The 68,974-nt window shown below is 54.6% G+C and overlaps 3 protein-coding genes and 1 pseudogene across 4 annotated transcripts in view; 1 reads left to right on the top strand and 3 right to left on the bottom strand.

The window, feature by feature from the left end:
* The window catches only part of KPTN (kaptin, actin binding protein), a 7,105-nt gene extending 5,807 nt beyond the window's left edge, over positions 1 to 1,298 (bottom strand). Inside the window, exons 1-4 of the mRNA XM_039852188.1 lie at positions 986 to 1,298; positions 547 to 629; positions 343 to 427; positions 191 to 245 (exon numbers count right to left, since the gene is read on the bottom strand). Of these exons, the coding sequence (XP_039708122.1) occupies positions 191 to 245; positions 343 to 427; positions 547 to 629; positions 986 to 1,208 (446 nt within the window). The 5' untranslated portion in view covers positions 1,209 to 1,298. The remainder of the gene's footprint in view (positions 1 to 190; positions 246 to 342; positions 428 to 546; positions 630 to 985) is intronic.
* A 1,962-nt stretch (positions 1,299 to 3,260) lies between these two features.
* On the bottom strand, positions 3,261 to 26,844 carry NAPA (NSF attachment protein alpha). 2 transcript variants are annotated; one of them, XM_039852187.1, is made up of 11 exons: positions 26,609 to 26,844; positions 16,235 to 16,314; positions 14,027 to 14,143; positions 9,237 to 9,286; positions 7,806 to 7,883; positions 7,531 to 7,586; positions 7,359 to 7,443; positions 6,462 to 6,566; positions 5,292 to 5,360; positions 4,765 to 4,815; positions 3,261 to 3,818 (listed from the first exon to the last, which is right to left on the bottom strand). In XM_039852187.1, exons 1-11 carry the CDS (start codon positions 26,704 to 26,706, stop codon positions 3,717 to 3,719), a joined length of 891 nt encoding a protein of 296 aa, XP_039708121.1. In that variant the 5' UTR covers positions 26,707 to 26,844; the 3' UTR covers positions 3,261 to 3,716. The 2 variants fall into 2 exon arrangements, with proteins under 2 accessions (XP_039708121.1, XP_039708120.1); XM_039852186.1 differs by lacking the exons at positions 9,237 to 9,286; positions 14,027 to 14,143; positions 16,235 to 16,314; positions 26,609 to 26,844 and having other exon boundaries at positions 7,806 to 8,297.
* Positions 26,845 to 31,446: 4,602 nt separating this feature from the next.
* ZNF541 (zinc finger protein 541) lies at positions 31,447 to 56,539 on the bottom strand. Its single transcript, XM_039852185.1, has 15 exons — positions 56,233 to 56,539; positions 52,801 to 53,044; positions 49,245 to 51,090; positions 47,489 to 47,547; positions 47,065 to 47,224; positions 46,707 to 46,880; positions 45,437 to 45,761; positions 41,536 to 41,599; positions 40,785 to 40,927; positions 40,307 to 40,410; positions 39,053 to 39,128; positions 38,416 to 38,504; positions 32,532 to 32,672; positions 32,202 to 32,383; positions 31,447 to 32,120 (listed from the first exon to the last, which is right to left on the bottom strand). The coding sequence occupies exons 1-15, from the start codon at positions 56,537 to 56,539 to the stop codon at positions 31,955 to 31,957; spliced, it is 4,080 nt and encodes a 1,359-aa protein (XP_039708119.1). The 3' UTR covers positions 31,447 to 31,954.
* Positions 52,153 to 52,266, top strand: LOC120594181 (uncharacterized; annotated as a pseudogene).
* Positions 56,540 to 68,974: the final 12,435 nt, after the last annotated feature.

Here is a 68,974-nt window from a genome sequence, read left to right as displayed (position 1 = left end):
ATCCCGCTTGGGGATGACGAAATGGTAGCTCATCAGCCAGGTCTGGTCCGTGGCTACCTTAAACGCACGATGCTCTGAAGAAACGAAATGGGAATCTGATTGTCCACGGGCAGGTCTGCGGTCTCGTTTGCTAGGCACCCCCCGCCCCGCACCCTGTAGGTGCACGATGCCCTTCCTGTGTCTTGCTTACTCTGCATGGCACAGCTGGAAAGGTGTGAACTGCAGTTCCAGGTTCAGGCAGCTCTCTGTAAAGGTGAGCACAGGCAGATGGGCGCCGGGGACCCCACAGGCTCCCCCCTCTCCCCCTCCCCCTCCCCCTCCTGCCCTTCAGGCCACACTCACGGGCAATGGAGTCAAGGTTGTATTCAGAGCCAGGCTCGTAGTCACAGTAAATGTTAAGGAAGGGGCTGCCTTTGTCCCCTGAATCCTGCGGGAGGAAGCTGGCCTCAGGGGAGGGCAGGAGCGGGAGGGGGGATTTGGGTCAGACTCAGGGATCCACCGTGTGTGAGGAGGGGGAAACGGGTCGGCGAAAGCAGCTTTGGGTACCTTGATAAACGTGATCCCCACAACCAGGCCCCGCTTTGGAGGCGACTTGTTGAAGGTGTCGATGGAGACAATCTCAGCATCCACTGGGAGGGAATAGTTCCAAGTTCGAGTGTCAGGCAGACTTGAGACCACTATACCCCCAATCAGGGTGACTCCTGACCTCTAGGACTCGGGAATCTCCAACCACCGCAGTGATCATGACCGCTGGATTCCAACGAGTCACGATCACCACCACCACCACCACCATCACCACCACGACAGAAGAGATCCTGAACGCTAACCACCACTTCTAGGACCCTATTATTCCCTGCCCCTGCCCCCATCAAGCTTCCTGACTATCAGTTCTGATCCTTCTCCCATCATGGTGATGCGACTCAGACAGAGCCTCAGAAGCCTTCTCAACACCACCTCGCCGCCCCCGCCCCATAGCGCCACGCACCGGGAATGTAATTGAACTGCAGCTCCTTAGCTACAGGCCGGATTTTCTGTCGGAGGTCTTGGTAGCGGAAGCCCAGCACCTTGCCTTTAAGGGTGGCGGCCAGAAGCTCCCCGCGACCGCCCGCGCCTCCCGCCAGCCCGTACACATTGCTCTGGGACGAGAAGCGCGTGAAGCTGTCCTCGCGCAGCGGGCAAGGCTCCGCCGCCACGGCCGCCTCCCCCATCACGCACCTCACCCAGTCACCCCTGCAGCCCGCCTACCCTACTCCCTGCTCCCGAAGCGACCTGGACCTTCGGGGGCCGGCCCGCCGCGCAGACTGATGACGTAACGAAGCTGCCGGCTCTGCCCTTTTCCAAGATGGCCGCCGAGTGGGCGTGGCTTCCAGCGAGACCATCCCAGCGCGCCTGTGCTGTGTGGAAAAGAGAATGACGACCACGCCGTAAAGCGTAATCCAGCTCTTGTGTGCCAGGGACTGTTCCAAGCGCTTTCCATCTATCAGCCTATTTAAAACTCACAAGCAAGGCGAGGCAGTTACCATGTTTTATGGGTGAAGGAACTGAGGCACAGCTAAAGTAACTCGTCTGAGATCCCATCACCTTTAAAATGGTGAAATGCATTCTTTTTACCCCAAAGGAGAAAGATCTAGCAATCTGTCCCGGTAGACAACCTCCTTCTCTGTTGAACGGCAAGTCTGTGCCAGTCACGTCGGCCCTGATTATCCCATCGAATCCTCACGACCACCTGCTATTGTTACTCCATATTCACTTATTCGGCATTTATTGGGCTCTTACTACGTGCCAGGGCACGCTTTACAAGTTTACCTCGATAACCTTCGCAACAATCCTGCAAAGAGGTTTCTTTATTATAAAGTTTATAGAGGATGAAATTGTGGCTCGGAGAGTGAGTCCCAACCAATAAGCTAGAAAGTGGACAGGATGTTAACCAGGAGTTTCTGACTCTGCGGTCTTCAGAGGTTCCTCTGTGTTTTGTCCCTAGAGAGGCATCAAAGGCTGGGGGACTCTGTACACCTGTATGTTCTTTCCAGAAGATAAGAGCTCGCAGAGGCCAGGGTCTGGCTGCTGCTTAGTGCTGTATCCCCAGGGCCTAGACCAGGACACGGCACACAGTAGGTGCTTCAGCAGTACTCGCTGAGTGACTAAAACGTGCAGTCCAGTTCTGCCACTTCTGAACGCTTTCTTCAGGTGTCTGCCTCACGTGGTAGCTTCTAAACTACGTTCGCTTAATATTTGTTGAGCGAATGAAAAAAATGAAGGCAGTTACAGGTTATAAAAGAGAGAATTGTCCTGTTCAGTGGCACATTCAAATTGCCTGCGGAGCTTTCGGAAAACAACAAAACGAAACCCAGAAGGGTAAGGAACATCAATCAAACCACAATTCATCAGGGTGTGACCCAAGCTTGAGTACTTTTAATGATTTCAAGCAAAGGCAGGGTTGAGAATTACTATTTTGTTCATGGATGGCAGAGGCAGATCCTGAAACTATTTATTCTTCAGACTGTACCCGTGGCAGACATCGGTAATCAATCTCAGGTCTCAGGAGTCTTGAGTTCGAGGTAGCCATTATGCATGGATGGAGCTGTGGGAGGAACAGAGGTGGACAGACCACTCGTCTTGACTTGGTGAACCTGAACTTCCGCAGAACTTCCGGGGTCTAGGCTGGAGCACCTCTCCAGCAGCCGACCCTGGTTTCCCGGGCAGCTCCTCCTTTGCATTATCCCTGCCCAGTTCGCTTCCTGATGTCATCCCATGATACTGTGCCATTGTGTCTGCCTCTGGGCAATGAGCCTCCTCCAGCTGTCCCCCCAGAGAGGGGGCCCTGATGGGAGATTCGGTGGGCCACCTCCACCCCTTCTTGCTCCACTGTGCACTGTCGGCTCGGAGGGGTGGCACTGCCACCCATCGTCCTGGCTGAGGGAACCAAGGCCCACAGAACGTGAGATGAGTGAGGGTGGGTGTTCCAGATCTCCAAACCCACTGTCCCGGGGCCTCCGCCCCAGGCAAGTCTGAGCAAAGCTGTCCCTTCTGTCCCCACAGTGCATCCAGAGCCCAAGGCGGGGGTGGCGGGGTTGGGGAGAACCCCACCCCTGAAGGAAAAACCAGGTAGCAGAGGTGAGGAGGAAGGAAGACTCATGCAAAAACAAATTTTTTAATTTCTTAAGAAGCAAGCTTCACTGATGCTACTCTCAAAGTACCTGGGGAAGCAGATGGGGGTGGCGCGGGACCCACCCTCCTGAGCCCCAGGCCTGGGTGGGGTCGGCCCACCCCCTGTAAAGGCGAGGGCAAATCTCAGCTACAGGTGCTCAGAGCTCAGCTGGGGGACAGAGTGGGGAGACAAAAAGCAGCCTCACGCCTCAGCCGGTCGGGAGAGGGGGACCAGATGTGGACCCTGACCCCTGGCAGCACCCATAGCAAATAGGTCTGTGTCACAGAGTCTGTGTTCTGGGGTGAAGAGCATCTTCAGGGCTTAAATAAATGGGCAAGGGGCGAGGGGTGCAGCAGGACAGGTGACTGTCCGGCCAGCAGGCCCCGCCTCGGGGCCCGGACGTGGTGCTGAGCCTGCTCTGCGGCCTGCGTGACTCCTGGTTGGGAGGGAGGGATGTCCGCAGCCGAGGTCTCAGCCGCCTCTCTCTGGGCTCACGTTGGGGTCTTCGTTGGAGGGGCCGCCGGGGAGAGGAGGGGGCGGCAGTCGGGCTCCAGGGGCCGGGTGCGGCCTAGCGCAGGTCCTCCTCGTCCCCCTGGATCGTCTTCTTGATGCGGAGCAGCATGGTGGTCAGCCACTGGTCTAGCCGGGAGATGGAGTCGTACTCCTTCACCTGTGGTGCAGCCGGCAATGGTGATTACAGTGACAGGTGGCCAGTCCCACGCCGGGCCCTGGCTGCCTCCCTGTCCCCAGCCCTGGAGCCCAAGGTCTCTGGGCCCCAGATTCTCAGGACGTGTCCCTGCCAGCTTGGCCCCCAGCCTGGCCCCTGAGGAGGGGCAGGGAGGTGGTGGGGGCTCCAGCCAGAGCGGCTGTTTCGGGTCTTTTCCAGCCTGGGAAGAAGGCTTCCTTTGGGGGGAAAAGTAGATTTTATAGTTTAAAAAGAAAGGGTCCATGTTCCTTGTTTTATGTATGGGAAACGGGCCTGGAAATATGACAAAAGCCTGTCCCCAGGGCCACGGGGAGAGGGAGGCCAGAGAGAACCCAGGCCCCGCACGCGTCCCCGGGGCTCCATGGCTGTCCGCCCGCAGTCAGGCAGGTAAATCCCAAGGGCCACGTGCTTGACAGACGGTCTCGTGGGCGGATCGGGACCTGCGCCGGGCATGACTGAGCTCCAGAGTGCTCAGAGCAGAGCCATGTGCGGTGGCCGTGCCAGGCGGTGTTACTGACGGGCGCCGCCTCCCGTCCCCTCGGATCCACTTCCCTCCTGCTCGCGGGAAGGCAGACGGGTGACAGAGCACGCTGCCCTCCCGCTCTGCTCCTCCTCTGGGTCACCTGAAGAGCCCGACTGAGGTGGCCCTCCGGTGCTCAACAAGGGGGGCTCCGAGTGGCGCAGCCCTTGGCTTCAGGAGCAGACAGACGTGGGTGTGAACCCAGCTCTCCCCTGAAAGGTCAGGGACAAATGTCCACCATTCTCGGCCACAGCACCACGTCTAACATGGAGGCCCTCCCTGCACCTCCAGGAGTTCCTTGTGAGGATTCTGGGGTGACCGGAGAGAGGAATTCACAGCCAGGGGCCGAAGTTAGAGATAAGAAGGGCAGCACATCTGCCGGCCACTCACCGCCTCGGTGTAGCTGTCCACGTTCTGCTCCTCATGGGCTTCTAGCAACTTCTGTAAGAAAATGGCAGGCAGGCGTCAGAGGCCCCGGCAGACCTGGGGCCTGGCCTGGATTAGATCTATACACACTCTCTCTGGGTGGGTGAAAGATGAGGGGGGGACAGGGGGCGCGGAGTCCCATGCTGGATGAAGGAAAGGGCCTTCTTCCAATCCTGCCAGTGTCGGCAGCGGCTCGCGAGCTCATGGATATGGGGTGTAGGTGTGTGTGTGTGTGTATGTGTCCGTGTGTGTCCCTGCTCAGCCCTTACCAGCTGCTCCACTACTGCCTGTATGTGTCTAGTTTTATCTAGAAAATGGAGACCCAAATGACAGGAGAGAAAATGAAATAAAAACAGAAAGACCCCTGAAACCACTACACACACGCCTTGGCGATCGCAGTAACCAGAGCCAAGCCCCGAGCTCCGCCCCGCGTCCCAGCCACACGCCTCCGGCCGGCCTGGAGAGGGAGGGGGACAGGCCCCGGCACTCACTTTCATCAGCTTGTACTCCCGGGAGTCCGAGAAAGCCGGGAACAGGTCCTCATACTTCTGGACGGCAAGCTGAGCGTCGCGAGGGTGGATGGGAGGAAGGGGACAAGCTAATGACAGGGCTGCTGGAGCTGCGGGCCTGGCGGCCAAGGGGATCTGCGCGTGGCCCAGGCCCTGAGTCAGCTCTCGCGCCCCTCCCCCAGCCTCCAGTGTCACCTGGCTCTGTGCCTGGTGTCACCTCCGTGGAGCTGAGCTCAGCGAGAGCCTGGCTACAGAGACAGCTGGGGGCGAGGGAGGCGGGAGGAGGCCCTTTCAGGCCAGAGCTCAGTGCTGCTTCCTGCACCTGGCCCGGCCAGGATAGGGGACAAGTGACAACTGCCTCGTCCAAGTACACCCCACATGCCAGGCCTGGTATTGGGCCCTTCTCACTTTCAGCCACCATGAGGACCTAGGGAGGGCCGAATGATGGTGACCCCCCAATCTGACACTGGGAAAACACCCAGAGAGGGCAGTGGGCCATGGCGGGCCCGGGGCAAGCTGGGGTGCCGGGGCGCAGGGCTGTGGCCGCCTGCTCTCGCCCCTCCTGGGAAGCAGGGCTGGGTGGGGACATGGATGTCCAGGAGGCTGTGGGCAGTGCAGCGGGACCCCAGGAAATCCGGCCACTCCCTGGCCATTCCCCGCCCCTCACCCAGCACCCGCCCCGCTCCCGCCAGGGAGCCCTGACGATGGGCGGCGGGGCATGCAGCCTATGGTTCCCCCTGTGACACTGGGGGTTGGAGGCCCGGGCTCCGGGCTGGCTCACTAGCTACGTGGCCTTGGACAAGAGACTCTGGGCTCAGTCTCGATGTCTTCATCTGGAAAACGGTGACAGTGGCGCTAACCTCACAGGTGCGGTGAAGACTCATGCTGTGCTCTGACCAGAGAGAGGGCTTGGCCCGCAATGAGCCAGGAGTCGGAGACTCGAATGCCATGAGGCGGGGCAGGTGACATCGGGGACAGAAGCGCAGCAGCGAGAGCAAGTGTTTCCTGACCAAGGCCGACTGTCAGGGGCCAGACGTGCGGGAGGGGCTCGCCCCTGCCGAGGGCCTGCGGGGGGACCTGGCCTCCTGACAGTGGCCCTAGCGTTCCGGGTGCAGTCACCAGGTGGGTAGGGCACGGTCTGGGCCGGCTCACCTTGGCGTTGAGCATGTCGATGCAGAAGTGGCAGAGGGCGGCCTTGAAGAAGTAGTCCTTGGCGCTGTACTTGAGCAGAGGGCTGTCCATGGCGTTGGTCCCCACCTGTGGGCATGTGGAGGCGGCACTGTGAGTTCACGGCGGCCAGCCAGAGGGCCAAGGCCACCTGGGGGTCAGCCGGGAGCCGGGTCTGTGCCCCAGGTGAAGCCCTGCTAAGCCGGGACTCCAGGGGCAGAGGGGCCAGGGACCAGCCCAGGGAGTCAGCAACTGGAGTGTGAGGGACCAAGGAGCCTCACAGGGCGTGATGAGGGGTGGGGGCTGTCGCCACAGAGCCAGCTGTCTGTGGGCCTCCTGAGGCGCCCAAGACGATGGGAAGAGGCGGCTCCACTGTCAGGCCCGACAGGAGGCTGGCACGTCGCGGGCAGAGGGGTGGCGGGCTGCAGGAACATGAGAGGCGGGGCCCACCCCTCTCTCCTCCCAGGCCAGCTGCTGCCTTTCTCCTGGCCAGCTGAGCCCACCGGGACAGCCTGGGCGCCACCCAGTGCTCCCCACACAGCAGAGGAGCACCTGCGCAGCCACGTGACACCCCCTCCCACCACGGGAGAGGAGCCCTGTTCCCTGACCCCCTTCCTGCGGGCTCCTCACTGCCTCCCGCCACCCCAGGCTGTGGAGATTCTTCCCATCCCTTCCCTGCCTCTGGACGTTCCGAGTCAGCCTCCCTCTGGGGTCACTCGGGAAGCTCCCTGTGAGGACCGTGAGATGGCTGGTGGGGACAGGGCGGTCACACCGCATGGGGTGGTGGGTGGAGAAAGCATTTAGCCACGTGAGTATGGGGCGAGGGGGCGGGGATGGCAGGGTGGCAGATGGGAAGGGGACAGGGCGCCCCACCGGCCCCACCTGTTCGTAGATGTCGATGGCCTTCTGGTACTGCTCCAGCTGCGCGGCGTAGCCGGCCACCTTCAGCAGACACTTGTTGGCTGAGCTGCGTGGGCGGAGGGAGGGAGGTCAGAGCTCGGGTCGCAGGCATGCCAGGGGCTGGGCAGGCGGGGGCAGGGCCGGGCCCGGGTACCTGTTGGACTCCTCGCCTTTGTAGTAGTCTGCGGACTGCTCGTAGTGGGCGATGGCCTGGGGAGACACGGGACGGAGGGCAAGGAGGTGCCCATGCAGCGTCTGTCACCCGCAGGTCTGGACCCGCCTGGGACACAGCCGAAGCCGTTCGTGCACGCTCTGCCAGTGCCCACGCCCCCTTCCTGGTGCTCAGACACGGGAGGACACGACAGAGGGAGGCGTCCCGGTCCCACAGGACTGGCTGCTGCAGCCAGGCAGGGCCCGACTGCCACTCACCTTCTCAATGTCCACCAGCTCCGTCTCGTAGATCTCGGCGATGGAGACGTGGTGCTTGGCAGCGATCGTGAATCGGCCCTGGGTGGGGTGTGAGGAGGGGCCGGCTGTGACCAGCGCCCCAGCCCAGTGCCTGGGGCGATGGCTCCCTGCCCCAGCTGCACCTGAGGTGAGGTGTGCGGGAGAGGGTGCCGAGAGGCAAAGGGTGCAGGGCTTAAAGGGGAGGCTCTGGGGTGAGAGGCCCTGGGTTGAGGGCGGCCCCAGCTGGGGGACCCCGGGCAAGAAGCTCCACACCCGCCTTTGTGTCCGTCCTGGCTGCGGCACAGAGGTCCCCGGCCTGAGGGAGCATTTGAGAGATGGTCCCGAGAGGCCATGGAAGGACCAGCCCAGAGTCCTGGTACGAGCTCTGGAGAAACCGGGGTTTAGGACCCAAACATCCCCACTGCCCAAGGGACAGCCGCCCCCAGGCAGCATGGCCATGGAGGTGGCCCTTCTCACAGGCCGACCTCCGTCCTCCAGCCTCCCGCAGCAGCATCCTGTTTGATTACCAGCTCCCAGAGTTTTCCCCAAGGAGGCCTCCAGCTCCCAGGGGGCTAAGCGCCTTCCACTTGGCTGTCCTGTGGGGGCCAGGTCTTGGACTCGGCCAGGCCTAGTTTTGGTCTCAGCGACTCCTGTTTGTGAGTGTGTGTCCCTGAGAGTCACATCACTTGTCTGGTCCCCCTGTCCTGACTGTCAAACGAGCTAACGACGGCACCCCCGTCACAGGACTGAGGTAGAAGGAAGCCAGTCGCCCAGTGTCTGGGTCAGTCAATGGCAGCTACCGTCACTGTAATACTGTGGCATCCCCACGGGCCGGCAGGGGACAAGACCCCATTTCCGCTGGGGGAAAGGTCTGACAGACAGAGGTGGGGTGAGAAGAGGCAAAAAGTGGAGTCCACAGGAGCCTGGGCCTGGCTTCGGTCCCGGTCCAGCTCCCTGGCCTTGGGCTGGCAGCCGCCTCTGGGCCATGCCGATCTAGGGGGATCTCCCTGCGGTGCTGACACCCAGCCCTCTGGCTGCTGTGAGCTGGTAATCCAATGGGATGCTGGTGGAGCAAGAGGGGGCCTTAAGGACAGAGCGCCTAGGATGCTAGGGAAGAGGAGGAGCAAATGTGACCCCAGACACTGTAACTCTCATAAATGAAGAAGACCATGGCCCTCGCGGAGGCCGGAGGCAGAACCGGGGCAGGGGTGTCTGTGACGCGCTGGATGCTGCCACCAGGAGCCAGGGTGGTGGGAAGCTAGGTGAGGACCCAGCCAGCCCGGCCCGGCCCAGGTGACCAAACTCCCCCGCTCCCGTCCCCCACCTGCTCTCGGTGCTGGAGGGCGGGGGGAGGTGAGGCGGGGGCGACGCGTGGCCAGGAGGGGGAAGCGCGCACGCGTGACCCTCACTTACCATGTCTGGTAGCCAGATCCTGATGCAGCTCATCAAACAGTTAATGGCCTCTGGGGAGAGGAAAAGGGAGGCAGGGAGAAATGAGACAGCGAAGGCATTCTGATTCTGGCAGAAGCTGGGAGAGGGTGCTGTGGGCTGCCTGCAGACATCAGTACAGCTCTCCAGGTTGCCAGGGTTACTGGGAGAGAAGGTGAAGGAATCCCTGAGCCCAGGAAACCTGGTCAGACTGATTCATTCTGCAGACTGACTTGCTGGGCACATGCTTCAGCGCGGAGCTGGCTGCCCTCTCCTTCCAGCTGCCACAGTGCCACCACCTCCCCGGGAACCCCAGCGACAGGACACGGCCAGTGCCAGGTCAGGCTGATGGCCAGACTCCCATGCATGTTTTGAGCCAGACTTTCCAGGCCCCGACCCTCCAGGATGGAGATGCCCGGAAAGGTGCAGCCGGAGGCGGCCAAGCCCGATGCCTGGGAGGCGCCCGGGCTGGGCCACCCTTCCACTGCAGGACATGGATCAGCCACGTTCCCCGCACCTGTCTGGCCTCCGTCCGTGGCGGGAGGAGGCTGGCAGCTGGGACTCCGAGGCCCTATCCCGCTCTTGTCCCCGTCTCGGCATTCGGCGGAGCCCTCTGCCCTTCCTAACCTGGCGGCAATACCCGCTGGCTCCTCGAACCGCGGGTCTCGTCAGCGAAACAGACATGCCGGGTGGTACCGACACGGGGACCTGGGCTCCCTTAGTCGTACTACCTCTTTCGAGATTTTAAATTTGGGAATGGCTTTTTTCTTTCGACAAGATATTTGGAGAAGAGAGAAGCATGAGTGGGAGGCATTTTCTAGCAGGCAGAGATGAGATTTCGGATGGATTTTTTTTTTTAACACCGTTTCAACCCATCTCAGTGGGAAAGGGTGTAGGGGAGGTGGAGGGGGCCTTAAGGACAGAGCACCTAGACAGACCCCAGGATGAGGGTCTGAGCTGGGCCGAGGCTGCAGTCCAAGGCACTCGGGAGGCTCCTGGTCTGCAGCCAGGGTGTCCATAGTCAGCCAGGCCCACGGGGACGAGAGGCCACGGAGAAGTTCAAGGCCTGACACCTGCTCTCAAGGGGCTTATGGTCTTACTGCCTAGGCAGACACCTGACAGAGGCGCTTAGCTCTGGGTTAGGCTTTTGCAGAGCCCACAAGCCCTATTAAATTTACATAAAAATGTGTGTCTGGCAGCACTATCCTGGGGGTGAGGGGATCTAGAGGCTTTGTCCAATGCTGAAAGGCCGCTGGGGACCCCAAAAAGATTTGGAAGATGTACATCGTGCGGTCAGGGTACTGAGGTTGATGGCTGGAGGCCTGAGGCAGTAGGGACCGGGAAAAGGAGGCAAAAGGCGGGCAGAAGAACACAACGAAGATCACAGCCTGAAACGTAAGTGTGACTTTCACACACACACACGTGCACACGCACGCTCACGCACGCACATGCTCACCGCGCGCGTTCTGTAACCGAGCGTTTCTAGACGTGGCGGCTGAGCTAGCACCTGGGTGCAACGCAGGCTGTGGCATCGTGACGAGGACAACAAGGGGCAGGCGCCTGGGCCGCAGCGAGTGGGCTCCGCACACCCCACCCCCGGGCCCTCTGAGACGCTCTCCCTCCTTTCCCGAGCCAGCCCTGGGGATCCCGCAGGGCTCCTGCAGGCAGAGGCGGCAGCAGGGAGGGGGAGAGGCGGGACGTCCCCACAGTGGGACAGGACGCCCCGCAGGGAAGGAAGCTACTCCCTGGGCCGCAATGTGATTCACAGGGTTAAATCCCCTTTACGCCACCACTGCGCTCGGGGACAGCTGTCCCTGAAGCAGCAGGCTGCCGACAGATAAGCCCCTAACACTGGCCACAACTGGCTTATCTTGTCCAGTCACAAGGACCCCCAGGATGAGTGGCCAGTGCACTCCTGGAGGAGAAAAGCAAAACTCACCCCACCTGCCCCTGCCCCCATCCATCCACAGAAAGCTGGAGCCAAAAAGGGACTCTGGGAACGATCTGGCCCAGGATGCCGGAAGGGGGGCTGAGGCCCAGGGAGGGGAAGGAGCTGGCTCACGAGACAGTCTGCAACCCAGGGCCCGCTGTACCCCCTGGACTCCAGCCTCCCTCCCCCTCCCACCCCCTCCCATCTGCTGCTGTAGTCCGCCCCATCTCGACCGACTTGCCCATCTCTTTGGCAAAATGGGCAAACTGCAGAACCCTGCAGGAAGTGGCACGGATTAAAGGCAGATGCCACGGGCACGGTACACAGTAGACAACCAGTAAATGGCAGTGGCGGGGGTGGGTGTGAAGGGGAGGGCACCTCCCTGCCCTGGGTGCACAGCACACATGCACACCTAGGCCCAGCGATAGGGCGGGCAGGTAAAGAGGCCTCCCCGGCCTGAGACCACCCAGGGAGGCTGATAGTGGCTGAGAAGCTGAGAACTGCTGTGGCTGTGGGCATCGCCTTCCCTCCCTACCCCGCAGCCACCAAGGCGGCAGGAAGCCACCCCTCGCCCGCACTGAGGGCAGACTCCGCAGAGGGAGTGATGACAGGGACCAAATCTTTTCCTTCTGCCCCGGGCGGCTCTGGCAGGCTCTGGGCACAGGCTTGGCACCAGCTGCCTGTGGAAGTGAGGCCCTTCCGGGGCTCCTGCAGGAAATGCTGACGTGGGCCAGAGACTTGGAGGCAGGTGAGGTGGTCAGCTGGCACCTGCTTGGGGAAACTGGGCCAGGGTCCAGATCGGCCTTCTAGCTGTTTCACAAGGCCTTTGGCCAAGGGGTGGAGGCTGGGAGTCCAGGCCAGGCCGCACTGGATGGGAGCCACGGCTGCCCCTGCCGGATAATCGGCACACGCAGATGCTGCCCTGGGCACGCTGCCTCCTCACACATGCTCTCTGTCAGACCAGGAAATGGAGATCCGACACATCAAGGGACCTGCCGGAGGTCACAGGAGAGCAGGCTGCTCCTCCAAGGCCACACTGAGACACATATTGCCGCCACAGACCTCTGTGAAGCTGGACTTGGCCCCAGAAGCTGGACTTGCCCGCCCTGCCCAGCACCAGGCTCCCATGTTTGGGCTCCGGCCAAGGCGCCCGCTCTTGGTTCTGCCCAAATTAGGCTGTCCTCTGCTCCACTGCCCCTCCTGTTCCCCTGTGAGGCTCCCCCACCTCAGATCCCACCCCTACCCCGCCTCAGCTCCCTGCACAGTGAACCGGACTGGCTGATCCTTGGAGAAAGGAAGTCGGCCTCCGTGCCCCACAGGGGACTGTCAGGTCACCTGACCAGTGTTTTCCCATTGCCTAGGAAGCTTCTGCCACCCTCTGTGCTTCCCTAAGGCCAGGCCCCAGGCCACACCCAACACACACCCTGCAGAGACTCGCTGAGAGCAGAGAAAACTCAGATCAAAAGCCAAGGAAGGACATGACACCACAGTGCCAGGTGGGGCCCGACCAGAGCAACCGGCTCTGTGCACATGTCACAGGCCCGGCACTCAACTCCTGGCCCAGAAACAAGTCCTTCCGGGCACTCAGGAGCAGCAGCACTGAGATCAACCAGTTCCCCAGGGGGCAGAAGGAAGGCCGGGAGCAGGTGGTGGCGGGTGGGGGGACCTCCGTGGGGGATGCAGAGACTTCACTGAAAACAAACCCAGGGTTGCCTGGGTCATCAGCACATCACCCACACGGCCCAGCACTCAGCTCTGTGCAGGGAGTGACAATGGCCCACCCAGTCACAAGGTCTCCCCTCAGGTTCTTGTGAGGCCTGAGCCCACCACGTGACCACTTAGGCCAACACCTGTGAGACACTCAGTGGCAGAGAACAACTGGTCAAGTCTGGGGTCACAGAAAAGCTACCTGGTCTACACAGAGATCAAATCCCAGAGCCAAATGTCCCCGACAGTAATAACTGACCTGCCAGCCCTCATGCACCTGCGCAGACGCCTCCCCGCACTGGGCCAAGTGTCCCCTTGTGGGCATGACAGGCTTTTATTCCAAGATCGGGCATCCTTAAAAAAAAAACCATGTCTTTCCCATTCTTATTAGAGTGACGATTGATGGTCATAAAAAAAAGTCTTTGCTTGCTAAAATGAAACGTTAGTAACCCATGCCTGGCACCGAGATTTAGAAAGTAAATTAAAATTCCAGCCCCGGGAAACCGAAAGCCTGGCGCCGTGGGGCTGTGCTTCCGTTTCTGGATGAGCCCAGAGGAACAAAACGGTTTCCTCAGGACAAGTTAGTCTCAAGCAGGACTCTTGTCCCCAACATAGTCTCACTGGAAGAAACGTGTTCTCTGGCAGCTATATTTCAAGCTTCGTCCCTCCCCTCACCCCACCCCCCCACCCGGGGTGGGGGTAGGGGGAGGGAAGCCAGGTTAGAATAACTTCCTCTCCTTCTTCGGCAGTTACTCCTACCTGGCTGGTCCCAGAAGCCCTCCCACCCGCTTCTGCATGTTAATTCTGACAGCAGAACAGATTTTCCTCTCCCCGTGGCATGCGGTGGGTCTGAAATGTAACACCCACTCCCAAATGCTCCCAGGCTTCGGGGAGGGGAGCCGTCAGCTGCACACACAAGCAGAACGGGGAGGCGGAGGCTTGGAGCAGGATGCAAATGCCAACCGGAAGGGAGCCAATTCTGAAATTAAAGCATGACAGCCTCCTTGCTGGCCTATCGCCTGTCGGCCCCTGGAGAAAACCAGAGCCCCACGGAGCAAACCCAGGACTTCGTTGGACAGTGCTCCGCGGGGGCTCTGGGCAGCCAGCTCCAGTGGCCCAGTGGCCCGCATGCCCTCACCTTGGGGGTCGGCTTTCTTGAAGGCGTTGCCGGCGTCCACAAAGCAGGTGGCCGCGTCGTGCTTGCTCTGGAGCTGCAGGTGCAGCTGGGCTGCCTGGCAGAAGGCGTTTCCGGCAGCTGGAAGAGAAGAGCGATTCTGGCCTGAGCAGGGCGCCATGCTTTGTAAGCCACGGACACTGTCTTTCCCGGGAGGTGCTGGGGCTCTCGAGAATTCGGAGAGTCCCCAAGAGACTGGCCTAGACCTCAGGTGCCACGCCAGCCACGAGGCACGAGGGGTGGGGGCACATTCTGGGTCTGCTCCCTGCAGGATCTTCACGTCCAGATAGGAAAACAGGACATGGACACCGAGAACCTGAGTATGTGGGGACAAGTGCCCGTGCGCGGGGGGCAATGGTGGCCACGCCTGAAGTCTAGTCTGTTCCGTGCTCAGCTGCATGCTGTCACCTTCCATGGGCCCCAGCCATTCTGTTCATGTGTCTCAAATCCTAAACTTGCAGGGGACGATGAAATCTCTTGTCCTCTCGGGGTAGGGACTGTGCCAACGGGAGCTCCTCGGCCACCTGTTCTGAGGCGACTTTCCTGCATTCTCCTCCAGCTGACTCTGAAAATCACTGGATTCCTGAGCCGGAAGAGGACCAGAGGGCCTGGCCCCAAACCTGCAACTTCAGAGCCTCAGGACAGACTACGGGTTTTCACTGCGTAGGATTTATTATTTTTAAAGCCTCCAAACTTAAATGCAAAATTTCCAGAAAAAGTAATATCATTGGGGAAAAAATTTTTAAAAAGGGGCCTAGGACTTTAGTTTGAATAGGTGGGGGGTGGTTTACAAATTTTAGGGGGAAAGCAACATCTATGTAATTGAAAAACAAGGATTCTTTCTTTTACGACCCTTTCTAAGCTCGGGTACATAAACGTACACACAGCATCCGGGCCGCTGCACAGCATACTCTGTGAAAGCTCACACGCCCTCGGAAAAGACGACTCTCGATTTTACCCTGGGCTTCTACACTCCTCCGTAGTCCCGTCCCGGGTTTCATCTCCTTCTTGGTCAGAAAGTTCTCGTCTGGGTTCCAAACTGTGTCTTTGCTTAATTTCCCTGATCCAATTTCGCTGACGCTGGCAGTCGGATTATGAAGTCACGCCCAGAGGGCTCCGCGTGCCCGCTTTTCAAACCTCTCCCCGGGCCCTCGGGCAGCTCTGGGACAGAGCTCCGGCTTTCCGCCTCGGGGAGCCCCTCCCTGCCACCCGCCTCTCTGTCGCTGACGCCAGCCAAGCTCCAGCCTTGGGGGGGTATATGACCACAACTGTGGGCCAAGTCAGAAGCCTTGTGAATTAGATGACACTCCGCCACCAACACAGGCTGTGTCTCAGGAGGCGTGGGACGCGGGTGACCTCTCCCGGATGGAGGCCACTCTGGCAGTGGGGGACACTGTGCCACCACAGTGCTGACTGCCCTCATCGCGATGCCCGACCTCCGTGAACCCAGCTACGGCCCCTCGGAGGCAAGTGCTGAGGAGGATATGGATTGGGAGAGGCCAAGTAACTTCCCCAGGGTCACGTGGCCAGCCCGAGCTGTGACACGAACTCGTTACTCTGGCTCCAAAGGTCAGGAAGCGACACAGGGGCAGATTAAATACTCAGGCTTTGGAGTCAGAGCTGTGGTTTCTGAATCTGTCCTGTCACTTCCCAGCTGTGGCACCTGGGGCAAAGGGTGGAGCCAAAGCCTGTTTTTGAATCGATAAAATAGGAAAATTAACAAATGGCACTGACCGCCAGGGGGTCGCTGTGCTGCGTCAACTAACGCACGCATGCCCGGCGTTTACCCCAGCGCTCAAGAAACGGTGGCTGTGACGGACGTTATCACTGGGACCACCTGAATGTCCTCCAGCGCAGAATTCAGACTCTGATGGAGACACTCGGGAAGTTTCTGGAGACATCTGAAGTTCTGAATTTAAGGGGAAACCCCTCAAAAGAGCTCATCGACCCACGTGGGGTCTGTTCACTAATCCGTGTATCCTCATCCTTTGGGTCCTCCCTCCAAAGCCCTGTGATCCAAGCTGCAGAATAACCCAGTGGGCCCAAAATGATCAGACGGCAGGACGATGCTAGAGATGGCGTCAAAAGAGAGGGGGCTGCCGGGCCTCGGGGGCAGGAAGCCGAGGGAAGAGGGGCAAGGAACGCTGGGCGGAGCCGGCAGAGACCACGTACCACTCCAGTTCTTGGCCATTTTGAACATGTTTGCTGCTCGGGCGTAGATTTCACATGCTTCCTCTATTTTGGACGAGCCACTGAAGGGGAAACAAAAGGAGAAGTAAGAATGAGGGGACGATCCAGTCTGGTAGCGAGGGGAAGGCAAGCGGGGGCAGTGGCCGTGTGCCCCTGTGCCTCCGGGCCACACGAGTTCCCTGAGAAGTCAGCCTCCTGACCAGCCGCAGCCCAGGCCACTGCTCTGACTCAAGAGACACCCGGGTCGGCGGCCCCCACCCCCTTCACACCAAGGTGGCCTGGGCCCTCCTGGGGGTGACCTCCCCATGAGCCCTGGCTGCAGCCCTGCCTTTGACAGCTGCCCCCAGGCTCCCTATAAGTCCCCTCCCCGCAAGCCCCAGCCTGCAAAGCATCCTGGGGGAAAAGCCCAGCTTTGCACGCCTCGCCCCCTCCCCAGCGCCTTAATCCTGTGCCCGGCACACTGCGGGTGTTCAGTGAAGACTTCTCAACCCTCAGAGTGTGTCGTTACCAATCCGGGACCGGCACAACATATGCATGACAGAGATGCATGGAGAAACACTGTTTTAAAATGTGTATACAAAGTTCCGTTTGTATTAAGACAGGATAAAAAAAAAAAAAGTAACCGAAGGAAACATACCTACCCGTTTACATAAAATTTCTGGAAAACCACACAAAAAACTAGTTGCAGCACTTCTAAGGTGGGGGCTGTGGAACTGGGGGCCAGGGGGGTAAGAGAGACTGACACCCCCCATCTGTACTGTCTGATATTTTTAAATCACCTGCACATTACATCTATCCAAGAAAAGAAATACACATATTTTAAATATTAGGATTTACATTGGGTGCCGTGGTCCAGCGATGAATTACACTTCTAGCGACCTATCCTCAGAAACGAATCCGAAAGCTACGAGGATGCTCAGCACGGCGTTGTTTAAAATGGGAAAACAACTCACAGAAAACTTTCGTGCAACTGCAGGGGCCTGGGAGATACGGGGCAGCAAGTTTTAAAAAAAATAAAGAGCGCTGTGTTTGGACAGCCTTCCCCGGGCTCACTGGCATCGGAACCTCACCCTGCCCTGGACCTCCTCCAGAACCAGTCCCGCAAGTCCTTCCCCCTCTAGGAACCCATCCCGGCTCAGCACGCCAGGTCTGCGGTTTCTGTGACTGCTCACACCCCCACTGCCCACGAAACAGCAGAATAAAACCCCCACGCTCACGAGTCCCCTGAATGGAGCCTGGATTCTCTCTTCATTGACACCAACTGTTTTGTTTCGAAAGAGGAGAAAAGGGGGCATTTTCCAATCAAAAGCCACACGAGTCACCTTCCTTCACTGTCCCACCCCTCACCCCTGTGTCAACTGGCCCTGGACATTCGCCAGGCCAGCTGCAGCCGGCAAGGGCTTCTAGTGCGACGTGGGGGGCTGTGTCGGGAGCACGCTAGCACTGTAGCCCACCTTGTCCGGTCCTCTGAATCACATGAGGGGCAGTTACAATAACCAAACCAGAGCCCGCAGCCACCGTCCCTGGAGATTTCACTCAGCGGGTCTGGGTGGGGCCTAGAACTGGGGTTTTTCATAATGGCCCAGATAATCTGGGGAGTCTGGGAGGGGAAAAGCTGACCCAGACCAATGGCTTGGAAAACAGCCACCAGTGACATGTCCCAGGTCAGGTGACGTCCGTAGCCGGGGCTGGAAGCCTGGCCCGAACCTGAACCATAGCAGGGGGGTGCTCCTCAGGTGAGAGGTCCATCCTCCCACTGTGGGGCTGTGCCGACAGTGTCTCCACGACCCTCTGCAAGCCCAGGAAGTGGCCCTGAGTGGTGTGCTCTTCCCACAATCACCCCTAGGCCGCCCCCCAGCTGGCGCCACACGGCTGGGGCCTAAGACTCTGCTTGGAGAGCTGCAGAACCCATCCTTGGCCTCAGAGAAGTAAGGCGCTTCACAGGCTTCTGGCACGAGAAATTTCAGAAGGGTCCCTTGGGGCCAGGCTGCAATGCACCCCCCCCATTTTCTATGGAATGTTCTCTGACACTATGAGCTCGTATACTAAAATCACAGGTCTGCCCACCCATGGACCCCCTAGTATGTCCTTCCTTTGTGGTGTAATCAAGTTCTATCCAGACCTAGACATTCTCTAAAAAGCCTCAGGCTCCTGGATGGGCAGAAGTGGCCCGTCCCACAGAGAGGCCCAAAGCCGAGTGACCAACGATGAGCAGAGCCAGCACCAGCTGGTTTGTTTCAGCTCAGGGGACAGAGTGGACACAGAACACAAAGCCTATCAGCTGCCGGGCTGAAACTCATGATCCTGGACTAAGCTGGGCCAACCCTGCACTGGGTCACGGGTACCAGCTAGAGGGTGGGAAAGCCGGCGGGCTTACCGCGTGCCCTGGCCTCCAGCTTGCTCACTCTGGCCCCCGACACTCAGGGCCTGGCCACTTCCACGGGAGTGACAGAGGAATCCCTGAGTTCCATCCTCTTCCTTTAGAGATGGAGTCCCCAAAGGGGGAAAGTGACTTACCGAGAGTCACTGGCAGACCCTGAGGGAGAAGCTGTTCACATACCCATTTATTCGACTGGGGAACAAACATCTGAGCATTTATGACGTGTCAGGCAGTGGACATGATAGCAGTAAACAAAAGGGAAGGACCTGGTCTTCGATAAACAGGAAATGAGCTAAACAATTTCAGAGAGATTAAGCACTGGAGGAACTGGGGAAGTAGGGAGGGCTCTGAATGGGCAGGTCAGACATGAGATTTGAGCTTAGTTCCCAATGATGGCTAAGGAGCCACCCACGAACAGAGGGAAGGGCATTCCACACAGCAGCACGGCACGTGCGAAGGCCCTGGGACAGAAGCACGGATGGCCAGCTCGAGGAGGGGACGCGGCGCAGGCTGTGGCGCAGGCAGCGGTGGGCGCCGAGGCTGGAGAGGCGGGCAGGGGCTCCCGTGCTGAGCGGAGAGCAGAGGAGGCTCGGGCCCTCCTCTAAGGTAGCCAAAGGGTTTCTGGCAGAGAACTGTGACCAGGACGCTCCCAGCTCTGCTGCGCCCCCAAGCTGAATCCCGCGGGAGGATTTCTCTCCTGAGTCAGGTCATGTCGCTCACCTAAGGACTCCACGATGAAACCGCACGCTCACTGAGGGCGAGAAACCAGGCCTTCTCCCTCTGCCCTCCGCACAGGATCCAGAAAAGCTAGCTGAGCCTGCCTCTTCTGGAGAGCCCAGGTGGCAGCAAAAGCGACAGCTGACCGTCCCTCCCCCGCTGACCTCCCCCCGCCACAAGCTGCCTGTGCTGGGCTCCTCCAGCCCGCGGCTGCGAGCCATCCTGGAACAGAGGGAGCTGGTCTGGGCCAGCCTGGTGCACGGCCGTCTATAATTACCCGCACCGCGTTGCCTCCTCCCCGCCAAGGCGGAGGACGCAGCCTCAGGTCTCCCAGGCGCAGCCACCAGCCTCCAGCGACTGCCATATGGAGCGGAGCGGAGCGAGCATGCCAGGAGCGCACGGACGGCTGCTGGGACCCGGGCCAGGGGGTCTGCAGGGCTATCTCGGCTTCTTTCCCTCCTCCTCCCTCCCTGGGGTCCTTCCTGGCTCCCGCCAGCCCCCCACCCCCCAGCAGTTTCCTAAAGACCCTGAAAGGCAGGGCACGTGGGGTAACTCCCATTTTAGGCCCTCGACACTCCCTGTCCCTCCTGGACCTCAGTGGTGCCTCAGCCATCAGCCCTCGGTCCTCTCCTGAGACTTAAGGACCCCGTCCTGGTTCTCTAGTCAGTGCACTAGGCAGGAGAAATGGGCCCAAGGACCGGGCCGCCCTTGCCTTCTCCCGTAGGCTACGCCTCTCCGTTACTCTATGACGGGTGACGATGGCCCGCCAGGCACCCTGGCCAAAGGGGCCGGAGTTCCTCACCATAAGCCTTCCGTTCTTACGAAGGAATTCACAAGCACCTGCAAGAGGAAGCTGGCTGGGGCTCAGAGGGGTCACGGGGCCTGTCCAAGCTCCCACTGCCAGGAAGTGGCAGAGCTCAGAGGGGACCTGGCCCTGGGGGTCCACCTTGCCTCTGCCTCGCTCAGAGATGTGGGAGGCCTCCTTCCCCGTGCGGAAACGAGGAGGCAGACCGGTCTGACAGACTGAGCAGCGGAGAGCTGCTCGGCTTGGGGTCCCCCATCTGATGAGTAGACTGCTCTCTGCTGGGCCTGGCTGCGCGGCCTCTAACGGGCTTCCTTCCGCGGTCCCCGCCGCGCAGCACAGCGGGCAGGAGGGACATTAAGGGTGAAGGTCCGGCAGGCACGGGGAGCAGGCGGCCACCGTCCGGGGCCCTCTGGCATCTCCCTCGCCGCAGACACGCAGCCCCTCACGGCCTCCCAGGTCTGCGGTGCCGGGCGAGGGCTGGGCCCCCACAGAGCGCACGGCCCTTGATGACGAAAGAATAGAGCTCTACACACCAACCGCCCAGCTTTGGAGCTGTCACGGGACACCAGGCTAACGGCGGGCAAGAGGTGGAAAGAGAGTGGGCCTGGGGCCCAGGAGACCTGGGCCGGCATCGGTCTCGGCACTTTGCTAAGTGTGCGACCTTGGGCTAGCAGTCCGAGCCTCAGTTTCTTCGTCTGTGGAGTAGAGACGATGAACCGGCCCGGGAGGTGTCTGTATGAGGATCAGAGGTGACATAAGCTGGCAGAGTGCAGCACGGAGCAGGTGCTCAAACAGCTGCATGAGACGGAGGAGGAGAAACACACGCCCAGGCCGCCAGCCACCGGCACCGGGGCTGCTGGGGCTGCTCGGGGCGGTCGGAAGACCTCGGACTGGTCGGACAGGCCCGTGTCCCAGGGCTGCCTCGTGGCTGCCCAGCCTCGGTTTCCCCGTCTGTACCTGGGGCTAAGCCTCCACGCCCGGCAGAGCTGCTGCACGCACGAGAGGGAAAGATGGCGACAGCTCCGGGGGAGCCTGCCACACGCGGGTGCTTAGTGACCCAGAGCATCGCTCTGTCAGACTGAGAGCAGACTCTAGAACGTTCACCCACTTCCACATCTCGCCATGACCTTCGCCCCACTCCAGATTGGCTAAGTGCCACCCCGCCCCTCTGGTTTCCACAGAGCCCTGGGCCTCCCGCCTACCCTACCCCTGACCTCAGGCCATCACTCTCCTAGGGGCCTGGCAGGGCACCGACGGGGTCATCCCATCCCAGCCAAAGACCTGAAGTTCTTGAAACATGTTCCTTAGAGACCTGTGTCTCTCAGTGGCTTCGCCCCACACAGGGGCACTGAGACCACTCTCTGACCAGGCAGCAAGGCCCATCCACTGAGACAGGCTGCACCCTCGGACTGCAGCGAAACGACGGCCCAGTGACCCAGAAACCTTGTGTCCCCCCAGGAAAGACTCCACTTGGAAACTGGGCAAGAAATGCCAGGTTTCAGAAGCAGGTCCTGGCAGCTGGCAGGGTGCCACCTCGGTGTGCTCCACGAGCGGAAGGCTGTCTGGCGGCGGAGCCGGAAGCTGTCATTCATTCCCAAACTAGGCCCAGCTAAGGACCCTGGTGGTCCCACACCCCGACCCTGGCAGCAATTCTGGGCTCAGGAAAGGAAGCCCCCCCACCTCCGCCCCGGGCTCCCGGGACCGCCGGGCCTACGGGCGGTTCAAACAGGCACTAATCCGTCACACCTCATCTTTCGAGACTTGCTGTTTGTATACAGAACCCCGTGTCGCCTCTATTTCTCCAGCCCCTCCAGCTCGTGCCACTACCTGCGCTTCATGACGACGTGGCAACAGTAGCAGCAAACGCTTAGAAGCCCGTCCCAGGGTCTGCTGTGCCCTCGCCAGCCCCGCGGCACGATTACCCTGCTCCCCGGACCCACCGTGAAATACTGATCACCACGCCCGTCACTGCACAGACGGAACCTCCCGTGCGTGCTCCCAGCCCAGTGGAACCAGGCTTTATTTTGGAGTGAGGAGAGGGAGTAGGGGGAGATGTGAGGAAGGGGGGAAAGCCCCAGGGAACAGAACAGCACACCACCCCGAGGGGCACAGCGGGGAAGTCCACGGCCAACGAGTCCAGGGAGACTCGGAAGGAAGGGCGGCGGGCCTGCCCCTCCCCCTCCTCTGCCGGCTGCACTGTGCTTTACTCAGGATACCTTGCTTTTTGCTTCCAGAGAATTCCGCCGCCCCCCACCCCGTCGGGCCCCCTGAGGGGGGAGCGGGAGTAAGGTACAGAGGAGTCGTCATCCACTACCACCGGGCTGGTTGGAGGCCGTGCACCAAAGCCTCTTAGCGTCACAGCCCGGGAGGTCCTCACATCCGAGGCCCCAGGTGGGTTACCCTGCTGGCGCTTCTGACAGGAGCAGAGGCCTCTCAGTTTGGGTGTCGTCAAAGGGGAAGGAGAGAAGGAGAAGCGCGAGGGACAAGCCGAGCCCCAACCCTCCTTTCTCGAAGCCGCCCGAAGAAGCCACCGAGGGCCTTGAGAAAGGTGGTTGTGAAATGCTGACCTCAGGCAACCCCAGCTCCAGAGGCCAAGGCTAACCCCTGCCGGGTTCCCAGCCCTCAGACAGAGGGTCACCCGCCCCATCCCCGCCCCGCATCCCCGCCCCGCTTCCCTTCCCTGCCCCCGCTCACTCTCCTCTCAGCATTATCTCCACTGCCCTTGGAGCTGGAAGGGCCTGGGGTGAATGCACCTCTTTCAAAGGTTTGAAGGAAACTGTCAAGTGGGGGCGGGGAGGGGGAGTTAGAGGGAGGGAGCTCCCTAAAACACTGAGTTTGCCAGCACCCTTGGAGCCCAGAGTGAACCTGAACCTCAAGGAGAAGCCAGTGTGGGGCGAGAGGGCTCTGGGATCAGACGGGCCTGGCTCTGAACCCCGAGGCTGCTTCCTGGAGGACTGAGCAAATCCCTCACGTTCTCCAAACCCCGCTTTGTCCACACCCACAGGGGTGCTTGTGAGGGCTGCAGGTGAGGACGCGGGCAAAGCCCCCGGCCCAGGCCTGACTCGCCAGAGCGAGCACATAATACACATCGTCTGCTATGATTTCTGCCACTGCCCTCACTCCCCCCACAGCGGCCGCTTAAGTCTTTTCTAAAAGGCAAACAGAAACCCCCAGGACTGGCCCACTATGGAATGAACGTTTGTGTCCCCCCAAATTCACGTGTTGAAATCCTAACCTCCAAGGGGACAGTATTAGGAGGTAGGGCCTTTTGGGATTTGTGCCTTTAGAGAAGAAAGCCCAGAAACCTTGGCCACCCCAGCCACCCTGAGAGGACACGGCGAAAAGATGCTGTCTAGAGGAAGCGGGCCCTCGCCAGACACGAGACCTGCTGGCACCACCACCTTGGACTTCGCAGCCTCCAGAACTACGAGAATCAACTTCTGCTGTCTACGAGCAACCCCATCTATGGCATTTTGTTGTGGCATCACAGACTCAGACAGACCCCCTTAAAATCCTCGCTGCTCTCCAGCAGCTCCAGTCCAAGCCCTTTCCGGAAAGGCCACCCCTGCCCCCAACTGGCCTTGAACTTGGCTGAGCTTCATCTCCCACTTCGCTTTTCCGACTTGATGTGCTAACATGGAACTCCCTGTTTTAAATGTCACACATCTGGGCTTTCCTCGAGCTGTCCCTTCTTCCTGGAGCAGTGCTCCCCGACCAGAGGGCACCCCCAGAACTCCTGCTCATCCTCCCAGATGGAGGCCCCTCCTCCGGGGAGCCTTCCCTGGTTCCTCTGGACCTCGGTTCCCTATCACTCAGGGCAGAGTCTCCCCTCTAGCCAGACCTTTGTTCGCACAAAGGCCACCGCCTAGAGCACCATCCTAGGCCCCCACTGCCTTAGCGCATCCTAAGGTGCCCTGGGTCCTAGCTCGCTCCTCACCAGGAGCCTTCCTGCAGCCCGTGCGGCGGCTTCTCAGCTCAGGAACTTCGCGTGAATGACACAATCTGGCCCTTAGCTACAGCTGATAGTTCTGCTTCATTACTGTTTGCCGAGTGTTAATCTTAGGCCTGAGAGAAATCATTTTCCTCTACCTTTCGTGGTTCTTCTGGCTGGTCTAATAATCAAATTGACATAAGGCAGAGTAGCAGGAAAAAAAACAAACTGAAGTTTAATAACATGAATACCTCCTGTCGACGTGGGAGAGACCCAGGAACACTGAGTAACTTGCCAACATGACAGAAGTCATTACATTAATAGCACCTTCGGCTAAAGACAAAAGATGCTGGGGATGGAGAGTCAGCTATGGGAGGCGACCGGGAAAAGCACAGCTGACAAGGGTAAGCTGTTACACAGATGTGAGTCTGCCGCCTGGGACAGTGAGGAGACACCGCACACGGAGACTCCCCTTACCGACGGGAAGTGGAACTGCTACTTGGTCTTCAGAGCTTCCCCCGTGCCTGCTGTTTCTTAAAATTACCAGCCTACAAGAACCAATATCCCCAAGAAGCATATTTTGGGGTGGCAAGTCCAGCTCCCCTTCACCTGCCTTCCCGACCAGGTGGAAAGTGTCCCGGGGGCTGGGCCTTCGCCGCTCCTTCCAGGCACAGCCCAACGGTGCACTGGTCCTAGTCCAGAGAAACCAGATGCCGAAAGGCACCCAAGAAAACTATGGGCCGAAAACTGAGCTCTTGGCCCCACCCCAAAACGCTGCACTTGAACTTCTCCCCTCCTGAAGGAAGAAGAAATAAATACACACATCCCCCCTCTCTGCTCTCAGCCTCTAAAACAAAACACGTCTGACGTAATCATTACCTTCCGTCCGCCCGGATGTTTCCCCACGCCAGGCAATCCTTGGTCAGGTATTCAAGTTCTTTCGCTAAACATTATCCAACCTCCAGCAACACTGGCTGTCAATCTCCTCTCCCGGAAAGACCCCGCCCCCGTTTCTCACCAAACTCCCAACCCTGCCTCTCCCAGTCCCCGGGCCCTCCTTCTGGCAGATTCTCCCAGTCTCTGCCTCTCTGTTCCCACTCTCGGTACCCCACCTCCACCACAGTTCTTCCTAACTCTAGGAACGACCACCACTCCCCCACCCCCAGGGCACTCGCCCCTCTGCCCTCCTGGTGGGCCTTTTCACACCCCTCCGACTTTCTATCACACTCTTCCTTCTCCTACTCCTCCCATACTCTCTCTCTTAGGTTTTCATCAGCTTCCTCTCAGTCGCCCTGCTAATAAGTCCAAACCTGTCTCCTTCCTGGAAGTGACACTGATGACAGCTAACACTTTCAGAGTGCAACCATGTGCCAGGTTCAATTCTAAGCGCTTTACACACACTCTCATTCAATACTAGCAGCAAAACTTCTAAGGCAAGTTTTACCGGCGACTCCCTTTAACTGGGAAATTACCCAAGCTCACGAAGTAAGCGGCAGAGCCACACTTCAAACCTCAGCTTTTGACACTCCTAAACCACAAAGAATCCTCATAGGACGGTCATCAGAACTACTTTAACGAGCTAACACAAAGTTTATGTGCAGTGTCTACCGCCTTGTAGACACAGCCACCTTCGGGGCCCCTTCTCGGCATGCCAAAGCCATTCTGCTCACACCGCCTGACCATTACTCAGTGATGACACAGCAGGCCTTCCGCCCCTTTGGTTTTCTCATCTCTCTTTTATCCCTCCATCTCCTAAACCAAGCCAGCATCGCTCGTTCCGCCACCCCTCATTAGTCCCCAGCCTCTCACTCAGCCCAGGGTTCCTCGGTCTAACCCCATCACACCCGGATTCCTCTGCCCAGAGCTCACTCGAGTATAAGGTCCCCTTTCACTGATCACCTTCGGCCAGGGCCATACTCATCCCAGGCACCTCACACCTGAACTCATCACTCCCAGGATCACCTAAGCCCTGACTCCTCAAGCCCATGACCCGGCGCTCACGCAAATCCACTGCCGCGGGCCTCGGAAAGGTCAATCGCTCGGACAGCAGTCCTCGGCCCCACGCCCCATCTCGCTCGTCTGGGATCCTTCAGATGGGTTCTCCGCGACCGCCGAAAGGCCTCCTGACCCGGCTGCTCTCTCGGGTTCCCTCGATCCCCCCAGAGCGGTCCCCTTCAGGGCCTCGGACCACCCTCCCTAGGCCTAGATTCTCCTCCCGCCCCTTGGCCCATCTTCAGCCCTGGACCCCTTCCCGCTTCATGATGATGTCGCCACGGCCTGAGTGTCCTCAGCCCAGGACCCTTCAGCCATCTGAGACTGACTCTCCCCAAACTGTGTGGCCACAGCCCAGGCTCCCTGGCCCTCAGTCTGTGGCCCCCCCTGGTGCCTTGAGCTACGGCACCTCACCCCCGAATCCCCTCCATCTTCTAGGCTCGAGCCCTTCGTCCCTGTCCCGCCGTTTCAGGCCGTGACTCCTTAGTCCTCTCAGCCCAGGTCCCGGCCGATCCTCCGCGAGGTCCTTACCCGAAGAGGCCCGAAAAGAAGGATTGCGAGTTTTTCACTTTGCGCTCGGCCTCGGCTAGCAGCGCCATCGCCTCCGCTTCCTTCCCGGAGTTGTCCATGGCGGCCGCAAAGGTACTCAACAAAGCGCCCGACCCGGGCCCGGAGGACTCAGTCGGGCCGGGCCGCAGTACACAGGCCGCGGGAGCTTAGCGGGTTGCGTTGACGTCGCACCGGCGCGCGCCCCCTGCTGCCGCGAACCACGTGACTCGCGCTGGCCAACCAGCAGCCGCGGAGGGCGGTGCGTGCCCACCGACCACGCCCCCTCCAGGCGCCGCACGCAGCCCCGTGACCCACGGTGCCCAATCGGCGACCGATGCTTCCACGCCTGCGCATATAGTTGCGTCAAGCTCCCTACATTTTTCCTGTTGTTCCTTTCGACATCCCCACGTGATTCGGCATGAGCCAATCGTAGTGCTTACCGTCAAGGTCCTGCTTCCGAGGTGCTGCCTTTCTGGATCCTCCTCCACCAATCAGCAAGCCCCCCGCTACTGGGAGGGGGGACCTTTTCTCCCTGCGGAACTTGGGCCGTAGACAGCTGCCCTCTGACCCTCACGTGACAGCTCCCGACCGGGTAGGAGACACGCCCCGCCCACGCCAGGATTTGACAGTTCCGTTGTGCAGAGTGTAGTCCCCGCCTCCGCTCCTTAACTTGTTGCGTGGTCACTTGGGAAGCCAGAAACACTAATGCCTTTTCTTGCGCCCTCTGCTGACCGTTGCTGAAACTGGTTTGGAAAGGCCAGAGGGAGGGGAAAGTAAACCGAGAGCAGAGGTTCTCTAACTCTGGTTTGGTAAAAAGCTGGAGAGAATGTATTAAAAAATCAGGTTCCAGCACACCTAGAGCCCAGATCTTAGTTTTTAATACTGTGGACGAAAAAGGGGCCACCTTCTAAACCTGACAAGCTTAGGGAAGGCCAGCATGGCAGACCCTATAAACTCAGAGATGGAAAGTAACTACATAGGATGGTCTGAACATAAAAATTCCTAACTAAAAGAGGGAGGGTCATGGCAGGTAGTCACGTCCTGGGCCTGTAGCTTCTTTGACAAAGGTCAGTCTTTACCTTAAGTGAGCCTGACTATTGTCTTTTTCCATCTAAGATATATCTTTGAAATGCCACGATCGCCACAGCAGAGCGTGGGGTCACAGAACCCTTCATTATTATCTTGTTCCCCGAATACCATCTCTATTTTCTGTGAATGTTAATTAGTAACTATCCTATACTCACTAATGTGAGAGAAGTATGTCTCACTCCGTTTTACTTTTTATCTAATACCAGAGATTCTCCAACCCCTCTTTGCTTCCTCCCACCCCCTTAATCTACCACCAACGGGTTTCATGTAATCCACCTTATGTTTCCTTTGATTCTCATGTATAAAAAAGCTACAAAACTTCCATTGTCCGGAGCGTTTTCTCCATTAAGATTTTGCTTCCCAGCATTTGTCAGTTTGGCTCAAATAAACTCATAAAATTTCTCTGCAGATTTGGACATTTCTTACATTGACAGTACCGTTCTCCAATAAAAAGAACCGATGCTCCTTGGATGAATAGCTGGTTCTAGGACTGGAGCCTCTTGTATTACCAGAAAGGACGTGTGTATGCCTGCCTCCTCTCTCTCTCTCTCTCTCTCTCTCTCTCTCTCACACACACACACACACACACACACACACACACACACACACAGTCACACACACACGATGGGGTATGTCAAAGAGAAACAGGGGTCAAGTGAAAGAATTCCCATTGGCCAAAGCTAGAACAATTTGAGCAACAAAATAAAGTAGTATTGGATTATAACCTAATGTATAAAATACCCATGAGCCCACACTGATATAAATAAATGAATGAATGGGGAAGAACAGACAAATACTCCATGCAGAAGAATTCCAAGTAATTCCAAGCATCTATTCAGCTGCCCCTGTGCTGGCCTGACCCACCCTGTCCACCCTGTAGGCGCTCTGCCCTCGGGAGATGGGGGCATAGCTCTTCACTCCTCAAGTACCGACTGAGCACAGGGACTTCCTTCCACAGACTGCAGCATGGGAAGATTACAGTGGAGAAGCCTGACAAGCCTCGTCAGACAGGTTATTGATAAGTGACAGCAACGGTGGTAAGTGACGTTGATAGTACACATCCTTAATCAAATGAGGGAAATGGCCCTTCACCTCCGTGGTCTTTCTCTCGGTCTAATCACGAGAAAAGTATCAAACAAATCCCGACTGAGCCTTTTCCAAAACACTTGACCAGGCCTCCTCAAAACTGTCATCAAAAACAAGGAAAGTCTGAGAAACTGCCACAGCAGAGGAGTCTAAGAAGGCGTGACTACCAACCGAAGGTAATGCCATATCTCGGGTGGGATCCTGGGGCAGAAGAGAGACGTGAAGTAAAAACTAAGAAAATCTGAATAAAGTGTAGGCTTTAGCTCATGGTAACGTATTGTAACAAATATACCACGCTAATGTAAGGTGTTAAGAGAGGAGTCTGTGAGAATTTTCTGTACCATCTTGCCAGTCATCCTGTAAATCTAAAAACTATCCGAAGAAAGCTTTTTTAGAAAAAAATCATTCAAATTTCAGGGCTCTACCTTCAGTGATTCCAGTTCCGAAAGTCTGTGGCAGGGTACAGGAATCTGCATTTTTTTACAGATGCCCCACCCCGATGATTAGGATAATCCGGAGACCACTCGTTGAGGGGGGCGGTGGGGGCGGGGTTTGGCTGAGGGGTTTGGACCTCCCACTGTGGCCGCCGCTGTATTCCGACCAGAGATCAGGTGGGGGTAAGCATGAATTGCCACGAGCAGTTTCAGTTCCGTGTCTGTCTAAGCAACACTAGTATAAGACCCGTTTGTTTTAAGCTATTCAATTTTAGAGGCGTCTGTCATGTGGCAAGAGATAGCTAATATACCACACGACACTTTTAAGCCAGATCGTTCATTTCCAGAGTCACTGGGCTTAACTTGTTAGGGTGGGAGCCAAACAGTATCAGTATAGCCTGAGTGCTCATTAAATAGTACGTGCTCACCTCATATGGTACCCCTGCCGAATATTTACTTTACATTTTCTCATTTAACAGATACATGGGGGTAGGCATTTCCCATCCCATTTTACAGAGTGAGAAAACCGAGGCTCGAACAGGGAAGGTGACTTGCCCAGGGTCACAGAGAGGAGGCACAAGGATGTGAGTCTGGTTCCCCTGATGCCTGAGCCCTTTCCCTGAACCATGACACCTCGACTGTGTGAAACACCACTTCCTCCCTTCCCGTGTCGAAGATTTACTTAGCTGAAGTGTGGCTCCTCTGTGAAACCCCAGCACCACCCTTTCCCTTGCTCTCCCTGCCAGTTTCTCAGAACAGGGGTCCCCAAACCCCAGGCCACAGATCGGTATGGTCCCTGGCCTGTTAGGAACCGGGCCGCGCAGCGGGAGGGGAGTGAGCATAGTGCCATCTGTATCTGCAGCCGCTCCCCAGCGCCAGCATCACCGCCTCAGCTCCGCCTCAGATCATCAGGCATTAGATTCTCATGGGAGCACCAGCCCCTGGTGCCACAAAGGTTGGGGACCTCCGCCTCAGAACACACCACACACTATTACAGACGAAGTCCCGCTTGATGCAGTCAGTCCTCTGAAGTGTCCCTCTTCCCCATTAAGTTAATGGCATCTATTCAGCTGCCCCTGTGCTGGCCTGACCCACCCTGTCCTTACCATCTCTCCAGTCACGTGTGACCCATCAAGTCTGAGTCTGCTTCTAAGATGCGTCCCAAATCCCTGCATTTCTATCCCTCTTCACTGCTGCCCAAGCACGGGCCACCATCATCTTACCTCTGGACCTCATACCCGCTCTCCAGGCTTCCAGTCCTGCCTCCTACAACCTCCATGCAGCAGCCCGGGGGTTTTAAACACTCGCCACTAGTGTCCCCGAGACAGTTTGCTCTTTGCTATGCCATGGCCTGGAATCCAGATTTCAGCCTCAGCGGCCTCCCCAGTGCAGCCTCCCCTGGCCGTCCACCTAACCCTGACTGCCGCGCCCTGGTTGCTCCCTAGAACTTGGTTCCCTGCTTTATTTCCTTCGTGTCACTTTGTGGTGGTCTGCCCACAAGTAGCCATTTCTGCTTCCTCTTCTGTCCTGGAAGGCACACACTGGTTTTCCCCAGTCCTGGAGACAAATATTGAGTGTCCAGGGTGACCGTGGCCGCTTTCCGTCCCACTGATTCCCAGGATCAGTTGAGAACTGAGCACACGCTGCAGCTCTGGCTGGTGACATGGGACTGCCGTTCCGCTGGGGGCTGCGACAACTTTCTGTATTCTTAAAAAGGGACACAGGGAGGGAGGGACATGCTCTCTTCCCTGTGTGGCAGGAGGTGATTCCTCCTGCTGCTGTGGCCAGCACGCCGAGGCTGGCTGCTCCTGGCGGTGCCCGATTCCACAGGTGAGCTGCCGGAACCACTGTGCGGCCCAGCTGCTTAAGCCCATGCTGCCTCTCCTGTTACTTCTGGCCAAAAGCACACCCGGGATCAGAATATAGAATCACCTGCCTGCATACGTGTTACTGCTTCCTTTCCACTCCCAAAATGTAAGCTGCATGAGGAGAGGGGGGTTGTCTGTTTTGTCTGTTTCGTCACTGCGCCCTCATAGCGCGGACTGGGCACTGTCCAGCACGTACTACCGCGCGTATTTGCTGAATGAATGTACAAGGCCCCCGGCTCCTCCGGGGTGGGGGCTCCGCTTGCTTCTCTGTGGCTCTGGCAAGTGGCAGGGCCCGAGAAGCCCCTGTTGGATCGAACGGCCAGGGAAGCCAGAAGACAGCTGCTCAAGAACCCAATTTAATACGATTTACAAGCGACACGTACAAAAAACACCTAACGAGGTACAAGTCATTGCGAGACGAAGGACCGAATCCGAATGCAGAGAGACCCCCGGCGGGCCCACACGTTGGCCATCTGAACGCATTTTCCCACTGATGCTCTACGTCTTGGCCTTACCTAACAATGGAACCAAACCCCAAAACTGAGGCCAAGATTTGAGAGCTACCCAGATCTGACTCGCCCCCGCCCCCAGCCTCCCTGTTCTAGGGGTGGAATGGGAAGAGGCACCAGCCGACAGGGACCTCGCAGCTGCCTGATGACCTGCTCCTCCTGCCTGCGATGGTCACAGGCCTGCTGTGTCTGCAAGCTGGGCTGGCCCGTGGGGAACAGTGAGGGTTGGGGGGAGGCAGAGGGGCGCCCCAAACATCTTGGAGAGGCCAAAGGGAGACACAACATGGCTGGAGGTCCCCATCCTGACTTGCTGCCTCGCCCCATCTAGCCCCTGCTCAGGAATCACCACTGCAGGGGGCCGATGTCAGCCCCGATCTCCTCCTCCTCCTCCTCCTCCTTCAGCTGGAAGGGCTTCACGGGCCACCTCACCCGGACCACGGGTCCCACGTGGTCCTGAAGCCGGTGCCGCTTCATGTGGGCATTTCGACTCTTGATCTTGTCGAACACCCTGGGGAGTCACCGGAGGACACAGGGATCAGAGCGGGGTGGGGGGGCGGACACCCGAGCGCGCCCGGGCAGGGGCCGGTACCTTTCACACTCTCTGCAGGGAAAGACGCCCCGGCCCTCTGCGCTCCCAGGCGGCTCGGGGGTCCGCCTGGGGCCGGTGCTGGGGCTGGCGGTGCGGACGGACTCCCTCCTGAAGCCCTTGGTCCTTATCTTCAACTCGGGTGTCGGATGGTGGCTGGGTCTCTCCCGAGGGCTGCAAGTGACCTGGAGAAACCACGTCAGGGTGCTGACCCCTCACCCTTGCCAGGGAGCCACAGGAATCCTGGGGACACTGTCCTCTGCAGGGAACCCTCCCCACCCAAACCCCGACTTGGATGGGCGAAACTCCAGACACCCCCCTGCACCCCTCCACCTTGCCGTCTGTCCTGTCCGCGTCCTCCACCTCTCTCTTGAGCCTCTTTTCCAGCCCCGGGGCTCGGCCGCAGTCGAACTTGATCATTTTCTTCCAGATGTAATAATACTCCACACACTGCGCTACAGTCTTCGTCTGGATCTAGTGACAGAAAACAGTAGCTGGCTACGGCAGCCCTGAGTCCCTGCCCACGGGGCCAGCCTCTGCCTTTTACAAGCCCTCCCCCTTGGCGTGAGCTGCCCCTTCGCCGCGAGGGGCGGAGGATCGCACAATCCTCCCGGGTGACGAGGGGGCTCAGCGCAGCCACAGCGGCCAAACCTCCTGAGCTCCGCGCAGCAGCGCCACCCCAGGACCCCTTCCCCGTGGAAGGCGCGCACGGAGGCGCACTGCAGGATGCTCACAGCGACCTCCTGCCCGAGGGCCGCAGGTGTACCGACCGGGGCTAATTAGAGCAGAAGGCCCTCACGCGCTGGAGGCCACGCAGCTCCTGCGGCAGCCGGCAGGGCCCGACAGCACCGAGGCAGCGCCCGTGGGAGGAGGGGTGGGTTTGGAGGGGTGGGTCTGCGGCACGGTCTGATGCTTGCGCATTCCGACGCTGCCATTTGCTCCTCCCTCCACTAAGAAGTGATCCTGTTAACAATAACTTCTGTAAAAACCAAACAGAATGGAACAGCTTAATTACTCTAGAAAGAAAACTTCTCGGACAAATTAAATCGGCCATTTGCTGTCTGGAACGCACGTGAAATACTTTCTCCATGGGGATTTTTTTTTTCCAGCTTTGTGTGCATTCACAAACGAGGAGTCAAAACCGTACATCCTTTCCTTAGAAACATCTCTAGGTTAAAAAAAAAAAAAAGCAGGACTTCTTTTTCCAAACAAGACGGGGCAACAGGAACCAGATTTACCCTCCCATCCAAAACAATGACAAGAAACAGTCGAAATACATGAAATGATATTTGGTAAGACACTAAGTTATCAGCCAAAAAAAAAAAGTCTTTTCTGCGAGACAGAAAATGAATGACCACAGTCTCCACTTACTACCCTGAGAGAGTGTCCAGGCCACAACCCCAGGCAGGAGGATCCAGGCAGAGCCCCGTGACTTCCTGAGTTGAGGTGGAGTGTCTGAGGAGACCAAAATGGCAAAAGTCCACAGGATGAAGTACGACAGAGGAGAGGGCAGCACGGAGTCTAACTCCAGAGGTCTGGAGAGAGTTCCTCTCGAGTGTTTAGCAAAGTGCTGACCAGCACGCACATACGAGATGACCCAAAGCTGGGTAAAGAACCACCCAAAAGGATTAGAGGAAAAGATGCCTGCAGCTCACACGGGGCCAGGAACAGTGCCTGTTCCCAGTGTGGAAAACGTAATTCGCTGGGCACTGGTACAGTAATGAGAAGGGTCTTGCCTCAGTAATGAGGAATAATTAGCTTTAGACAAAAAGCTATTCAGGTACCATCTAAAAAAAAAATCTAGAAGCAATACTCAAAAGGAATAAGCAGTTTTCAAGTAACTGTGTCCCAGAACAAAACTCAAGAATATTTATAAGAATGGGAAAAAAATCCAGCAGCCAACAAGCTAAAGCTCACAATGCCTGGAATCCAATGAAAAATTACTAGGCATGCAGAGAGTCAGGAAAACCTGACATATAATGGGGAAGAAAATTCAACCTGTTGAAATCAACCCAGAATGGACACAAAATTAGATTCGGCAGAAAAGGATAGTAAAAATTATTCTAACTATGATATAGGTTAAAAAGTTAAGTAGAGACATGGAGGATATAAGAGACCCAAATAGAACTTCTAGGGAGGAAAACTATAATATCTGAGGTGAAAACTACACTGCATGGGATTAACAACAGATTAGACACTGCAGAAGGTAAGATTAGTGAACCTGAAGATACAGCACTGGAAACCACCCAAAACGAACACAGAGAGAAAAAAGGATCAGTAAAAATGGAAAGAGTTTCAGTGAGCTGTGAGCTGTGAGCCAACCGCGGGAAGCCTAACACAAGTACAAGTGGAGTCCTCAAAGAACGGAGGGACACGAGAAGGATTCGAAGAAATAATGGACAAAGTTTCCCCAAATTGAATGAGAACTAAAAACTTACAGGTCTAAGCAACCCCGCAAACCCTAAGCATGAGAAAAAAAAAATGAAGAAAACTACGCCAAAGCAAGTCACGCTAAAATTACTCAAGACTGGAGGTGATGAGAAATTCCTAGAAACAGCCAGCCAAAGACAAAAGACTAATATTACATACAGAGAACAGGGGCAAGACAATCAGTAGGTTTACTGTCAGAAATAAAAGCAAGAAGAAGGTAGAGCGACATCTTTAGAATACTGAGAGGAAAAAAAAGTCAGAATTCTATCTTTAGCAAAGATCTTTTAGAAATGAAGGCAAAATACTCTTCTAGATATACAAAAGCTGAAAGAATTAATGACTAGCAAACCTCCACGACTAGGCATGTGAAGTGATTTACGTTGATCTCCTTCTGGGAAATGGGGTCAGTTGGAAATGTGGATCTGCACCAAGGGACGCAGAGCAATGATACTGGTAACTACACGAGTAAACGAGACTTACCACTGAAATCTCTCTGAAAAACAGCAGACCGTTTAAGCGAGAACAGTAGCCATGTGCCGTGGGGCCTACAGCGTGTAAAACAAAGTGCACTAACAGCAACAGCATAAAGGTCAGGAGAGCTGTAAGTGCGCGACCGCATAGTTTCCATTCTGCATGTCAAGTGCTATGGAATCACTCGAAGGGAGACTGTGCTAAGTGAATGACGCATGCTGTAAGCCCGAAAGCAACCACCAAAGCAGAAAATAAAGAGTTACAGCCAATAAGCCCACACTGGAGATAAAACGGAATCCTAATATTTACTACATTAATGCCAAAGAAGGCGGAAAAAGTGGAAAGGGGAAATAAAGGACAAATTGGACAATTAGAGAACAAATAGCAAGATGATGGACTTAAGCCATCTCAATAATCACGTTAAATGTAAATGAGATAAATACTCCAATTAAAAGGCTGAATATTTCATATGGAATAAAAAGCCATACCCAACACACTTTCTCTACAAGAATGCCCTTTAAACATAAAGACACAAACAGGTTAAAAGTAAGAGAATAAAAAAGATATACCACGCTAACATCAATCATAATGGGGCTCGGATGGCTGGCTATATTAACATCAGAAAAAGTAAATTTCAGGGAAAGAATAATACCAGGGGTGAAGACAACCATTTCATTATGAGAGTCAATTAATCAAGAGGATATAGGAATCTTAAATGTGTATGCATATAAATCAGAGTTTCAAAATACGTGAAGCAAAAATGTTTTAATATTGCAATCCGAATAATTGCCAGAACAGGTAGATAGCAAATGCATGGCAAACTTGAACCACAGTATCAACCACCTTCAGCTGACATTTATGGAACACTGCCCCCAACAGCAGAGTACGCTTTCTTTAAGTGTGCATAGAATGCTTACCAAGATGTAGACCATATTCTGGGCCATAAAAAAGGGTTCAATAAATTTAAAAGGATTCAAGTCTTACAAAGTATTTCTCTGACCACAGTGACATTAAATTAAAAATTAATTCCAGAAGAACTCTGGAAAATCCTCAACTGTTTGGAGACTAAATCACACACTTCTTCATAACTCACAGATCAAAAATTAAATCTAAAGGGAAATGAAAAAGTATTTTGAATTGAATAAAAATGAAAACACAGCACATCGAAATTTATCAAAGTAGTACTATGAGGGAAATGTGTAGTACTAAACTCCTATATTAGGGAAGAAGGGTGGTCTCAAATCAGTGACCTCAGCTTCCACCTTTAGAAACAGAAAAAGAAGGGCAAATTAAGCTCAAAGCAAGCAGAAGAAAGGGAACAGATAAATAACTGAGCAGAAATCAATTAAATAGAAAACAACAAAACCAAAGTTGATTCTTTGAGAAAAAAAAAAAAACCTTTAGCCAGAATGATCAAAATTAAAAGACAAATTACCAATATCAGGAATGATACAGATGATACCATTACGTCCATCGATACAAAAAGAATATGCGACCATAATGAACTTTATCCTAATATATCAGACAACTTAGAAGAAATGTACAAATTCCTTTAAAAACAAAAAGTACTAAAGTTCACCCAAGACAACACTGATAACCTTAATAGCACTGTATCAATTAATTGAATTTGTAGTTAAAAATCTTCCCACAAAGAAAACTCTAGGCCTAAGTGGCTCTGCTAACAATATTTAAGGAAGAAATAAAACCAGTTCTAAACAAATTCTTCTAAAAAAACGAAAGAGGAGGAAATACTTCCCGATTCATTCCATAAGGTCAGTCAGCATTACCCCAATACCGAAGCCAGACGAAGATATTATAAAAGAGAGCCAGTATCCTTCGGAAACGTAGGTGAAAAGTTCTAAACAAAATTTTAACAAATAGAATCCGACAGTATATATAAAAAGGAAATTACACATTGACCAAATGGGTCATAAATGTAAATGGAAAACCTAAAATTATAAAACTTCTAGAATAAAACATAAGGGATAATCTTTGTGACTCTGGGTTAGGCAAAGGTTTCTTAGACATAACACCAAAAGCACGGTTCAAAAAAAAATATTAATTAAAGTTAATCGAAATTTAAAACTTTTTTCCAAAAGATACGTAAGAGACAGAAACACCACAGATTGGGAGAAAATATTTGCAAAGTGTATATCTGGATAAGGGAGTGTATCCAGAACAAAGAACTCCTACAACTCAGTAAAAACACAAACACCCCAATAAAAATACAGGCAACAGATGTGAACAGATACCTCACCGAAGAAGGCACTCAGACAGCAAACGAGCACATGAAAAGATGCTCCGCATCGTTAGCCACTGGGGAAATGCAGTGAGACACAACTGTATTCGTCGGAATGGCTAAAATTAGGAAGGCTGACCGTATCAGGTGCTGGTCAGGGTGTGGAGCCACTAGGATGTGAAATGTACAACCACTTTGGAGAACAGTATGGCAGTTTCTTAAAAAGTTAAAACATCTGCCTACCATGTAATCCACTCATTCCCCTCCTACACATTTACCCCCCCAGAATAGTACATGTCCACACGCAGACTTGCACGTGGATGTTCACAGCAGCTTTCTTTATAATCGCCAGTAACCAGAAACCACCCAGATGTCCGTCGACAGGCGAATGATTAAACCAACTGTGGTTTAGCCACACGACGGACTACTCCTCAGCAACAGAAAGGATAAACCGCCGGGACACGACCACGTGATGCCTCTCAGTTACACCGAGTGTAAGGAGCCAACGCACAGCACGCGCTGTATGATTCTTCCATTTATATAAAACTCTGGAAACCGCAACCTAATTTTTAGTGACAGGAAGTAGATAAGGAGTTGATTAGGGACAGGGCGGCAGGCAGGAGGAAACTCTGGGGTGATGGGTGTGTCTGTCATCTTGACCACGGTGATAGTATTCCAGGTGCGTAAGTATATCAAAACATCAAATCTGACGCTTCGATCACGTGCACTTTGTGTCCATGAAGTCAGAGAACAAAATGTCAGCGGGGTGTTAAGGGTGGCATGATCGCATCCTTTGTGACGTACATGCATACATGTACGTTGGGTCTGCATGGGCAAAGGAACGCCTCACGAGCACGGCCACGCGGAGGCAGGACCGTGGGCATCGGTGCGGGGGCTTCGTCTGAGTGTACGATGCACTGCTGTACTGTCTGGGATTGTTAATGACAACGGCTTTTTAAAAGTGTAAGGTATTCGCGACACAAGTGGAGTGTGGCCGCCAGCAGCCCCCTTGGCTTCAGCTCAGCTCGGCCGTGAGGCGAGGCCTCGTCTACGCCAGTCCACCCACGTCCGCCTCACCGTCTTGTGTATCAAGTAGAAGTCCTTCTTGTGGGCACAGAACGCCTTCTTAAAGAGCCTCTTCTCCATGGGGGTCCAGATGTCGGAACCTACGGGAGGGAACGGCCAGGAGGGGGCAGGACGTTTGTCCTTCTGGGACCACGGCTGTCGCTGACATACAGAGCGCCCTCCTTTTTCAACTCCCGTTACCGAGTCCTGATTATGCGCCAAGCTTTCTGCTGAGCCCCTTACCTGCTTTATCTCGTACAGTCCTCACTAAAACCTTAGCAGGTGGGGGCCATGACCATCCCTGCCGCACACATGCAGCAACTAAGGCTCCCAGTGGTTAAGAGGCTTGCTGAGGGCAAGGGGACACCCAGGCCCCCTGACCCCCAGGCCCGCCTCTGGCTCCCCCTGGCCGGGGGCACCCGCTTCTGTCCGGGAGGAACCCAGGAGGGAACCACCAGAAAAGGGGAAGGCAGGGTTCAACAAGAAGCCAACGGCGCCCACGGAGTCACCCCAGAGAGAACGGGCCCTTCTGGAAGGGCAGATGAAGCCCCCGAGGGAACTCCAAGACAAGCAGAGCCGGCCACCAAAGCTGACCGGTTCACGGGGCTCTCGGCCAGCCAAAACCACGCCGGCACCTTGCTGCAGTCACCTGTGTAGCGATAGTCAGCGAGGGGGTGAGTCTGTGGCTTCTGGGGTCCTCTGAGTAAGAGGGTCTCCAGGGCGACCTGGAACAAGAGAGGCAGGCTGCTCACTGGGGGGTATCGAGGGGGGGCTTCGCTGTCTCACGCACTCACATTCGTGGACGACTTAGTGCCTTGCTGTCCCAGGGCTGCTCAGAGCGTGGTGGTTTCAGGGACTGGCCGCCCCTGGGAACCGTCGGGGACACATCGCCTGCATCACTATGTGCACTGTCGGGGGCAGCGATACCATGTTCCACAGCGAGCTTTTCTTGGTGCGGGGCGCAGTGCGTGGGTTTGTTCTGGCGCGCGTCCCTCATTTCCGTGGGGGTCGGCATTCTGAGCAGCACCGCCCTGCCCGCTGCCCCGGTTCCTTTTCCCCGTGGCACTCGTCATTAGCTCACAATTTTAAAAAAACATATTTCCTGTTTCGACCCTCCTAAAATGTAAGCCCCGTGAAGAGAGGGGTTTTGTGTTGCTCCCCAGCATAGCCTCAGCCAGGACCAAGTGTGTAACTCGCGGGACCCAGTGCAAATAAAAATGAGGGGCCCTCTGTTCACAAAGTAAGAAGGTGGCATCGGAGCCTGACACCAGGCACGGGGCCCCCCAAGCCGGCCCCGGCCCCTGTGCCGCAAACCACCAGGCGCTCGGTGGGACCCACTAGATGTGTGATTACTCTGCAGAGCACCTACTACGTGCCACCCCTGCCTCCGAGCTTGGGAAAAGGCACGATGGTGGCACTCCCTGGGCCCCTAGCTTGGGGACTTGACTTTTCTCCCGCTCCCCACAGCTGGGCCTTCATCTCTAAATCGCAGGACTGCACGCAGCGCCCTTGGAGGAAGCAGAGGTGTTACTGTTGCATCAGAAGTTTTCATTCATGGGTCTCGACCGAAACGATAAAGCTCAATAAATAAAGCAGACCGACAAAGCACCTGAGGTGGGACCACCAGGCTCCCCCACACCCCCCCAGATATCTCGGAGGAAGCCTGGTGCCCTGTCGCTGCCCCAGGGCAATAACTGATTAACTGAGCCCCTGTCCGCGCACGGCCCCTGCGTTCTCATGGACCATATCACTCCGAGCCTTGGCGGGAGGCTGGGTGGCCTTCCTTCGGTTTTCATGGCTGCACTCCCCACCCTCCGTGAAGAAGGCGCTGGGCATGCGCCTGGAGCTCCGGCCCCAGGAGAGCGGGAGCTTCAGAGGGCTCCTCCGTGCCCGCCCCCCTCACCTGGACGTCGCCCTGGGCCTCGTGCAGGCAGTGCAGCGCCAGCTCCAGGTTGGTGCCCCCGCCCGGCATCGCACTGGAGCAGGCCACGTTGCATAGCTCAGTCACTGTGTCCAGCCAGCGGCCCAGCAGAGGGAGAGGAGACACGGGAGTCAGCAAGGGCTAGGGAGGAGCGTCCCCGACAGCATGGGGCGGGGGCTCCTCGTGTCGCCATCTCCCTCCGAAGCAGGCTGAGGGGTGGGAGGGACAGGGAGGAAGGGCAGAAGCTCTGCTCCTGGCACCTGCTTTGGGTGGCCTGGCCAGATGCTGTGTGAGAGAGGTGGACAGGAGACCACAGCCTGGGAGGAGCAATGCTGGACTGAGGGCTAGTCACCCTCATCCCCAGGGACACTGCTTCCAGGTCAAGGCGAGAAGTGGGAGGCAAAGCTCCTGGGAGATGGTGGGGAGGGGCTTGGGAATCCGACCCCAATGTCTCAGCCACCTCGATCCTGCGTTTCTGGGTTGCTCATCACATCTCCCCACGGCTTCCAGGCCAGAGAAGCTACATGCTCATCGGTTCCAGCCAGCGCTCTCTGCTGCAGCTCTGGGATCTCAGCCTGAAACCGGCTTCCTATGTTGATGTGTCTGAAATGAGGTCACACACACAGACGCGCGAGACATCCACATGCGACTAAGACCGGACACGGACGGGACGGGCGGTGTGCCCGGCCCTGGGCAAACCCTCCGCCATCGCCCCGACGCGGCGAGTGTTCGCCACTCCAGACGGCCGTGCGGGCGGTCCAGCAGCCTCGCGAGGGACCCTTCCTTCCCTCTTCCAGTTTCCTTTACTGCCAGATGTCTGGCCTCAGGTGTCTCTCTTGGGGTGTGGGACAGGGCAGGTGCATGCTGACACCTGGCATACTTCCACATCTACAGTTGCGTCCACTTAGTCACATTCTGTGGACAGTCAAGAGTCTCGCACTGTGCCGTCACCAGCTCCACCTAGAACCCCGGGTCCTGGGCATTCTGTCCCCACGGGCCCACCTAGGGTGCGTCTGGACAGAGGGATTACTGGGGAACCTGCCACATATATCCGGGGAAACCCACCATCATCTCTCTCTTTTGAGGCTATGTCACAAGACCTGACCCCCCCGTGATGGAGAAGCCCTTGGGAAGACACACTGGAACGCAAGGAGGATGAAAGCACCCCCACTTTGGAAGAGCGCGCAGGTTCTGAGTCTGTCCCAACTCACGGTTCAATGCTGATCTTGGTGTCATCCTTCACCACACAGATGCCAAAAGAGCCGTCCACTTGATCTAGAAAACACACAACAAAAGCCTTGAGGAGAATGACTAGAAGCGACCCACGGGGCACCTTCACAGAGCAGCTGAAAGCAGGCTCCTGAAGACCGCATGGTACAGAGGTTCCTCAGAAAACTAAAAACAGAACTACCATGTGATCCTGCAATCTCACTTTTGGGTATTTATCCAAAAGAGCTGAAATCGGGACCTCAAGAGATGCCTGCATGCCCATGTCCGATGTGGCCCTATTCACAGTAGCCCAAATGCGGAAACGACCTAAATGTGCATTGACGGGTGAATGGAGAAAGGAAGTGTGGTGTGTGCATACCACGGAATACTATTTAGCCTTGAGAAAGGGAACTCTGCAATATGTGATGGCACACATGAACCTTGAGGACACCACGCTAAGTGAAATGAGCCGGTCACAGAAAAAGGAACAATGCATGTGTCCACTTCCATGAAGTATCTAAATAGTGAAATCCACATAATCAGAGTCGAGTGGCGGCCACCAGGGGCTGAGGGAGTGGGAAGCGGGAGTTACCGATCAACCGGCACAAAGTTTCAGGTTTGCTCTAGAGACCTGAGCACAACACTGTGCCCCTAGTCGTCAATACTGTATTGGGCATGAGAACATTTGTTAAGAGAGCTGACTTCATGAATTAGAAATCTTTAAAAATTTTTAATTTTTTTTTAAAGATTGCAAGGAAGAGGGATAGAACTTCTGAAAAGGTAGAGTAAGGAACTCAGCGAAACAACAAATTAACTGATGAAAACAGTATGTTAAAATCTCTGGAAGTTGTCCTACAGGCATACAGCATTTTAAGAAACAGTAATTCAAGAAAACTGACTAAATCTTGGTCAGAACAGTGAGAGTCTCTGACACCTGAGCCATGACCAGCACTCACTTACCTGGTCCCTGGATCTGTGTAACAGAAGCTCTACTCAGAGTGATCTACTCCAGGTAGGTGCAGCCAGATCCCATGCTTAAAGAATTAAAGGAAAGTATAATGAAAATTTCTCATCAAAGAGAGAATATCATTAAGAAACAGAAATTATAAAAAAAGAATCAAATGGAAATTCTAGGGTTAAAAAGTACAACCCCCAAAATGAGGCTCAACAGTAGCTTTGAGATGATTTGAGATGATAGAAATAATCAGCAAACTTGAAGACAGATCAATGGAGATTATGGAATCTGAAAAACATAGAGAAAGAATGAAGGGAAATGAAGAAAGCCTTGGAGAAATGTGGGACAGCATTAAGTGCGACCACACACATGTAATGGGAGTACCAGAAGGAGAAGAGAAACAATATTTAAAGTATTACTGGCTGAAAACTTCCCAAATTGGATTTAAAACAACATCTACATCTTAGAAACCTTATAATAAACTCCAAGTAGGATAAGCATGAAATGGCAGGTGTAAATCCAACCATGCCAAGATAACATTAAATGAGGATGGATTAAACGAACCAGTTGAAAAGCAGAGTGTGTCAGATGGATTTAAAACGTATGCTCCAGCTAATGCTGTCTACAGGAGACATGCTGTATTTTCAAAGACACAATAGAGCGAAAGTACGAGAACAGAAAAATAGATCTGCAGCAAACAACCACCATGAAAGAGACGGAATGGCTATCCTAACGTCAGACAAATTAGACTCGAAGACAAAAAATATCACTAGAGATGACAAAATTATCACCGTGATGATAAGCGATATCACAATCATATCACAATGATAAAAATTCAAGCCATCGGAAAGATGACAATTATAAATACGTACGGGCCTAAAAACAGAGCCTAAAAACACAGGAAGCAAATACTGATGCAATCGAAGGATGAGATATATGATTGAAAAATAAAGCTTGGAGATTTCAATACTTTCAATGATGGACAGGACAGCTAGACAGAGGAGCAGCAAGGAGAGCGGAGACGGGCACCAGAACTAGATGCACAGACACCTGGAGCACCCCGCCCCGCGTCGGTAGAAGTCACGCTCACGTCAGGTGCGCATGGAGCGTGCTCTGGCCCAGGGCACGTGCCTCGATAAATTCAGAAGGGCTGAATTCACACAGAGTGCGTTCTCTGATCACTACGGAATTAGAAATCAATAAAAGAAGGCAATTTGGAAAATTCACAAACATGCAGGAATTAAACAGCACACGCCTTGATAATCAATGTAGCAAGAGAGAAGCAAAGGGAAATTAGAAAATACTCTGAGAGGAGTGGAAACAAGAATACAACAGGCTGGAATTAATGACGCGTGGCGAACGCACTGCCGAGGGATGTAAATGTCTGTGAAAAAAGGAGGAAGAAACCTCAGATCACTTACGGTCAGGGTGCAACGCGATTCGGTGGGGAAAGGTCTTTTCAACTACCAGGGCTGGGAGAAGCGAACGCCACATGCAAAAGAGTGGGTTTGGACCCCTATGTCACAAACGTAAGAGTTAAAATGGGAAAACTCTCAGAGGAACACATGGGAGTAAATCTTTGTGACCCTCGGTCAGGTGAAACATTAGACACGACGCCAAAAGCACAAGTGACAAGAGGAAAAATAAACTGTACTTCATCAAAATTAAAATAAACTTTTGTGCTGCAAACATTACCATAAATAGAATAAAAAGAGAACCCACAAAATGAGATAGAATATTCGCAGGAAAATCGTATGTTTGGTAAGGGGCTGGCATCCAGAATATACAAGGAACTCTTACAACTCATACTTAAAAGGTTACAACTCAACATTTTGAGTGGGCAAAGAATCTGAAAAGACAGTTCTAAGAAGACATACAAGTGGGCAGTAAGTACATGCAAAGATGCCCCGCATCCTCGGCCAGCAGGGAAATGCAAGTCAAAGCCACCAGGAGGTTCCACTTGGTGCCCGGAAGTTCGGTGAAAACAGAAAAGACGGCGACCGGGATTGGCGAGGGTGTGGGGGGGGCGGGAGGAGGGTGTGGGGAAGCCGGCTGGAGCGGAAGCGTGTCGGTCATTGAGCAGCCAGGCGGTGTCTTCGGTGTCAAACACAGAGCTACCAGGTGACCCGCAGTCCTGCTCCTGGTGTCTGCTCGGGAGACATGAAAACACACGGCCACACACACGCTTGTACGTGAATGTTTGTAGCAGTGTTACTTGTAATAGCCAAAAACTGGAAACGACCTATCAACTGGAATGGCTATTAACTGACGAACTGACCTATCAACTGGAATGCCTATCAACTGACGAATGGATAAGTGAAATGCAGTCTACGCAGACGACGGGGTGTCATCAGCCTTGAAGGGGAGAGAGGCACTGACCCGTGCTACGACGCGGACAGACCTGAAAAACGTCACGCCAAGTGAATCAACTAGACACCAAGTGTTGCGTATTATGATCCCAATTGTACAAAACATCCAGAACGGGCAAAACATCCACAGAGCAAGTGAGAAAGTGACCGGTAGTTTCCTGGGGCTTGGGAGATGGGGCTGTGAGGGCGGGATGGGGGCTTCCGGGGTGACGAAAATGCTCTAGAGCTGGCCGTGATGGAAGCACGCCCCGCGAGTCTGCTACAAGCCACCGGGCACTACAGGCGGTGATTCTCTTGGCACGTGAATTACCCCCCGATGAGGCTGCTGGAGAGGGCGCAGGGCAGGGCATGGGGGGCTGGTGGGGCTCGATGGTCTCTGTGTCTCCTCCTGGCCTGAAGCTCTGAGCACCTAGAAGGCTGCTGGTCCCCGGGGGTCTCGGGGGACCAACGAACAGCAACGGGCCCCACAGACCAGTCAGCCCCAGGCAGGAGACTCTGGAATGAATGCTGGAGGGGTGGGGATTCTGGTCCCCAGGAGGCCCGCCGTGCAGATCAGAGGCGGCCAGCGGCCTCACTCACCAAGCATGGTGCTGGCGAGTCTGTCGGGGCCCGCCTGAGCCACCGTGCAGCAGAGCGTGCTGAAATACAGCCCGGACCCCTCCCGGATGGGGCTGAGCATCGGGGGTGGCGTGTAGGGGGGGCACTGGAATAACCCCTTCAGCAGGCGGTCCACCAGGAACACCGGAGACCTCAGGCAGCTCTGGTGGCCTCCTCCCGGGCCCGGGTCCCCGAAGGCGGAGGGGGCCGGGGGCGCGAACAGTGCCTTGGGCTGGGGACGCTTCTTCCGCTTCCTGTGTTGGCTGCTCTCCTTGCTGTCTCTCTCTTCCGTGTCTTTCTCTTGTCCCTGGAGAAGAAGAGAGCTCAGAGCCATAAGAGGCCACCTGAGGTCCCCCCGCCGCATGGCTGGGTCTTCAAGGAGGCATGAGAGCGGGGAAAGGAAACTGACTGTGGCGACGGGAGGAGGTATGACCTGTGCGCCCACAGCGCCAGCAAAGGAGGCTGGGCAGGGCCACCCGTCCTGAGCCAGACCCCTGCCCCTCAGCCTGGTGACACTCAAGGCTGGCGCCTCCGCACGCACTCGCACTCCACGGACAGGCCTCGACCCAGAGGGTCTGGGAAACGTGAGAGGCAGCTTCGGTTGTTAAAATGGCCGGCACTCAAAGGGCGGGAGCCCAACCGAAGAGTGGGGCCCGAGGCGCAGGGTAACGGTGTGACAAAGTGAGAACCTGGTCCCTCCAAGCGACAACCGCTCCTGTGAGACCAGCGACGGGGCCCACGCTCCGCCCCAGAGCCCAGCACGAGCGTCCCTGGGCGGACCCCTCCGGGACGGGCGAAAAGATGGACGACGCTCTCTCACCTGCTCACACACTCTCCCCTCCCTCTGCCAGTCTCACTCCTCCTCGGCCTCTAGGCCTCAGCCCCAACACCCCCTCCTCCAGGAAGTCCTCCCTGATGCCCTCGGGCTGAGCCCTCTGGGCTCCACAGCTCCCTCTGCTCCCCAGCCCAGCCTTGCCCACTCTGAGTCCTCACTGTCTGGGGATGGGTCTGTCTACTCCACTGGTCTCGGGACCCCAGGAGGCCGGGCAGGGGCTGTCGTGGTCACCATTGCAAACACAGGACGGGGCACAGAGGAAACTCAGTGGATGTGGAATGAATGAATGAATGAATGAATGAATAAACTGAATGTGCAAACCACTCTCCCCTGGGGTCAAGATCTTTGTGGCTTTTCCCACAGCTTCCACTGGCAGATGGGGAAAACGGGGAAGGACGTGGACTGGCCAGCACCCACCTTGGCTGTGCTCCCCAGGGGCCGGTGTGCCGGAGCCACAGGCACTGACACGGAGACTTCCAAAGGGGCCGCGGCCGCGCTGTCTGAGGATTTCTTAGCTCCTGGGGGGCTCTGCCCATCCCCGTCTGGCCTCGGCACCTGTCTCAGTGGCTTGCAAAACTCTGTGCCAAACACCTAAATGCAGAGAGCAGGAGAAACGGTGGGCAGGAGTGGAATGGGGGCTCTAGCTGGTCATTCTGACCCCCCCAAAGCCCCCACAAGCTCCCCCCAGAGGGGGGACATCTCGATCCTGAGGCAAATGGCGCCCCAAAGCCCGTCGGAAACCCTGAAAGCACAGAGCCGACTGCGTGGGCCCCACCTGCGGCTCCTGCTTCGTTCGTGGGGACGGCCACTGGTCGCTGTGAAAGCACATGTGGCTGCTCAGCCCCTTCTCGGTGTAGAACATCTGGCTGCAGTTCTTGCAGATGAAAGTGCTCCTTGGCTCTGCCCAGTCGCCGGGGCCCCCGTTCTGCTGGTTACTGCGGGGAGAGGGAGACGTGGCAGGAGGGACTCTGTCCCCATCGCTGACTTTTTCCGTTTGCCTTTTTCTTTTCAAAGTCTGATCCCGACAACTCTAGATGGACTCTAAGAAACGGAGACGACGCCCCAGTTCTCCAGGGCCTGGTGCAGGCCTCTTCTGGACGGAAGCACCCAGAGCTCACGCCCCCAGGGCCAGTAGGGGACCCCTGAGGGGCTGTGCTCCTCACAGTGGGGGACGGGACGGGATGGGCTCTGGAACTTACCATCCACCCGCCATGTTCTCCTCCTTCATCGGATGGGGGAGCCTGTAGATATTTCCACCCTGAAGGTAAAAATACACCTGAGCCGACATGTCAGAAATGAGGTATTGCAAGAGCTAAAGCTATAAGACGCTTAGAAGAAAACACAGGTGTAATTCTTTGTGACCTCAGGTTAAACAATGGTTTCTTGGAGGACACCAACGCAGAAGACAAAGTGGACTTCATCAGAACTTGAAACCTCTGCGCTTCAAAGAATACCATCAAGAAAGTGAAAAGACGCCCGCGGGATGAGACCCAACGTTGCACGTCACTGTCTCCGATAGGAGACTTCCACTCATCACACACTGAGAACTCTCACAGCTCAACCGTAAAAAATCAAACGACCCAGTCTGGAAACGGGCAGAGGATCTGAATAGACACTGAACCGAAGAGGACACACGTGTGGCCAATAAGAACATGAAAAGACGCTCAACGCCACCAGCTTTCAGAGCAATGCGGGTCAACCGTAAGGAGAGACCGCCACACCACACCCCTACTGGGACACGAACTGGACGGCAGGGGTCAGAAAGGGCCGGGTGGGGGGCGCCGCAGGAGGGGCTGAGAAACGCTGCAGCCCTGGAGAGCAGCCTGGCGGTTCCCCAAATGGCGCAACAGAGTCACCGTGTGACCGGCCGTCCTCTCCTGGGTATTTCCCAAGAGAAATGAAAATGCATGTCCACACAAAAACCCACATGGAAATGCTCCTGACAGCAGCAGTACTTACAGTGGCCAGGAAGTAGAAACCGCCCAGATGAACAAACATGATGTACCCAAAGAAATATTACTCACCCACGAAAAAGAACGAAATTCTGATCCGTGCTACAAAACGCATGAACTTTGAAAATATTATGGTAAGTATAAGAAGCCAATCACAAAAGGCCATGGAGTGCGTGATTCCGATTATGTGATATGTCCAGAACAGACAAATCCATAGAGGTAGAAGGTAGATTCATGGTTGCAGGGGGCCAGGAGGGATGGGGAGATTGGGGGTGACAACTAAGGATGTGGGGTTTCTTTTGGGGGTGAAAATGTTCTGGCAAAGAGTGGGGATGGATGCACGACCCTGTGACTACATGGAAAACCACCGGAAGGTAGGCTTTGAAATGGTAAACTGGATAATACGTGAACATCAAAGCATTAAGGGGAAAGCTGTGGCAGGTGTAGTGTGGCCAGAAGGGTGCCAGGCCTTAGCATGTCACGGAGGGAAGGGGCAGCCTCTCTGTGCCCAGGACCTCGTGGGTACAGTGTGGGAAGGAGCCAAGCTGATGCACCAGGCTCGCAGCAGGGCCCGGGGAGGCCGGACTCGGGGACCCCTGACTCACAGCCAGAGAAGACACAGAGTCCACACAGGCACGCGTACGGGAGAGGGAGCTCTGCCTTTACGGCCTCTGAAGAATTTAGGGGGCGAATCCAACAGGAGGTGAAAGGCGAAAAGAAAACAAGCGGAAACAGATTAGTGAAGAAACAGCACCACACGAAGCATCAGAAGCATCCGCGACAAGTCCGTAAAAGTCCTCGTTCTTTATCGGGGCGGGGCGGGGGGCAGGGTGATGGCAGAAACCAGTTTCTCTGAACCTCCACTTGCCCCTCTGTGAAACTACATCTGAGGAGCCACGGAGACTCAGTGACATGCCTGGACGACCAAGAAACGCAGAGACAAGCAACGAGGAAGGCGCCCGTCCGCAGTACGGTCACATCCCGAGAGAGGGGACTCTGGTACCTGGATCCTGTTGAATATCGTCAGCTTGGACTTCGAGTCCCGCGGGGGGTCCACTGGAGGCCCGGCCGACGAGAAGGAGGCCATGGCTACCTGGCTGGGAGAGGCGGTGCAGCACATGTCCATTTTCACCTTCTCCTTCCGGAAGCCGGAGAAGCGCTGGGCCCTGGGGTGGCTGGAGAAGAGCCTGTAGCCTCCGCCCCGGGAGCAGGCGGGGCCCTTCTCCCCTTTCGCAGCCCCCGAAGCCGTGCCATTCTCGGCCTGGGCCTGCTTCCCGGGGGCCTGGACTCCGGATGGCTCGTCCCCACCTAACTGGGTCTGCCGTGGGCCCCCAGGGGGGAAGATGTCCCCCAGGTCCAAGGTCCCTTTCGCAGATCTCAGCTGCTTGGCCAGAGAGGTGATGTCTGGATTCCTAGGAGGGTCCAGGGACGACCCTGGGAGGGACGGTGGGGCGGGGGCCACCTTCAGTCCTCCTTTCGAGTCTCGTCTAGAGCTGCCAGGAGAGGCCTCTCTGGGGAACGTGGGCACGGCTTTCCTCCTGCGGGCTGGGGATCCCTCTGGCTCCAGGGTTCCAGGGCCAGCGTGCAGCGAGTCTACGCTGGAAGCCAGCGGTGAGGGCTGCGGAGGCCAGGGCCCCTGCAGTGGCTTCAGGGCAGCCTGCTTGCCCTCGGGCGCGGGGAGCTGGGAGGCCGCGGCTGCCACCTGGGCGTGGGAGAAGGCCCGCTGGGGCTTGGCGAACATCTGGAACACCTGCATTTGCTCGGGGCTCATCAGAGGCTCCTGTGGCTTCAGGAACAGCTGCCGGAGGAGTGGCGTGGCATCTGAGGGGAGCCCACCCGGCTTCTGGCCATCCTGGAGGCCGGGCTCCCTGGGGTTCTGCCATGGGAAGGCCTCGCAGTCAAACCTGCTCTTCTTGGAAGCCCAGGGGTCATCCTCCCCACCGGCATGTCTGGGGTCGCCCAAGGCCTCCCCGGGCACCTTCAGGAGTGGCGGAGGGAAGGGCAGGGCATCCTCCAGGCTGGGGCCTGAGCCAGGCGACGGCTCCCCCGTGGGGGAGGCGCTGCTGGGCCCGGGGCCAGACTCCGGGCCCTCCCGGCACGGTGCCGCAGGCGGCTTGTGGACCACGAACACGTTGTTCCCTTTGCTCTTGGGGCAGCCTGGCAGGTTCCGGAGCCACTGGAAGTTGTGGCTGGGTGGCTGGGAACTGGCGGGGACTGTCTGGCCCCGGAACAGAGGCAAACAGGCGGGCAGGGAGCCGCCCTCCGGCCAGCCCTCCAGGGTGGACGGGAGCTGCAGCAGCGGTGGCTCCGACTCCGCTGGCTCGGGGGCACTGTTCTCTGCTGCCCTAGAGTGGACAGTCACGAACGCATCAGTGACGGGCTCCTTCTGTGGGGGACGTGGGTCCTCAGAGACCTCAACTCCCAGAGCTCCCGGGGCCCCGGGGGTGCTCGCGGGGGTGCAGGAGGAGGACCCCGAGGAGGGCGGGCAGGGACAGGCCGTGCTCCTCCCCTCGCCGTCAGAAGGCCCCGCTGGGGCTGGGCCAGGGGATGGGATCTTCTGGTGGACAATGCTGCTCACGATGCAGCGCAGGAGGTCTCGGTTGGGCAGGAGGGAGCTGGGGGACCTGGCTTCTGGGGGCACCAGGGCCCGCGGGCCGCTGGGCGCCTCGTGGGCATGGGGGGGCTCCCCGCAGGCGTCGTCCTCCGCCGGGGCCTCCCTCAGGATGCACAGGCCGTGCTGCACCTCGTAGTGCCGGCGCAGGGAGCGGTAGTCACAGTAGCTCTTGCTGCAGCCCTGCTCGATGCACACGAAGGGCTTGGTCTTCTGGTGCGTGAGCATGTGCCCGGTCCTGGAGCCACACAGGGGGGGAGGGGGGGCGTCAGCGGCGCTCGGCTCGGCCTCTCGCTGAGGGGCCCCCAGCGTGCCCCACAATCCAGAGACTGCGCTCGGCTCCCACTACGGAAGAAGCAATCTGGAAGGGGTGCCCCCTCCCTCGCCTTTAAGCAACCTCTTATCTCAGAAGAAAAAAATCAGTGGAAGCCAAGCTGGGGGTCCCCAAAGCGGTTTCCCAAGCAGCCCCAGTCCTCCGGAGCTGGTCCCCAAGGCATCTGTATAACTTTCGTGTCTCTCAGACCTACTGGCTTACAGAACAGCCTCCTGCAGCATCCCTGAGAAGCAGACACTGATGGCGGGCGACCCTCCTTTTAACAAAGGCATCTGTGCCTCACCACAGGACTCTGCTAAGGGGACAGCTACCAGGAACGCCTGCCGCAAAAATAAAGGAAAGCATTTACAGCTGTCCAATCAGCAAAAACTTTCTGGAAAACAGCCGATGTGCCTATAATTTCTGCCAAGATAAATGGATACAAACATGTCTGGCCTATATCATACTTATATCCACATCGATATATTAGAAATACAACTACACGAGCAACCACACTCGAGGGCCCAGCGGTCCTACGCTGGACAGTGTCCAATAGGGCGGGTGGGTTTGGCCGATAAGTAACAGAGTCCTTCCCCAGAGGCCAACCCTCGGCCTCGCCTGAGGGAAGCAGCAGAGAAGGAATCGGGTGACCTCGTTTCTAGTCGAGAGACTCCGTTTCTAGTCTGAACTGTTACCAACTTGTGACATGGGCGAACTCCTTCATTCTCTGGGTTGCGGTGGTGAGGGGATGAAGTCAGGGATGGATCAGTCAAGGCGTCAACAGCAGTTAGGAGCACATAAAACGCGAGAGCCTGTCAGCTCCCACTTGTGAGTCTCTTGGTTTGAGAAAAGTCTGTGGGTCCTTTCTTACCAGCTAGAAAAGCTTATCATTTCCAGGACATTAAGAACAAAATGAATCCTCCTCTTATAATGGAAGTTCATTTTTAAATCAAGAGTTAAAAAAAAATTGTTTTAAAAAAGGAGTTAGTCTACGGCCACGCCACCCTGAACGTGCCCGATCCCGTCTGATCTTGGAAGCTAAGCAGGGTCGGGCCTGTACTTGGATGGGAGACCACCAAGGAAGACCAGGTGCTGTAGGCGTTAAAAATAAATAAATAAAAATAAAAAATAAATAAAAAAGGAGTTAAAAAAGGAAAACAGGAGTTAATGTTCCATTGCCAGAGAAACTGAAATTTCCAAACTCCCGTGCCCCTTGTTATCCCCATACATATTCCTCGTGGGACACAGATTCGTGCTCCTCGGGCACAGCACACACCGGGGACTCTGAATACTCCTCCACCGGTCGGCCCAGACCCCCGGGGGAAAAGCCTCGGGAGGGAGCCAGTAGGTGTCTTTAAACCACAGGGGTCTGGGCTGCAGATCGCAGGGGCCGTTTCCTCACTGGTGTGAATCTGGGGGCTCGGAAAAGTGACCCATGCAGGGCGGCCTTGGCCCTGGCCGGGGCCCTGGCGGTGTGAGAGAGCGGAGTCCTGGGCTAAGCGCAGGGGACAGCCATCTGGGGCGCGTGCGGGCGGGGAACCCGTCAGCGTGGGGCGGGTTGCTTGGGGGGGGGAACAGGAAGGCGCCCTCTCCCCCCCAGCCCCCCACAGACTCCCAGGGCGGACTCCTACGTACAGGTGGTCCTGCCGCTTGAAGGCCTTGCTGCAGACTTTGCAGACGTGCTTCCGCTCCTGGCTGTGCGTCAGGTAGTGCTTGCTGAGCGAGCTGGCGCTGCTGAACACCTTCCCGCAGAGGCTGCAGTCCAGGAGCGGGTTCTGCGGGGAGGCGTGCTGCCGCTTCCCCTTCCTCGCGCTCCCAGAGGCGGCCCTGCCTCCGTCGTCAGCCTCTTTGGGCACCTTAAGCGCGCCCAGCCCCAGGTCTAAACAGAGGAGAAAGCGCAGGTTATGGACACCTGGGGAAGTGAAAGCACCTGCAACTCAGAACCACCGCAGACTTGCGGAGAGCAGGCGAGCGCTCTCTGCAGCGTCGGCAGCTTCGCCAGCAGAGATGCAGGGCCGGGGCGGGCGGGGGAGAGAAGGGCCCCCCGGCCAGGCCGCGCTGGCAGGAGGAGCCCAGCCTTGGTGCCGCGTTCCCACGGCAGCCGTCTGAAGCTCTCCCGGGGGGCAGAGGGGCCGGGACAGGTGGGGCTTTGTGACTCTGACGTCAACGGCACTCTTGGAATGGCAATCCAGAATATATATGTACTTTAAAACCTTAGAAAAGCGGAAAGCCTTTCTCCCAGCCAGTTCTACCGCTGGGCTTTAAAAGTAAGGACAGGAACGCAGATTCGCCCAGAGTCGGCGGGGAGGGAGTGGACGCAGCCCCGCTGTCCCTGCTGAATGGTCAGAAACCTCCCGACGTCACACAGGAGGGCGCACAGGTGACTTACCACGTTACGGTTTAGATGGTCTATGATATGAGCGTTTGTGATAAAACTTGAAAAGTATTTGCTGACATGAAAAGATGCTCACACCACACTGAGAAAAAAGCAGCCTGTTGCAAAACAGAACTGTGCTAGTCTTAGAGAACGAAAAATAACTTCATTCGGAAAACAGACAGAATGGGCTGGTAGGGTTACGGGTTGTTTTTATCTTCGTCTTCTTGTGTGCGTGTATTTTCCACGTTTCCCATTTCCCGCGGGTCAAATGATGAAAGCTATATTGTGAACTCCGTCATCGGAGGAAGAGGCGAAGGGACTGGGAAGGTTCAGGTGTGTGTGTGGAGTTGGGGGGGGACGCCTTCAAACATCTGCAGGGCCGGCGCACAGGGGAGGGGGCAGACTGGTTCTGTCTTGCTCTGAGGGACAGAGCTGGATTCGGTGACAAAAGAGGACTCTGCGGGCTCGCCGCCATGCTCCCAACTCCTGGACTCCCCACCCTGGCACTCGTAGGCAAGGTGCTCAGTAACTGTTGAACGGATGACTCACAGGAGACTTTTCTACCCCTTAGATTGGTTCTCACAATGGATCAGGCTGCATTATGAGATGGCAAGTTTAGAAATCGCCATTGGTCCAGGATGCTGCAGAGGTGGAATCCACAAACCCAACAGGCCAGGGAATGGGGTGGCGGGGGAGAGGAACTGCACGAAAGGACCCCAGATGCCAAGTCTCTGTGGCTGAGATGCAGCGTGAGAGACGCAGCAGAAAGGAATCAGACTCTTGTTCCAGCTCTGCCTTTGGCCGTGGGCCATCTGTCACTCGCCCGATCTGCATCTTCTCCACATGAGAAATTACTGTGACAGCGGTCAATGATTCCAACAGTTTAAATGAGAACAAACAGGGCTCCTTCACGGAAACTCCTAGCCTCACTAAGTTATTTTTAAAATGTTCATTAAAGCAACTGTTAAACTAGAAAATAAAATGTTATTTGAAAAATTGGCAGGAACACTGAAACAGAGGCAGAGTCCCTGGCCTGAAAGCCACTTGATCCTCCCGGAAGGCAGTCTTGTAGGACTCTAAAGCTGCATGTTCTCTGACAGGCAAACCTACTTGGAGGAATGTGTTCAAAGAATTAACCCCAAAGAAAACCCCATGCGGAAAAAGTTGTTCGCAGAAACACTATAACAATCTAACGAGCAGGAATATGGTCAAACCACGCAACCGAGTAACTGTTACACTCACCACTAGAGACTCTACCTTCACGTAAGCAAGTGAAATCACTAAGTTTTAAAAACTTCGAGTAGAATTATACACTTAATACGACTCTGCTAAGCCACGTTTTCTGAGTGACTTCACCCATGTTTTTAAAAATCATTGTGTGGGAGCCGGGCTAGGGATTTTTCTTGTTATAACTTTTCATAGTTTCGTTTAATAAACATATATATTACTTTTCTGATTAAAAAAAATAACATAAGCATATGCATTTCCATGGACCCGAATTTAAGTTAGAGGAGTGTAAAGGGTTAAAGGTTAATGTTTAGTGGATTCCTTTTTTTAAAAATAAGATTTAAAAAATTCAAGTTTAAAACAAATTAGGAAAAGTCGAATTGATGATTTGTAACATTTGGGCGGTGGGGTGTACAGACTCCTATGAAAATCTGGTGAAAGCTACAATTTTTCTGCCCAGTAAAACGTACCCCTATCTGCACAACCAGCATTTTCCAGGTAATTTCCGTGGCCTGGATGAGACCCAGAATCACTATACCCACAGGCCTGGCCCAGTGCCTACAACACTGCAGATGCCTGAGGAATCTAGGATTTCATGTTTAGCCACTGTTCCCGCACGGCGACCAGGTGAACGCCCTGTCTGCCACACCCCGTGTGGAGGGGGCCTCAGGTTTCGTGGTGGCCAAGGACAGCCCTTGAGTTACTTACTCCAACCAGCATCATATCTGTTTTGCAGGGCGGCTTCAGAGCAGCCCTCTGCACACGAGCTGCGGCCACAAGTACCAAAGACCTTCAGCCCGGCCGACCCCGCCAGGTGACCTGCCCAGGGACCTAGCAAGAGGGTCGAAAACAGAAACTGGACGTGTATCTTGTGGGGGAAGCCTGAAGGCGAAAGGGGGTCTAACCAGGGTCTCTAGCGATTCCCACAGTCCCCGCTTCGCTCCTCCCCTGCTGAAGAGAAAGATTCGGAACTGAATCGATGGACCAGCTGAAACTGGTTCTAACAGTACGGGTGGAAACAACTGTTCTCCCGCTCCAGTGCTTGGCCGTCTACAAAGTGCTTTCACGTTCATCTCTTCTTTAGCCTCTTACCGCTCTTACTCTGGGCTGGGGGTTGGGGGGACGGGGGGGATTATCATCGCCCGACTTTACGGATGAGGACACATTCTGGAAATGTGAAGAGCCTCGGCGATGCGGTGAGGGATGGGACAGTCCCCCAGGAACCCGAAGGTCTGCTCGCGCCACGCGGGAGGACAGGACGAATCCCCAACACCCCAGTTTGTTGACATTACTCCCCGACATCAGGGTTCCGTCTCCTTGACTAGGAACTTGAGAACGATTCCCAAGGAGGAAAAAAGTAACTGTCCCCTATTTACCTGTAGAAGAGACGTTTTCCTAACCGATCCACACAGAAGCGACCCCTAGCTGCCGCCCGGCCCTCGGGCCCCGGGGGACCGCCTCACCTTGCAAGGATGTCTGAGACTCCGGGTCGGCATATTCCTCCAGCAGCTTCGCGGAGTCGCCGTCCTTCCCCGAGTACAAGGACAGGGTGTCCAAGTTGTCCTCCAGCACCTCACTGGGCACCTCGGGCGTTGGGAGACTGGAGTCCAGGTCCAAGCCACTCAGGCCGGCATAGAGCAGGTCTCGCGTGCTGGGACCCAGATCCCGGTTGAGGGTGTCACTGCAGTTGAGTCCCTGGCTCTCGGAAAACGAAGGGAGATGCATCTCTGACGGAAGGGCACCCTCGTCCCCAAGGCCGTACTGGTCCATGGCTCTCTGCTGCCCGGTCCTGGCCAAGAGCCACTCCCCAGACGAGCGAAGCCGCGTACGGAGCTGGGTGCTGGGACAGCCTTGGTAGCGTCTAATTCCTGAAAACGGACAAAGAGAAATCGACATCATAAGATGGTGACACGGCATGGCGGACAGATCAGGGACTTGCAATTCAATCAGACCTGTATATGCATCTGTTCTCTGCCTCTTAACAGCCATGCGACCCCGGGCAAGTCACTTAGGTTCCATGAGCCCAGTTTCATCTGTAAATTGGGCATAAGAGTAATTCTATCATAAGGTAGCTGTAAGGAGTAAGTGACATGGTGGACTGAACTAACTTCTTTCTCCAGGTATAAATACAGTATAATATCCGAACTGTCCAGTTTTTCAACAAAAAAGGCTTCTCTCACTAAGCGCAGCATTTTCGAGGCACAGCCACCGCAGGGCACATGCCATCTCATGGCCGAACAGCGTCGGGCTGTCCGGCTGCACCCCATCTTCCTCATCCGTGCATCTGTTGACGGGCATTTGGTTGTTTCCATTTTTTGGCTATTATGAATAATTCTGTCCACAGGTGGACATGTACTCAACGCCGATGACTCCCTGACAGCGCATCTAGTGGCTCCCAGAACAACCGGTGTTTGGGCCTAGACTCCTGGGCGGGCAGTTCTCGCTGTTTTTCAGCGTTTCACGTCAAGAGGTAAGGGACAGCTGCACCCTCGTCTCGCACTGTGCCTGCGTGTCTGCTTGCGGAGCCCACTGGGGGAGCTCAAACGAGAGGCTGAATACAGGTCCGCGATCCTGTACCGCAGCTCGGACCCGAGCAAGTTTCAGAGTTCAGAATCTGGTAGGTTTAGAAGCGTAAATCCCCGCATACGCCATAGTTTAAGTCACCCCATTATTTCTGCATCGACATCTGTGACTACGCAGGGTCAGAGGAGAAAATAAAGACTAAAAGGAGCGACGTGTGAGTTCAGGTCTGGCCGCCACGCGAAGTTTGAGGTGCCTTGACATTCTCCGAGATTTGGAGGTTTCTACATTGCAAAGAAGGGAGTGTGGGCTGTACAAGTTGATATTCTGAGGCAAAAAGGATTTCTCCGTCAATTCTAAAGTTTCTTCCACGGTGCTGCTCTAAACTGCTTTCGGTACTCCGGGGACAAAGAACCCATTTCTTCATCTCCCAGTGACGAAAACGAGCTAACAACACGTAAAGCATTATTTAAAATAAGTAAGAAGCGGTATTCTGTAAAATAAAACGCTGAGCATCTTCTCCTTGTCACGCATCACACCGAGAACGCCATCTGCACTAATCGACCGGCGCATCGCGGCCACCCAGAGGTCATTTCCACTGCCGCTTCCGTCTCGCAGAGGAGAGGGACTCAGAGGCCATTTGTTCGAAGCCGCATACCTGACGAGTAGTTGGGCCTGATCTTAAACCCAGATATTCTGAGCCTAGAGCTGGTGTTCTTACCTACTGCACAATACCGACGGCCTATCAACCGCACCGCAGACTGCAGCACTGCGCCAATGAAACCGGAAGACAGGAAAAGGTGCTGGGAGGTGCGCGACAGTCTCTGGATTCCCCAGTGCCCACCCGCCTGTTCCTCCCACAGTCTGGAGAATGCACTGGTCTGGCGATGGCTCAGGCGGGCCAGCCCGGAGTCCGCAGGCCGCTCTTCCACATTTACATCCTTTTCCAGATAGTAAAGCGAACTCCCCCTTCAGCCAATATTGAATTTGCTTTCGTTCTGTGAACAGAGCAACTCGATCCAACAAGTTTTAGCACCTTCTGTGCACGGAGCTCCCTTTTTGTCCCCGTGGGGCAGGGCTTGTGGTCCCCGGGAACCTGGTAAACATTCCCAAGGGTCCAAGTTACTCTTTCCAAGAATGTTACGGTTTTGGGTTTTCATTTTGGAAACAATTGAAAAGAAGAAACTCAGTGCATCTGGATTATTGGATTACCGCCTTATATCCCCCAGCCCTACCATTTGGTTTCAATGCTCAGGGCAAGTTTACAACTGCACGTGGGCCAAAAAGGACAACTGTAATCGCCACCGGCTTGTGAGAAGAGGATAGAGATGGATTTAGCTCATAATAATGCCTTTGGGCTCAAATGAAAGGCAATGGATATCATGGTACAAACGGAGGTTTTGCTGCAATTCAAACAGAGACGATGGGAGAGCTGAGACCTGTTGCACACCAAGGGCCCAGCGGGGCAGTCTGCAAAGGTCTGGCTTCAAAGAAGCACTTAAGTGTCACGTTTGTCATCTGAATTACACTGGTTTGGTTGCTTTGTTTGTATTTAATTTACCAACCGGAGTTTAGCTCTCCGGTGGCACAGGAACTGTAAGCTTTAGGACCGTATGCCTTGTTTTATCATCATTTATTTATGCCTCGCTTAATAGTCTAAAAAACAATAGAAGTCAACACTGGGGATCCAACACAATTTTAATTCTTTTCTTTTAAGAAAAGTTCATCTGTCCAGGGCTGGTGAGAGCAGGAGAACGGGCTTCTCCCGTGAAATGCGACAGCCTCTTGGAAAAAGCAGCTGCCACTGGGCTCTAGACGGCAGCATTAAGCCCACAGTCAGGTAAAGGATTGTTTGGAGGGAAGAGAGACAATCTGAATATATCTACCTGCTCTACAAAGCTGTTTTATGTGGCCTACGGTAAATTTAAACATTTTTCAGTTAGTTATTGAGTTGAAAAAAATATCTGTCAGAGCTCTTGTGGCCAGGACATCATTGTCCAGAACTTTCTGTGCAGACAGAGATGTTCTACATCTGTACTGTCCATGGATAGCCTCTAGCGACAGTAGCTAATGAGCACCCAGAAGTGCACTAGGTGCGACTGGGGAACTGAATTCTTTATTTAATTTTAATTAAATTTAAAATCGCATAGCAACGAATGGCTAGTGGCAGCTCTAGAGAGTTCTCATTAAACTAAGGCTTTGCAACGTCTATTTAAAAATCTGAGGATCTGTCAACACCGAGTCCACATTCTTCCAAAGCGAAAAGTGGCTGGAGCTGCGAAGCCGCAGCTGCCTTTGGGGAGAGCGTGAGCCCTCCAGTTTGCCGCAGTCCCCACCACTCCCTATTCCCTCCCACCGACGCACTTCACTCACTTATGTGCCCTGACAGGCCCTCGGAGACATCCGAGTTTAGGACCCCGATCTGCGCAGGGAAACCTTGACCGACCAACCTCTTTTTGCTCAGCCTTACCAAATGCAATCCTTCCAGAGCAGGCCAGACGCCCCTCCGCTACGCCCCTCGACGCAGCGAAGTCTGAGATGACTTCTCCCTCCTCGGAACTCTGATAAGCGCCTGTCTGACAACCCGCCTAGCGCTGACCTCAGACCGTCTCGGAACCTAATGATCTTTCAGGTTCTTCGGTTTTCCCTAGACTACATCACAAGCTCCGGGATGGCTGTGACTCTGCCTTACGTGTCTACACGTCTCGCAGCATCTTGCCTGGCACAGGACTCTGACTGAAGAAGGCTCAAGCATCCCTCTCCTCGACCAGTGATGGGTTCCGTTGGACCGCCTCTTCTCCTCTTTCAAAAGCCCCAACCTGGTTTTCTGTCAGCCTTTTTTCCCCCAAGCGCCACCTTTCCCTGTCCCTCTCTACACCAGTGTCACCAGGGAGAGAGTGATCCGTCTGAATAACTTCAGGGCGTTGGGAGCTGGGAAACAGGACACATGCGGCTTTTACCCTAGCTATGCGAATTATTTACTTTCCCACTGCAAATATTATGGCAAACTAGAGGCCTGTTTTGTTCGGTTTACGCGGTGCTGAGGGACACCTGCCAGCTCTAGAGAGGGCTTTGGCCTCCAGTTCCCATTGTCCTCACTTACGTCCCCGCCTGGCCCCTATCATCATCATCATAATGATTACAGCGGCAAAAATTTACCGATGCTTTATCATATGCCAGGTACTACTGTAATCATTTATATATCATCTCATTTAATTGCCACGACACTCCCTTTGAGGCACATACTATAACCCTACTTTACTGATGAGGTAAACAAAGTCCAGAGAAGTTAAGTAACTTGCCCAAAATCAAGGTTAGGATTCAACCCCAGGCAGTCTGACTTGAAAGCCCTCACACTTAAGCACGTCACTCTGCTACGACTCCATGCTCGAGACTGGACTCCTGTCCTAATTCTGCACCTACGTTCTTAGGTTGAAGGCTCTCTCGTCCTGCCACGTAATCAATACATAATTTTAACTAGAAGTTTAGCTCGTTTCCTCTGATCGCTGAGAGAAATACCTGGAGATCAGAAGGCTACGACTAAGCATTCTAGGGAACAGTCACACGAGGAATTAACTAAATGAGGAAAAGAGACATCAGAGGGTCTCACTCCAAAAGCTGACCCTAGCAGAAAATGCAAATAAACATCAGACTCTAGAATAGCAGTTTTCATAGTGATGGGGATGTGGGGTCCTCAGGTGGGGGAGCCTGGGGTCCTCAAGAATCTTTCAGGACGCCCGCAAGGTCGAAAGATTTTCGTAGCAATATTTACGTGTTATCTGCCTTTTTCACTCTCAGTGAACCTTTTAGGAGGCTATAGGGCATATCTCAAGAGGCTGAATGTAGAAGCAGATCTGAGAATTCAGATGACTCTAAAAATGTCAAATAACGCCCAATTCTCACTGCATTTTTTTCTCTTTTTGTCGTTGCATTTTTGTTTTTATTCTCACTAAACTTGGTTTTCTGAAATAGTCTCAATAAAAATCTCAATTATATTACTATATAATGGGCTTATTCTCGCAATTTTTAAATAAATTAATAAAATACTTTAAAAGTTTATTGGTTTAAACTTCGAATACAACAAATATCAGCAGATATACTTTGAATGCACGAAAGCTCTCTGGCGTCTTCAATGATTTTGAAGGATAATGGGGTCTTAAAACCTAAAAGTTTGAGAAATGCTGCTCTAAAGAGAAAAAGTCCTGCATGAACCCACGTGGGTGTATTTCTGTATCTGCCCATCTATCACAGCAAGAAGCCCCAAATTCCAAACTGGTGGCTGGCAGGCTTTGTAAGGACCCCACACTGTCTCTAAACACTTATTCGACTCATCATCAGTATTTAAAGATCAAAAGGTTTCCCACAAAGACGGTGTTCTGGTGTCTTAGAAAAAAAATGGAGTTCTTGCAACACTGTCCACATAGCCATTTTCACTGGCTGGCATCCCTCAGATGGGGCACAGGCTTTCTGGTTCATCACACTCGGGGTCTTTAGCTGCCCTGTAGGTATCTAAGTTGCTACCCTGAGCTAGAGAAGGAAAAAGCATTTTGCAATAAACAATGAAACATACAAAAACCTAATAAATGCCTCCATTCCTCCAGTCAACACGTCTGATAAATAATACTTTTCCTTATGTGACTTCCCGAGGCAGCAACTGGTAAACAGTCTCCCCATCGGTATGAAGACTATTGGGGTCGATCAGAAACCCTTCTGAGGAAAGAAAGGGATCCATCTGACAAAGCAGGTGTCTTTGGACAAGTGCAGAGGGAGGAAACTCACCAGAAAAGGAGCAAATGAGTGAGTGAATCTCCAGGGAACAGGAGGGCCCAGGTTAGGCCTCACAGGGAGGGGCGTTCGGGTGACAGTCAGAACACTGGGTATTTCCTCCTGGAACTCTGGGTGTTAAGTTCAGGACACCCAGTCAGCTTCTTTAGCCCTGAAAGCAGGCGGTGGAAAAAAAGGGGCAGTCAGATCGTGGGTCCCCAAAGAAGCAAAGACACGAGTGTAAAACTGGGGGAGATGGGCAATTTTTGGAAGACGGAAGGAAGCAATTCTAAACTGGGGGTAAACTAGGTGGAAAAGGGTGTTCTGTTGTTAAGGGAAAGTTATTTTTTCTTTCTTTCCTTATTTTTACTGGAGAAGGACTCTGGAGGGTTTTGCTGGGAGAAGCCTAATTAGGGAGGTACTGGAAATGAAAAGGGATTTTTGTTGGAGTTGGGGAAGAGGGTTGGAAAAATAAATATTAGATGAGAAACTGGACGGACTGAGTTGGTTTGTTATCAGTGAAAAGATATTCCCAAAAGGGGACTCTTGGTGGGAAGAAAGAATTTTTGCTGGAAAGTGATTCTGAATGGAGGAAAAAATCTGGGGCAAAAAATATATAGATGTATTATTATTATTATTTTGCTAGAGGAAGTTCCTAAAAGGAGAGGGAGGTGGGTAACCAAGGAAGATAGGAGAGAGATTTGTTTTTGCTGGAATATCCTAAAAAGAAGGGGAGAAAAGGAATTTTAGCAGAAGGGGCCTGGAAGCGGAGGGCGAATGCAAGGCTGAGCTGCAGAAAGTGTGGAGGTCGGGTAGGGCCCGCGGCGCGAGCTGGGGAGCTGCGAGGGAGCAGTTGGGGCCTGGGGGGCGGGGTAGGAAAGAAAAGGGGTGCAGCGGCCCAGGGGCCCCGTAAGAGAATCTTCTCCAAGGGGTAAGGGGCTGCGGGGGTGCAGCGGGTCCCGGAGCTGTTGGGGTGCAGAAGGTGCGTGCGTGACACGGGACGAAGGACGCCCGCCGCGCCTGCTGCGCCCCTCGAAAGGGAGACGGCCCCCCCGGAAAAAATATATAAACGAATTAGGTTTTAAAAGGGGGGAGGGGTTGAAATACGAGGAAGGGGCGGGAAAGGGGAGATGAGGAGGAAAGGGAGGGGGCAGGGTTAGCAGCAACCGGGTTTTACCCGCCCCCGGGGGCTCGCGCGCCGGGCCTCGCGCCTCGCGGGCCTCCCAGCAGCCTCCCGCTTGCCGCGCGCCGCCCGCCGGCAGGCCGCGCACGCGCAGCCCGGCTCGCCCCCGGAGCGCCGCGCTCCCCCGCGGCGCGTGCGCGCGTGCGTGGCCGCAGGCCGCCTCGCGCCGCCCAGGGCGACCGCGCGCGCGCCTCGCGCCGCCCGGGCTCCCAGCGCGTGCCTCTGGGCCGCGCAGCCCCGGCGTCTCCGCGCACGCGCGGAGGGGCGGGGCCGAGGCGCGAGGGGCGGGGCCGGGCGCGGTCAGGTGACCGGCAGCGAGCGGGAAAGGAGGCGGTTGGTCGCCATCTTGGGAGGAGGGCGGTTGAGGGTGGGAGAGGGCGCGGGAGCGGGGCGGGGCCGGCGCCCACGACCCGTATGTCCGGGCTGTGGCCCCGGCGGCCCTGGCCATTGTCCCTGGCGGGCGACGTTAGAACGCCGCGCCGGGGCGCTGCGAGCGGCGGGGGGTCGTGAGAGCGGGGCCGCCCTCGGAGCAGGGCGGGGCGCGCGTGCTCGGCTGACCTGCCCTTCGGTGGCGGGCGCGACGTGGCGCTGCGAACGAGAAGCGGGCGCGAGGCGCGGCGCCCGTCTCCCGCTCGGCCAACGCCGAGCGGGACGCGGGCGCCGGGGTGCGCACCGGGCAGGGAGTCTGCAGCCCCGAGCAACTTACGTGGGAGGTCGAAGCTTCTGGAAAGCGAACACTGGAAATCCCTGGCGGCGGGAAGTCGATCAGTGGTCAGCCGCGGGGCGGGAGTGGGGATGGACCGGGAGCCGGCGGGAGGGGGCGTCTCATTGGGGTGATTTGATGGAAAGAGTCTAAAAGTAGGTCGTAGTCATGGTTGCGGAACGTGGTGAATGTGCCAAAAGTCATTGGATCATATGCTTAAAATGGGTGCCCTTGGGGTAAATTACATCTCGATGAAAAATTTTTTTTAATCGATCCCTGGAGTAGACAGAACAGAGAAGGGAGGAGAAGGGCTGGCATTCTACTTCCGGATCCCTTCGTTCAGCAAATACTGAGTCTCTGTTCTGTTGAGCGATAACAGCGGTGTCTCCAGCTTCCGTTCTCGAGCCGCGGTGTCCGGTAGAACTAGAATACAAGCCCCAAGCGCCTGCCACATAATTTTACGTTTCCTAGTAGCCATGTTTACTACTTATTTTATTTTTTAAGTTAAAAGCCCAAGTGAAATTAAGTTGAATAATACCCTGTATTTAACCCAAAATGTTACTTCGACGTGTAATCAATAATAAAAAAAAATGCTAATGAGATAAGTTACTGTGTTTTGGACTCTTCGAAATCCGGCGTATATTTTACACGCACAGGACATCGCACTCACACCAGCCACATTTCAAGGGCTCCGTAGCCGTGTGTAGCTAGTGGCTCTGGGACTAGGCAGCGTATCTTTACTGAGAATAGGCAAATACATTTATAAGTCGATGTAGTTACACGATAGTGAAAAATAAAAGGTGCCGTTTCATACAGAGCAGTAAAGGCCTCTCTAGCCAGGAAGTTACACTGAGTAGAGACCTGGAGGAAATGAGGAAGGGGCCTACAAAAATACCTGGGGTAAGAGCAAGTGCAGAAGCCCCGAGGGAGGAAGGTGTGGGGCCCATTTGAAGACTAGCAAAAAAACAGTGTGGCTGGAGCCATGTGAGTAAAGAAAAAAGTAAAGATTTCTGTTTCAGCAGTGTGATCTCTACCCTTGATGCAGGAAATGAGGGCCCTGGCCACCGGGTAGAAAAGAGGTAAAAGAACAGGACTTAATGCTCCTGAGATAGATTCACTTCTTACTGCCCTTTGACAAACACCGAATGCTTTATGCACAGAGGCAGAACATACTTGCAACACATAACACGAAGAATTAGCATTCAGACATTATTCTACAAGTCTACAATTTAGTGTGACAGCCCAATAAAAAGAGTAAACTATATGAAGAGACACTCCGCATAAGAGGAAACTTATGTAAAGAGGCCTAACCGCAATAACAAGGGAATGCAAATTAAAACCACAGATACCATGTCACATCCACCAGTTTGGCAAATTAAAAATTTATTTTCTATCACGTGAATCAAGGGGAGCGCATACAATCCTGGTAATGTGTAAAACTGGGAGAGTCACATTGGAGAACAAATTTGACTTCTTGAATAAAAGGAAAGATTGACCCTAGAGAAACCGCTGTTTATATGTCTTAGGAGATTAGATGATCCCGGAACACAATAAGGACGTATGTGGAAAAACTATAGTGAAATCTCAACCAAGACTGGAATTCGGCTAGTGTTTATTTCATAGTTTCAACAAATGTATTATGATAATGATACGATGCTGAATGAGGGGTATACGGAGGTATATTATATCTTTCCAACTTTCCCACTAATCTAAAATCATTCCAAAATCGAAGATTTAGGAGAAAAGGGAAAAAGAAAAAGTCCATTTATAGGAAGCCGGGTATATTGGGGTACGTTTATTCAATGGAAGAAATTTCACTGCAGTGAAAATCAGTTTTAGTTACAACAACACAGATATGCTTGCATTTACTTATAAAGCTTCGAAACACAGGCAAACTAAGCAACGTACAGGTTAGGGAAATAAATACACCAAGTATTTTTTAAAAGCAAGGGAAAGCTAAACACAGCAGTTAACATCTGAGGGGCAAGGGAAGAGAATGAAATGGAGAGGGGCCCACAAGAGAACTTCACAGCAAATGGAATTCTTTTCCCTTAAATTGGGTGGTGGGACAATGGGTGCCATTTTGTTCTTAGTCTTTATACCTTCTATGTATTTGGTTTATTAAAATATCTGCTCCATATTTAGTTTTTTTAAAAAAAAATTGTAGAGAAGAGTTTAGCTGGGGAAGCAAAACTTTGGCCTCTGAAACAATTGAAGTAAGACTTTCCATTTTGTCTCAAACCTTGAAGGCCTCCTGAGAGACTTTAGTCACAGGGAGATGGTATCCAGTTAAGGAGGCAGGATTTAAAACCTTGGGAGGAATTTTAAAAGCATTCTTTCCTTCCAGTACTTAGCAAGCATTAACAAATACTGAGGCGCTCCCTGTGTGTCACACCTGAGCTGGGCAGAAAATAAGGAGACAGGGCCCCAGCTATTGAGAATCTACTTCCGAGAGGAAGGACTTAATCGCTGAAATGATTCGAGAACAAGCCATTCCTTCTTTCCTTAAACGACACCGAATGTCTGCTTTCTGCCTGACCCAGTGATGAGCTTTTCTATGAGAGGGCCAAGGCCAAGACTCAGAAAGGAGAGGGTCCTGGACAAGGGGGATGTCAGTCCCCTTAATGAGATGGGACTGAATCTCTAGGAGTGAATTGACAAGGATTCTTACATTTATTTAGTAGACATTAAGAAACATTGAGTGTTTGTCCTCCGCTCAGAGCTTATGCTGGAGAGATGAAAAAGAAGGTGCGAGGAGCCTGATGAAAGCTAGAAACTCTCAGAGAAGGATTCAAGTTCATTATCGCCTGTTGGTTGGCTGAGCGCTCACCACGTGCCCAGAGTAGGCCGAGATGGGAGCCTGTGTGAGAACTTACAGTCTCACGAGGGCCAGGCGTCACCCACTCCACATGAAACCCGTGGGAGGAAAGTCACTAGCACGGGCCTCAGAGTGGTGGCCTCCTCCCTGTCAGAGGGGACACTGGCATCTGTTCAAATGGCCTTTTGCCCCTACTTTTAAGTGGAGACTTGTGGGTAAGGTGTGGGTGTGGAAGGGCATGTCCCATCAAGACAGCCCTTCTCGATAGAAGCACCTGAGAAAACTCTAGTCAGCACAAATCGTAACACCCGACAGGTGGAAACACCCCGGGGGTCCATCAGCAGATGAACAGATAAACAAAATGTGGCAGATCCACACAGTGAAATATTACTCAGTCATAAAAAAGGAATGAAGCCCTGACACACGCTGCGACATGGATGAACCTCAAAAACACCGTGCTGAGTGAAGGAAGCCAGGCACAAATCTGTGACTCCATTTCTATGAAATATCCGGAATAGGTGAATCTAGAGAGGCAGGAAGCAGATTAGCGGTTGGTTACTCGGAGAGGGGTCAGGGAATGGGGAGTGACTCATGAGTATGGGCTTTCTTTTGGGGCGATGAAAAAGTTCTGGAACTGGACGGAAGTGATGGTTGCACAACGTTGTGAATGCGCTAAATGCCACTGAGGTTTACATTTAAATGGTTCACTTTATGTTATGTGAATTTTACCTTGATGAAAAAATTAACCAGAACCCTCAGCATTTTTAAACGTTTGAAAGCAACAAGACATGGCTCCATCTCTTTTAGAGGAAGGTCCTTTGCCTTTCTCTAGCACAGTGGTTCTCAAAACTGAGCCTGCATCAGAACCGCCAGGAAGACTGATGCAGGGGGGCGGCGTGGGGCCCGAGAATTTGCATTTCTAACGCGCTGCCCGGTGATGTGGCTGCTACTGGCCTGGAGACCACACTTTGAGAATCACTATTCTTTGTACCATAATCTACTAAAGTTTTGGGGTGCTTCGTTAGACTCTTTTAAGGTAAGGGCACGTTCACCTTGGCAGAATGAATAAATTGGCAAGGTGACTGTGGGAAGGAAGGAAGGAAGGAAGGAAGGAAGGAAGGAAGGAAGGGACTAGAAAGTTCTGCTTCTTAATATTTAGCCATGAAAACACCAAGGCCACAGAAGCAGATACCACTTCCGTGGCTCAGTGAACAAGTAGTAACTGGTGTCGATCAGGGAGGAGAAAAGGAGACAGACTGGCTTCTCTGGCTGGGTCTTCTGTGCCTCTCTTATTGCAAGTCATTCAGCAGATGCCTTCCGACTGCCTGCTGTGCACGAAACACTCTTTGGGGTTCTATGCGAGAATCGCAGCACCCTAGCTCCTAGCTTGTGTGTTTATATTTAGAGGAAACTTTCTATTTCATATGTTCTAAAACACAATAATTCTGTTTTTGATTATTTTTGTAATTCTTCTTCTCCTACCAGATTGCATGCTCCTCAAAAGTGTGGCCTGGCCTCATTCAACAGTCTACCTCCCACGGCACCTAGCAAATCATCATCATTTATTACACTAATAATAATAATAATAATACATACTATTATGAAAAATACACAATGACATCAGGATGACCAACTCATCCCAATTTGTGCCGAACTTTCCTGATTTTAGCTGTGAATGCGCCACCTCCCTGGAAATTCCTCAATTCCGGGCAAGCCAAGACTGTTGGTCACCCGAATATAATCTAGAATATAAACAGAAAACATTTATCGAGCTCTACTTGTATTAACTCCCTACTCACACATCCAGATGAGATAGGAATATTATTATCATCCCTATTTTCTTGATGAGGAAATCGACTTGGCAAGGTTAAATAACTTTCCCTAGGTTACACAGCTAGGAATTTTTTTAATCACCACTGGTGTTCAGTAAATATTTGTTGATCGAATGAGTAGATTAAGAATCCTAAGTGCCTTTGTATTTGACCATAAAATCTAGTTGAAGAGGTAAGACGCTCTGACTCATCTTTGTGTCTCTAGTAACCAGGCAAGGTCTGGCACATAGGATATTAATGTGAAATCACAGAGTCCCAAATGTTCAAAAAAACACCAGCAGCATTTGGCTAACTACCAGAGGAGAAGCTCAGCTTCCACGGGCTGTAGGACGAAGAACTTTACGAGGACTGGAACGGATAGAAAGTTTCAGACCTCATCTGTGTC

The sequence above is a fragment of the Pteropus medius genome, unplaced genomic scaffold (assembly GCF_902729225.1).
Source record: "Pteropus medius unplaced genomic scaffold, Ma_sr-lr_union100, whole genome shotgun sequence".
Classification (NCBI taxonomy): domain Eukaryota; kingdom Metazoa; phylum Chordata; class Mammalia; order Chiroptera; family Pteropodidae; genus Pteropus; species Pteropus medius.
Note: the sequence above shows the minus strand (reverse complement) of the source record. Positions and strands in the feature narration are given on the sequence as shown.

What these genes read in the sequence shown, in the direction of transcription:
- NAPA (XM_039852186.1), bottom strand. Translation starts at nt 8,282, where the DNA reads ATGGCCATGCTGCCTGGGGGCGGCTGTCCCTTGGGCAGTGGGGATGTT. An exon ending in AGCTGGTGGACATTGAGAAG is followed by an intron (nt 7,587 to 7,805) that starts GTGAGTGGCAGT and finishes GTGTCTCCCCAG; the next exon opens with GCCATCGCCCACTACGAGCA. An exon ending in TGGACAGCTACACCGAGGCG is followed by an intron (nt 3,819 to 4,764) that starts GTGAGTGGCCGG and finishes GCTGCACCACAG; the next exon opens with GTGAAGGAGTACGACTCCAT.
- ZNF541 (XM_039852185.1), bottom strand. Translation starts at nt 56,539, where the DNA reads ATGGACCAGTACGGCCTTGGGGACGAGGGTGCCCTTCCGTCAGAGATG. An exon ending in GTCTCAGACATCCTTGCAAG is followed by an intron (nt 53,045 to 56,232) that starts GTGAGGCGGTCC and finishes TCCTCTGTTTAG; the next exon opens with ACCTGGGGCTGGGCGCGCTT. An exon ending in CCCTGCAGAGAGTGTGAAAG is followed by an intron (nt 32,121 to 32,201) that starts GTACCGGCCCCT and finishes GTGACTCCCCAG; the next exon opens with GGTGTTCGACAAGATCAAGA.